Genomic DNA, 72089 nt, shown 5'->3' on the forward strand with positions numbered 1-72089 from the left:
TTTAGGAAGAAGACACTAAATATTCAGTGCTATTTGGCTACAGATTCCTCAAAACCACAGTGGTATATACTAACGTGAAAAATGTAGCACGTCAAATGCAATAGAAAATAATTTAAATTTTATTTTAAGCTCTATCACATTAAAAGTACTTAACAGCTGCCCCAGAAGTCCATTTACAAGGCGCGCAAATAACGACGAAATTATAATACGCGCGAAAGATACATCGAAGTTCTCTGCCGCGTAGACGTTGAAATACCTCGTCACATTGAATAAATAAAATGATGTTTTGCATATTCACCGATGTTGTCTATTTACTTATGCGATAAAATGTATTATAATTTGTCCGTGTATGTGTCCATATATTTAATTAATAACTTAAATACGCAGAAAATGAATTGATAATTATATAAAATTTATTAAATAGGCGTTAATTCTAGGGATTTCTTTTGAGTGCATGAATAGCATGTTACCAATATATCTAGTTCAGATATAATTAACTTTTACAACTAACATAAATATAATATAATGAAATAAGTGCAATTTGAACAGAAACAAGAAATTCAATATAATTGTGTACTGCCAAATTACATGCCAGATTTGAAAGGGAATAGTTGTAAACATTTTTTAATTTCGTTAAATTATTTTTTTGTTTAATAATTTTAGTAGGTTTATTAATTTAATGGTCATTTACATATAAAAGGGAAACCGTGTTGAGAAGACAGATTTCATTGTTTATGTGTGAATGCTAGATGTCTACGCACTTGTTATAACAAAGAAGTTTGTTTGTTTATTAATTTTAATGAAAAATCTTTTATATGTATATTTAAAAAAAACTCTTCATTTTTTACGTAATTACTGCAATTATTTGATTGAATATTATCTAAATTAGATAACCGTAACAAATGCCTCTGATTATTATTATCATATCATTTTTGTGGAAAAACCCATTAGTGCTTTATAATAAAAATTATGTTTAATTAATTGAATATTATTAATTAATTCTAGAGATTTTAGTTCAATAGCCTTACCTGTCTTGCATGGAATACAACACTCCTGGCATACAGGAATTCAATTCCAGCAACTCACAATTGTACATTTGGTGGTTGAGAAGCTTCAATAAGAAAATTTTAACAAAAATTACGTTAATTATTAAGTTGGAATTTACGCTATGGTTTTTATTGTGTATTAGACTTTTTACAATGGAATAATTATCATAATCATATATTTAAAACATTATGAACTACGACAAGGACCAAATTTATAATAATAATTATTATTATTTATTAATTTATAAACTATCGTCTGTTTTATACGTGCGTTTTTTTTGGTTCGGCTGGGTTCAATGGTTCCTTTTCTTCACAGCTGATTCGATTTTAAATCCCTTCATAATTGTGCCAGTTGAGTAATTCAATGCAATGTAGCAGTCGAGACATACACGCGGTTGTCGATTTGCTTCACTCCATTCGTTTCTTCTTTTCTTTTTTTCTTAATTTGCTTCAAGTGGATTAATACAGTTTTGTCACTAACACCGCAGCCGGCAGCTCACTCAGAAGTAGTTTGCGATGGATTCGTTATAAAATTTTTGTCTTTAATCCTACGAGCCTTTTTTTGCAGCACTGGTACTTGCTGGTGTCATGGTGGAATTCGTACTCGTACTCATAAAATAATTATATTTTATAAATAGAGTGACACAAAGAAAAAACAAAACGGGAAAATGATATGAATCATGGTTTTCGTAAGACCAATGCAGGAGTAAATAGCTGCTAACAATGGAAATCCTAACCTAAGAGGAGATATTTGAGATCAAAGTGGCCAGTACGACAAAACGTCATTTTCATGTGTAAGGGCCTAATATTAATGCTACCTATGAATAACAGAGAATAAAGGCTTCGAAATGAATAAAACAGCAGAAAAAAAAAGTCGCAGGCTAAGGCTAGTAAATTCAAAATTTAAGCCCTTTTCAGTTGATAGCGTTCTACTACTCTAGTAATCTTGAGGAATTAGGGCTTATCAATATTTTGTAAATTTTTGCTCATATATAAGCGATTGTAATGTCCACGAACCATTAACACTAATCAGCAGCTATGAAACTGTTCTTGGTAGTCCTCGGAGTCACAGCAGCGCTGGCTGCTCCGCCATTGCAATATGAGCCCATAGTTACTGACTACCATGGACAAATTGGTATCCCGGAGGCTGCCCGCATCAAGGCCTCCGAAGAAGCCATGGACTTCGACGGCTCTAGAATTGTCGGTGGAAGCACTGCAAGCCTTGGACAGTTCCCCTTTTTTGTAAGTTAATTATTGATTAACTTAACTATTGATTTCATTAAAACTAAAGTATTGTACTATAAATTTATTAACTTTACTTATTTAATTACTCCATAAACAATCAGCGATTTAGAATCCTATAATTTCTTGCAGGGTGGTTTACTTGTCAACTTAGTAGGTGGCGGTCAATCGGTTTGCGGTTCTACTCTCATCAGCAGCAACAGAGTGCTGACAGCTGCCCACTGCTGGCAAACAAGGCAGTTCCGAGGCTCATCGCTCATTGTAGTGCTTGGATCTATTCGTCTCTTCTCTGGCGGAGTTCGTATCAGCAGCAACCGCGTTCAAATGCACGGCTCATACAATATGGACTCTCTCGTAAATGATATCGCCGTCATTACTATCCAGAACGTTGGTTTCAACAGTAAGTTTAATAGTATAATTTAAACGTTAGAATTTTTTTATAAACGTAAAATGTATATGCATATGTATGAAGAGAATAAAAATATTAAATACTTTTTTAATTAGACAACATCCGGAGCATCAACCTGGCCTCAGGAAGCAACCAGTTTGCCGGATCAACAGCTAGAGCTATTGGCTTCGGAAGAACCGGTGACTGTACGTATATAATTTTCTATGAGCAGCATCTTTAGGATGCGATTTCTTTCTTGATCATCAGTTCGGAAATACAATAATGGCAGCTGCTTCCAAAGAGTGTTTGCTTTTTAAGGTACAGGTACCTTAAAAAGGAGAACTCTGCAATCTGCCGTGAATTGAAATTAAGAATTAACTTTAAAACTACTACGCCCTTTTATAAATGCAATATTTACTGCAAAATACAGACCTAACAAAAAGTCTAACAAATGAAAAACGAAATAGTGGTAATGATATAGTGATAATCGAGTTATTTTATGTTGAAAGAAATTATTGAATCGGTCGTTTCTATAAATAATAATTATACTCGAAACATATTCACAGCAAGCTCGGGAGGTATTACAAACAGCCAGGTGCTGAGACACGTCACCCTGCCCGTGATAACTAACCAGGAGTGTGCCCGGGTCTACGGCTCCAGAACCGTCGTCGCCTCTACTATCTGCGTAGCCGGTTCCAGCCGCAACATTTGCAGCGGTGACTCTGGCGGTCCCCTTACCCTCAACAATGCAGTGGTCAGTATTTTCATAGTAATTCTCAAATGTCAATTTTATTATTAAGAAATCTTTAAATAAGGATTAAATAATGACATTCCTACAGATTGGAGTGACATCCTTCGGTGCGGCTGCTGGTTGCGAACGTGGTTTACCATCTGGTTTCGCAAGAGTCACCTCATTCAACTCCTGGATTCGTTCGCGAATGTAAATTCTACATTAAACGATTCAATTGAAGAATGACTAAATAAAACATTTATCACAAATTTTCATGGTATTAATCTAACTACCAAAAAAGGAGATGGCCTATGTAGGTATACATAGCGAGGACTGTTAATTTATTGCCAGCTGATGTTTTACGCGACTTTCAAAGTTAGCACTCCAATTATAAATGATGATACACCTAATCCGTTTTGTTTTTAGAATTTAAGTATAGTAGAGTTTACCTGTGGCAATACAATACAAAAACCAAGATGGTGCTGCAAACTTGCACCGTTGCCGATTCGTGATCAAACGGATTTCAAACTGTTGCGTCGGCTGGTAGACAAAGCGGTCAGCCAACGGCGGTTCTATCCTCCGACTAAAAGGCACTTAAGCTCCCTTATTACGGTCAGAGTTGATCCTACCGCAGAATTTTTTTTTGCGGAAGTCTGCGGTTGTGAAGCTTGCAAGTTCACGGAGCTTAATGTACCCAGTTAGCTTAAGTATTCATACGCAACAACCACCTAATGTTTGAGGGCCACCACCTGTTTAGCGATTATCGGCAAGTACGGCTTTCGCCGCCTTTAGCAGAGGCAATCGAGTCCCAGTGTCAGAACTGGCGATACACTAGCGGGGTATGGTATTAATGGTAATTCTCCGGCAGTTGTCGATGAGTATCGCAACAAACTGAAGTGTATGTGTATGAAATCGAAACTCTGCTACGTGGAGTCTCAGACTGGGGTAGATTTATCGACTTTACTTTTCGTACTTATGACCGTATTCAACGAAGAACGATTGGAATCTAATACGAATTTCGAGCGAGATAACACATCTCTTGGCGTTGCGAAGAGATGTGTTATCTCTCTGCATCTTCTATAGCATTAACCATTTTATGGCTCGCCATCCTCGGATGCAGAGGAGTCGTGCGGACAAAATACCATCCATATCACCTCGACGTCAGTCGTTCCACACCTGAGCCTTTCTAAAGGAGGTTCATGCTACATGCCATCACTATGTGGAACAAACTGTCCTCTGAAGTAATTCCGAACCAAGTTCTGGCTTAGGGTCCTTGAAGAAAAGCGCTTTTGAGAATTCTTAAAAGGCCAGCAATGAAATTGCAAGCCTTCTGGCAAAGCAACACCAGATGAGCCTCCAGAGCGTTTATATCTCCTGATACATTAAAAAAATCAATATAATTTCAAGAAGAAATTAAAGCGTTTTTTTTGTTGGCACAATTCAGTTTATAATTTCAGTTCAATTCTCAACGCGCCCTTAGAATAACTTTTATTTTAATTAAACAAAAATACAGTATTTACAATTGTCTTAACCTACATAGTAATCATAATAATAATTCATTATTAATAATAAGAAAATTAAAACAAATTTAAAAAAATGTTGTGTGGTTTTATGAAACCACGGTAAAAGTGAAACTTTATTTCACATTATAGACATTTAACTAAAAATTTTTGGAATAATATTCCATTAATCGCTTTATCAATCTTATTTTTATACTTGGAAGCAGTGTAGCAGTGTACTTTTAACGCTGACAGCAGTTCCTCGCTGTATTGCAGCAGGTACTTATTCGTTGAGCAAAGAAAGCATTAGCTCTGAATTCAACGGTACTATCTATCAGGCGCCAACATAAATATTTAACTAGCTCCTGTGCACTTAAACCCAAGAGTCTCTTCTCCAAAGGCAACAAATCGAAGTTGTAAACAATATTATGTTTAACACTCTAAGAAACATATTAGCTTAACACAAGCGATCGAATCAAATCGTAAAGATGGATGTCACACGATTGTTTTAGATTGTTAATTCCGGTCTTCCATCCAAATACTTGCCCCATCATGTCCTAAATTTGCCAGCGCAAAACATATACTACTAGGTACAAAATGTTAACGATAAGTACCTACTTTCTTATCTTAAAATAGTGAAATTACTTTGAAGTCCAAAAATACATTTAATAAAAAAACACACAAATGTTGCTTTGTACAAATTTGCCTTATTTAACTTCAACGCATGTATTATATTATAATTATTTATTTCTGATGATAAAAATAACAAAATTACGTGGCATCGTATAATATATAATCTGTAGCGTATGATTTAGAATTTTTGAGGCTTTACGAACTTGAACGATTTACATTTTACGTATATTCGTTTCTACAACAGACAACATGTGTATAGTAAAAATAGAATAAAATATAGTTTCCAAGGCAAAAGGCAAAAGGTTATGCCCGGCCCTGCCCGACTTACTTTTTGACCTATTAGTAGATTTTTTGCTATGACTGAAATTGGTTATGTAATTTGTCCACGCGCAGGTGACGATCCCTTTTGCTCGCGTATTAATTTTATTTATTTATTTGATTATTTATTTTAAGTCTTATCAATAAAGAATTTGTAAAAACCCAATATGAATGAATTCGTGATGTGGTAATAGTGTTAGTAGCTTAAAGACCTACGTGCAGTAATCTCAATAAACAGGTGTAAATACATGTGAATAACATGTGAAAAATAGATTTTTTAGACATGGTAAAAACCTTCTCGGAAACAGCAATAAATTTCTTACTAAAACTGTGAATCGTTTTATTTAACAAGAACTCGTACGTAATTTATTTTATTTATTTATTTCCACTACATTATTCTACCTTAACAGTTACTACTAATTCGATAGAACGCAAAAAAATATTAGAATATTTCCATTACATAAATTATAATCGTCGTACATGCAACATAAAGTAGAACTACTTATTTATTACGGTATGTTATCCTATCTTAATATATATATTTCTTGTGTGCGTGTGTATGTGACTGAACTCCTCCTAAACGACTGGACCGATTTAGACGAAATTTTTTGTGTGTGTACAAGGGGATCTGGGAATGGTTTAGATTCACAATTTTGTCCGCTGGACAATGTTTTTTTAATTAATTTTCAATTTATTACTTGTTGTTGATTTTGGAATGTTTTACATTGGATCCGACAGACGGCGCTACCATCGCAGTTTCAAATTTTAAATAATATTCGAATTTTAATTTTAGTCTGTCCCGAAATTTAAAGAAAGTTTTGTTATCATTGTGTTATATCGTGTGTGACCATGTGCTGGATCGTTAGATATTGTCATAACATTTGAATAATAATTTTCATCAAAATGGCTTATTAAAAATTGAAATTTTGAAATTAAAGACGTGTAGACAGGACAACGTCTGTCGGATCCGCTAGTTACATATAAAAACATTGAACAGTGTCCAAAAGTCTGTGATGGTGCCAACAGCTAATCGCGCGCCGCGCATCGCCTCTTGCTTTGCACTTTACATCTAGGAAGTAGGAATGTAACATCACAAAGTCAGAATATAATGCTTCGTCTGATTAATTTTTTATCATTAATAACGTAAGGTAACCAAATGGAAGCACCTACATACATTTATCTTAGTTCAGTATACTTTAATTATAGTAAATTTCCTCGATAAATAGAATTTAAGAAAAGCCAAAAGCACCTTTTCTTGTCCTTACCATGGTTGATTCGAAGCGATTTATAACAAAAATATATAATAACAATAACAATAACGATGATAGAAAACTTCACAAACAACAAACCTTGCAACTAATCAATAAACTGGATCCAAAATCGCAGTTAACTTGGTGTTACGTGATGCCGCCGCTGGACTGCGCTTGAACAGAACGTGAGTGCCCATGGGCGGCAGCATCACATAACATTGTTTTTAGGAGCTGTCGGTGTATCTTGCTCGTTACCCTATGAAAATTTGAACAACCATATCAATCATGTTGTCGGTTGACGAATGTTTAGAGGAAATGAAAGGCCGGCAACGTACTTGCCAGACTTCTGGCAATGTGAGTGTACCTGGCCGGCCGTATCACTTAACATCACGTGAGGCTCCTGCCCGTATGCCTCATATTACATTTAAAAAAATCTGAACATATCAACTGGTGTATAGGTGTTTGTGATTTGAACAACCAGAAAAATAGACAAACTTATGGCACGCGTTAATAATTTTCAAATCAATAACATAAATTATAATTTAATAAAACTACGATCACCTTTTAAAATCTAAGTCTTTATCATGCATAAAATATAATCATCGTTAATTATAAGATATACCCAGATAAGAAACACCAGGTGGATGGTAGCAACCGATTTTCACCTCTTGTTAGAGAACTATCTCGAAGCTCAAAATACCTAAATTAAAATATATTGCAATTTCTGTCTTTTTTCTAGATGCATAAATAACTTTGTCATATAAATAAAATTTGTACATCTAATATATAAAATTCTCATGTCAGGGTGTTTGTTATTAAACTGCTCCGAAATGGCTCGACTGATTTTCGTAAAATTTTGTGTGCATATCTCAGGTCTGTGAATCGGATAACATATATTATATTTCATGACCCTAAATGTTGGTCTACCCAAAAAAAATATTTTTTAGACAAAATTTTCGATTTTATTTTTTTATGATGCAGATAAAAATACACTGTTGTGTGTATACGGATTAACCCCCATTTTGTATTTGTTAATATGTACAAACTTATGCCTTGAAACCCAAAAAGTTTTTATTCCGGAAACCGAACAATCTCTGGGTTAGCATAGCAAAATGTTCCACGTTGGTATGAACTTAAAAGGTAAGCCAAGTAAAATCACATTAAGGAGAAACGAAGATCGCGGGGGCAGATAGTAATTATAGAGGATAGATAGTTACATATTCTGTGCTTGAATCAGTGTACTTGTATTATATATATGTATAATATCATGGGATGTAGGATTTTTGAAGAAATAGAAGGTACCAGAAAAGAAAACAAATAGGTATTTCTAATATTACTTGTGAAAAAAGCATGTCTCGCTATTCAGTTCTTCTACCGTAAAATCCATCGATGAAAGGACAATGTTACACACAATCTCCCTCTAAATGTATAAATGTGTACAGGAAGACACGTATCATCAGCAGTAGTTTTTAATGATGATATATATTATCTTATTTATTTGTTTATTTTGTTGTTTAGTCATGGTCTGCGTTTCGATTTAAATTGGAGCAATGATTTTACATTAATGGTTGCTCAAAACAATTAGTTATTGATGTAATCATTAATTTAAATTTACATATAATAATTTATCTTTACTAACAAACTTATATACAAACTTATTAATTGTCCATTGTAAATTGTTTAAAATTATGCTTATCTACCTGCATGTATTTTAATCGATAAGGTACTTCTAGATTTATTTTTTATAAAAATTTGTTTTGCTCGCATCGCATCTCGCTGACACAAATTGCTGAAAAACTCTCTAAACATCCATTAATATAATAAATTAGTGTTTATTAAGACAATTTATTTAAACAGTTAGTAATCTAAAAACTAAAGTGATTATTAACCACATCTGAATGTTATATGCGATCTCAAGGGCAGCTCACTCCCTAATTGAACACAAACCAATTGGATTTAATTAGTGAATGGAGAATGACATCGGCATATACACATAACAACGAATACGATATCTAGATTAAATAATTTGAAATTATCGAAATTAATAAACCATGTCATCGTTTGCCCATAATTAAAAAGTAAGTTGTATTTTAAATATTAAGATTCGTCAATATCGAGGTTTGTTGTCAGTGTAGAATAAATTATGGGTTTATTATAATATGCTTATGGTTGTAAGTAATTTGTGTCTGCTCAAACAATAATGGATCCTTCAAGACACTTCGTTAAAATATGTAACACTGTCAGTTTTCTTCAAAATAAGAATATTAATTACTTTGTTCAATCTGGCATTTGTACTAAAATACATATATATCTTCAGCGAGAATCATATATATATAAAGAGCGTACCAATTCTTAAAAGGCCGGCAACGCACTCGCAAGCCCTCTGGCATTGAGAGTGTCCATGGGCGGCGGTATCACTTAACATTAAGTCAGCTTCCTGCCCGTTTGCCCCCTATTCTATAAAAAATATCTGAATAACCACGTTTCATTTATTAATTCATCGCCTTTAATTTAAAGGGGTTAGAGGGATGTATTAGATTTTGGAGTCTCTATACGATAGATGTCTCTATCGTATAGATACTCCAAAATCGAGTACCCGTAAAAAAATATACTTATATATATCATATGAAAATTAATTTAATAAAAAAGTTAAGGATAAATATTATTTCCTTGTATTTTTTAGGCATACACATTGTTTTAGAGTGTATATATAAATAAATATGAACGAAGATATTTTATTATTAGAAAACAACTGCCAGTTATTTTTAGAATTTCACAGAAATATTTCATGTGATTCAATTGATTCCAAAACTATTTCCACAATTACCTTTGATTTGTAGACCGCTCTTAACTTATTAACGGTTATGACCAATGTTGAGGAAAATACAATTAAGCGATAATATCGAATATTATGATTGTATAGGTATTAAAAGATAATATATGTAAACAGAATTTAATTGTATTTGTGTTGAAGAGTACTTTGTCTCAGGAGACATAATTAAAGCTAAAATTAAAACATGATGCTGTTACTGAATTACTTCGTGATATGAAAAGTGTGTAATTGTCAAGGAAAGCTGCATCTGCGATACAAAATAAGTTACAAAGGACAAGACAAAACGTTACGTCTATTGAAAGTTAGGGAACTGAAATAAAAAAAAAAATTGTGGACCTTACAAATTCTTAAGTCAATGGTGACGAACAATATTATAATATTTTAAAACCACACAATAATAAATTGGCTATAAATCAAAGGCTTAAGAAATCGTAGGCTGACTAGGATACACATTACAATTTCAATACAAAATACAGTTCAAGCATTGAAAAGGAACAGCTTCTCGCGATATTATAGGGAGTGGAGATTTTGTCTTCTTTTTTGTACGGCTGTCATCATAAACCACTATATATTTAATATAAAATATTAGGATAACATTGGAAGAATATAATTTTGAGGTAGCACATGTTAAAGATTCTGGAAATGCAGCTGTTGATGCAATGTTAAGGATTACCATTGATGGTTTAAAAGAAATGCACGAAGTTATAGTAACTGTAATATCAAGAGCTCAAGCAAGGCAAATAATTAATTCTAATTCTGGGGTGGATATAGAAAACACAGACTCAAGGTCTGATCAACCAAAAGCAGTGAATGCTTAAATTAAACCAAAAGAATCACTTGAATTAAGATTTATTAATGCAGATAAATTAAATAAATAAGGGAAACTAAGGACGATTACTAACGAAAATAAAAAAATATGTACCACGGCAAATAGGGCTTCTGAGAAGATCTTTTTAGATATAGTAGCACCTTAACAAGCTGATAGCAATAGTATTATGTATGTCCTAATATTGCGATGTGAATTAACTCATACTCAAACTCAAAATAGCTTTATTCATATATGTAATACCAACACTTATGAACATCAACAAAAAGGATGCTAAATTGTTTACTTGTTTAGTTTCTTAAGTTAATTTTTTTTACTAGTTTTTTTTTTGTCAAATAGTTGTTTTGTTTTGTTTAATGTTGGATCTCTTCGTATATGTCATGTTTGCTTATGAGTGTTTGTCACATTTAAAATTGTATTTAGTGATTTTCTTTTTTAGCGATGTATCAGTGTGCCAAGCATTGCTTTTTTATCAATAAAAAAAATTAAGATTTACATTAGGTATTTTTTATTTTAATTTCAACGAAAAAAATTAATACGTGAGCAGATACTCTTCCATGTAATAATACAAAATAGTTACAACATGCACAGGTACAAGTAATATATTATATATTAATATATTGTAAAATGAAAACTTTATAACTTAACAATTTCTGTGTCTTCATTAATGAAAAAATAAATATAATATGTTTAATAAGATCTTTAGAAATACTATATGTGTGTGAATAATTTACGTACATGCGCTGTCTTGTAATCAGATAAATGCATAAAATTAAACTAAAAAGACAAAATATATAGGCTACATTGGACTGATTTATAGACAACGCAACGCATTGTCATGACCATTACCTCTTTTATCCAGGAAACCACCTTTGAAGGAATGAACCAACAGGAAATGCTAGTATACCCATAAGCGGAAAGTATTATCTAATTGATAGTCATGAAAATTATGTGTGTCATTGTATTAACGAAGTAATTATATCTTTACAATCATCGTGTCTAAATGATGATTACGATTTTTCAAAGGTATATAAAAGGAGTCGATATCAATAGTTTATAGTTTAATTTTATTCGCCGCGATGAAACTGTTTCTTGTAATTCTCGGAGTCACAGCGGCTTTTGCCGTTCCTCAACAGGAGTCCATTGAATTGGACTACCATGGCAAGATCGGTATCCCATTGGCCGCCCGTATCAAGGCCGCTGAAGAAGCAACTGACTTCGACGGCTCTAGAATCGTCGGTGGATCCCCATCGCAACTTGGAGCTTTCCCTTACGTGGTATGTCTAGCTTTTAAGATCTTCAATACAGTGTCCGTACAGTGTTTATTAGTCTTAATGAAATGATCTAAATTATTGTGATATATTTCTATATCCTCATTACATTTTTATGTTTAATAGGGAGGTGTTATTGTTAACTTGATCACCGGAGGACAGTCAGTGTGTGGATCTGCTCTTATTTCTGCAAACAGAGCCTTAACTGCAGCTCACTGCTGGAAAACTGCCTCTCACGACGGTATTCTCATGACCCTTGTCTTTGCTTCCAATCGTCTGTTCACTGGTGGTCTGCGTGTCATCACCAACAATGTCCAAGTCCACGACGAATACAATACGGCCACCCGTGCGAACGATATTGCTATGATCGTTCTTCCTACTGTTGTTTCCACAGGTGTGTTATTTTTTATTTCTTTTTTCAACGTCATTTTTTAGTAAAATAGTAAACTTTTAAAATTCCTTATAATTTTTATGATATGGTACAAATAATATTCAATAAAGATAGAAATGATATATACGTTGATTTTACTGAGCACGGCAATGTTAAGTGAGAAAAATTTAATATGAACAAACTGTTATATTTCAGAATACATCAGACCCATCTCCATCGCCAGCGGCAACAACTTGTACAATGGAGTAGTCGGTACCGCAGCTGGTTTCGGTGTTGTGTGTAAGTAGCATTTGAACTCAGCATATTAACACTTAGTGATACACACAGTGAATAAAGTCATTTTTATTATCATCAATTAGTGTTATTGCTTAACGCGTTTCTACTTTAAACTTGACTTGTTCGTGTTGCAGCTGACGGAACTTCGATTACGACAGGACAGACCTTGAACCACGTAGACTTGACTGTGATTAGCAACCAAGAGTGCGCCCGTACGTTTGCCGCCTTTGTTGTGAGCTCTACCCTGTGCGTCAGTGGTGCCAACGGTAAAAGTACCTGCAGTGGTGATGGTGGTAGCCCTCTGGTCGTTAACGATGAATTGGTAAGAATTCTTTCAGAATTAACTTATTATTATTTATTATTCTTACATAATAAATTGTCTTATAGATTTTTACTATCAAAGGATTTTACTAACTATATAAATCTGAAGATAAAAATTATCGCATATAAAGTGATTTGTTTTTTTTTATCAAAATGTATACCATATATATAAGTAAGTAATAGGTACTAAATAAAATATAGTTTGATAAAGATAGCAATACATTATATTATTAATCTTATAGAACTTGACATATTTCAACAAAATTTATTAAAACAAATTTCATCTTCTTACAGATTGGACTGGCATCATTCGAATCTGCCTCTGGCTGCCAACGCAACTTGCCAGCTGGTTTCACCAGAATTACATCCTACAACACCTGGATCCGCTCTCGTTTGTAATTTAAATAAATTTAAAATTATTTAATATCTGTATTTTATTTATTTACTAAGGACCCAATTTTTTACATATATATATAAATTTATTTATATAGTCTATATATATATATATATATATATATATTTTACGATTGAAAAGTATAAACTACCGCATAAATGTTATGTGGTCTGTCCCGGCTTCGCAAGACTTTAAAAATAGTAAAAATAATAAAAAGCCAAATTCGTTAAGTAATATTAACAACTTATTCATTTCAGAGTATATCCATGTGAAGTTTAGTTAGCTAACTCTAACTATAAATAAGGTCGTAGTAATAATGTAAATTTTAATTAGTAAACAAAAAAATATATATTTAAGGATATGGATAGCATACCAACGTTTTAAAATATACGTGTGTTTCTGATCAACACATTCAGGATACCATCGGTGCTATGTCCAAATGATGGCATTAAACCTTTAGTTCGAGTATCGCCAAACATACCTGACTGCAAAATCTCGGCTCAAGCCCAATTGCAACCTGAACGGGTTGTGTTTCTCAATACGGAGCAAATTCAACGTCTTCTATGTAAAATGGGCCCATAGGCTGTACCAGAGAAATGATAGACAGATACGCATTGAACAATATCTATTACTTCTGGTGAGTTACGTGCAAACCTCCGGACCAGCATATTACTCCTTAGAGCTAACGCTCTTCTTTCTCACAGCAGATCAGCTGCAGCAACAGACGATTTGTCTGATGGAGACTCAATGTCGTTTAGCAAAACACTGTTAAGCAACATTGGTGGAACTGTTCAATTGAAAATGCCCGTGAAAAAGGTTCCGTTTCCTACTGAGCAGACCACACCAATATTACTACTCTTCTAGCATAGCTTTCCTCTTATGCCATAAAAGGTGATTAAAAAAACGGTTTAGAGTTTAGACCAGTGTTTTCCAGCATGAGGCCCACGCCCCACAGGGGAATTCTATTGTTAAGGGGGGCAAAAATATGAAAAATAAATTTAATATTGGGAATTTCAATTACAACTCTTTCATTTATGTTTTGAAAATTTACTTACTAAGTTCAATTAATCATTTCCTAGTAATTGCTTTCTTAAACCTATCATTCAAGTTTCTTTCTAAAGTAAACAATTATTATGTATGTTAAATACAACATATTTTCGTTTTTGTTGTCATTCGTTGTTCATAAGAATTTTAGAAAGGCTGGGGACAAAAAAGGTTGGGAATCACTGATTTAGACAAATACAGAAAACACGCAAATACAGATCTTCTTCTGTTGGTATATTACTAAACAGTCTGCGTGAAACAGCATATTAAAATTCCTGTGAATAAGCTAGATCTAAAATTAAACCAGTCCCTATTTACAGTTCTCAACATCGGCCGTGGACTGCCAAGGGCCATATCTACATAGTGCTTACAGACCGCGACTGGTGCTTCACTATGTATAAAGAAATGTTAGTCTCGTCCTGGACTCTGCGTTTTGGACCTGAGATCCTACGTAAGCCTTCTAAAGGATCAGACACAAGACACATAATATTACTAATAAACTATTAATATAAATAAAAGAGCACGATAATTGAAATCAATTTTGTGGAAGAGTATAACCGAGCGAGCTGTCCGAGTGAAGAGTTAAACGCCGTGATTACACACCGATTTGCCTATCATTTTTGATAGGCCGATATTCGCGAATTGCATCTGCATTTAATCGACCATTACTGATGTTAACGGTCAGCTGAAAACGCGGATAAGTAATTTGTCAATTTTTTTGCATATTTTTACGTTAGGTAATATAATGTATTTCAATGTTGTTTTGAGCGATGACGCGTATAAGTTATTTTAGTGGCTATAAAAAGATAAATATAAAAATAAAGTTAGTAGATAAATAATAAAATGATTTGCGAATAATAACTTGATAAGTGATAAGATACATGAGCCATGGTGACGATTAATCTAAATATCGAGTTCGTTTAATATATTTTATTATATTAATTAGACGTCATCAAACTTTAACTTTTATTCAGGTATTGCAGTGTTGGTTATATTCTTTAACGCTTTAATATTAAAAAAACTATACAAAAAGGTTTTCTGTATTTTTTTCTGTCGGTACGTGAATATTGTATGTATTATGTTATATATAAGTAACGTAATTCAATTTGGCAAATATAAGCTTCAAGTTTCATTACACCCGGTTTAAGTCGCCTATTTGTTTTAGTTTTAACTGCAAATAATAAAACATTGTAATTACTTAAGTGATAAATTTATAATGTTATTGGTATTTGAAAAAAATCTCCCTATACCCTTGATGTTATGGGGATTTATTGGCACTGTGGCTGCGTGGGATTTGCGATTTGTGTTGGACTACTTTAGAAGACGAGACGTCAGACAACTATGTCTTCTGCATTGCACTTCTCCTAACGGTAGCCTATGAGTATGAAGCACATATCCTATAATGTTAAAATATAAATGTTAAAATAAATCTTTTCAGACGAATTAACTTTTTGTAACACATTCATTGATAACAATGTCAGAATATCAACGTGCAGGATTAATAAAGATATAACGAAAATAGAAAGTGTATTACGAAAACACTCTGTTCCCGTCGGTGTGTTATTGAACGGATCATGTGATAACACATATAATGTTCTAGATAAGGTAAATCATAAAATTTTTATAATTAAAGAAAACTAGACATGCTCTTAGGTTTCATCAGCGTTTATTCGGTCGAAGCATGATGTTCTATGTCCTATAAACTTTCTCGATAAAAACACTAATGAATTTTGAAAAATTGATATTTTTGATGGCCAATGTTCATCAAGGATAAAATAATATGGTGAAAGATTTATATTTAATCGGTCCAAATAATGTAACCTTTCTTTACAATATTAATATAGATGCAGATAATTTAAGCCTCGTAACAGATTTACCACATACTTTAGTTATACAGTACGTACTTGAGTTGGTTCATTTCTATGAATCAACTTAAGTACGTTTAAAGCAGAAATAAGTGTCTTAAAAGATCGGATTCGACCCAAGCTTTACAAATTGTAAATGATCATAGCTAACAATTTAATGACGTCATTACAGTCATCGAAGAGCGGTCTGTTCGACGCCATGCATATTTGGCTCATTTTAGAGAACACCAGTGCTACACGGAACATGACTATTGATGATATGATGCTACAAATGAATTTGAGTGTCGATTCCGATGTTGCAATAGCTACTTTCACGGGTAAAAATTCTGTAATTATTATAGCTGATAAAAAGGACAAAGTTGTCAACCCTTCTCATTTAAACCATAAAATAGTGCCGTGGGCCTCATTTTACTAAAAAAATCCACTATAATTAAAATAATTGTGTCAACCCTTATTTAATCTCGGCCATTTAACTATAAAAAAAGTAATCTTGTTGTGTAATCAATTCCAGTCGATCGTACATACTCTGTCACGTCTGTTGATAGGTCCCGATTGCATTTTATTGTCGAGGTTTCTTTGAGGCCCGTTTATGGGCTTATATAAAATACTTTAAAAAATCATCTTTTGCTATAAGTACATATTCAATCAGAATTAATAAAGCGATTCCCAAAAATATTATGCAAATGCGCCAATGACAATTCAATGAAAATCGGTAATAGTCGTTCGGTTTTATTTTGCAGGAAGCCGTTACGAGCTAACGGATATATTTAACTTTGGCAAGATACAGGGAAACGAATTGGAGAGAAAATTCTTGGGGGCTTGGGACCAGACAAACGGTCTGAATATGTTAATTCATTATTATTAGAGTCTGTAAATTTTGAGATGTAGAGTATGATGATTAGAGTTGATTAATTTTTTTTTAATCACATTTAAAATTATTAATTAACAAAGACATATATATTAGTAATAACCCAAAGTATAGACCCATCGCCACTTTAAAATGTTATAAAGCACTTAATACAACTTGAATATCTTACATTGAACTGTCGAGAATATATTATATTCTAATAAATTGCATTCCCGAGACTAACTGAAATACGCTATTAATTTATAAATAACTCACAAATTCAATACTGCCGAAACCATTAACTAGTTAGAAATAATTTTGTAAGCACTTTTACTATGTATTTTGTGTAGTAAAGCCCTAAAATTTTAAATGTAACCTTTCTGATCCACTTAGGTTTGAAGATTTCATCGAAATCATACAAATTTTATGATCGCTGGGATTTCCACAATCTGACGTTTCGAGTTGTCACTGTGGTACGTTATATATTATTCAAATGAGTTATTATTCATTACACAGGGTTTTAAGTATTGAATGTAATAAGTACATGGTGGACATAACACGAATCTATGGTGCATTAGGAGCAATGGTGCGTCGATTTTTAAATTTAACGAAGTTAGATCATATGAACATTGTTGATATTAATGCCACTATTAACCCTGAGTTCGTGTGATCAAAACCCAGTTTTCACAAACATATTTCTTTTCTTTAGAAACGCTACGTCCTGCAGATGTACCTACAGCTTCGGAAAACCGAGGCCAAGACCAATAGTAGTACCCTGTTTTAACAAACATTATTTAAAATGTATTTACATACTATGATTATTTTAGGTCGTGGGTCAGCCAAAAACATTTGAGCCAGACATGCTTACGAGCATATCTTATACAAAGGGAATATCAGTTTTTACAAAAACAGCTGCGATCCTACTTGACGTTTTAAAGGAAAGACACAACTTTAGGTAGTGATTTATAATTACTGTTTTCGTTTAAGACTAAGTCAATGCTTAACGGCCACTTTCTGCGTATTATTATATAGTATTGTTTTTCTGTAAATTTCCAAACTGATACGATGCCATCATGTCAATTATAAAATACTTGTTTATTTTTAATGTATAATTGTTAATCTTTAATGGTTCAAAGACACAATGGTTTTATAGGTTTAACTATACTGTAGCTGGAAGATGGATCGGACCTCCAGACAAAAACGCTTCTTTGGTAAGTTGCTTACTTATTAGGCGTTAAATCTTGTACCAGTTTAAATGAAAGGTAGATTATGATATTGCGAAGGCAGTGACAAATTCGCTGTACTGGGGTCAACAAGATCTCTCCTGCACTTCAGCCAGAATCACCTCGGAGCGACTTCAATGGGTGGACATTTTCAACCCACCTGTCACACAGATAGAGTAAGTTGTTATCATTTATACTTAATTATTTATTTCGTAACCCTGCAACAAATAAAAATTATATATTATATACACTGAAAATATACCCAGAAATAGAATTCATAACAATTACCTACAAAAAGGTTCAAAAATTTACAAAATGACAACAATAAACATTATTAACTAAGAGGTACCTTATTGGTCGGTGTTGTGTGATGGTAAGTAGGTGATGGTGTGTACGTGGGGTAAGCTCATGATTATTTTGCTATGGACATTAAGTTAAAACCAATAAATATTATTTGTGTACCTTATATTATATAAATCCTTTAGTAATACGTATTAAAGTAATTTCGACCTTTCAGATCCCGATTTTTCTACCTTATACCAAATAAAGGCGTAGGTAACTATGAGAACAGATTTCTGACTCCTCTCTCCCCAGCGGTTTGGTGGTGCTCTGTGGGTGCTGGTACCTTTTGTGTCCTGGTGTTGGCTGTAGCAGCTGTTTTGGAACGCAGGCCTAGGCCAGCGGTCTATGCTATGCTTAGTGTACTGGGAGCGGTGTGTCAACAGGGTATTTATACATTTTTAAACAATTAAATTTTTAATAATAATCAAGAAACATTCGTATTGCTGCGCGCCCCGCCCCTTTTGTATAACTTTGGGATAGTGATATCGACATCGACGTTTTTGTACAGAATTTTGATGATGTTCCCTTCATATACATATATACATAGTGCTGACACTCATTGCGCGGTGCGAAAACCTCAACTCTGCAGTCTAAATCGCAATCGCAATTGAATTTACAGCCTTAATGTCTATAATATTTTAGGTTACGAAGAGGGAACAGGCATCGTTGAACACCGATATTCGAGTCAAGGTAGAAAAAAGGTTTCTACAGTTCTATAGCACAAACAAATTACATTTGTATCATAAATTAACGTACTTTATAGGCCAACGTGTGACTCTTTTAGTCATAGGCTTGACAAGTATGCTACTATACAACTACTATACAAGTAGCGTAGTATCTTGGCTTCTCAGTGCCGCGCCACCCACTCTGTCAGATATAGATGGACTTATTAGGAGTGACTTTGAGCTTATTTTTGAGAATATTGGATACACAACAGGCTGGTTTGAGGTAAATAGTCACAATTTATCTTAATTTAAGGAACGGCATTCTGTTATCTCTCTGTTAGGTTATTGTACTGTTTTGTGATCTATAGTAATATTTGTCATTGAGGACTTATTGATTGTAATTTGTACGTTAGTCTTGAGCTTGAGAGCTTATGCCACCCGCACCCGTTATGGAGGACACACATTAGTTGTTAATTGTATGACTTCTTCTATCCTAGTATTGTCATTACATTTACATATTTAAAGAAAACCCTTTTCAACGAATTGAAGCTATATATAAACTTGACTTAACTTGACATTCAACAACCCCTTTGTCTTCAGTTATCGGGACCACGCACGCTGTAAAGCACGTGAAACGTCGGAAAAAAATTAAATTATGTAAAAGTATTATAAGTTTATAATAAATGAAGCAAATGCAAAATGAAAAAAAAAAGCTTCAATCCATTGAAAAATTATTTACTTCTATCCTGATTTACGTTATGTTGTTGTTGGCACGGCACGTTGGTTGCTAAATGATATTTCAGTCCGCAACTTACAACAGAATTCTTTGACGCTTTAACCTTTCTGTAGTTTCTAATTTTTTTTTTTTGCATTTGATAAAGATAACGTCCTTGGAAAAAGATAAATGTAATTATAAATGTATTTTATGCATAGGACGCAGGTTTTTTTTACTATAAAGGATATAAGGACCCAAAAGAGGATGAACTGAGAGAAAAGGTGAGAAAGACAAAGCGGACCAAGGACTTGTATCAAACTGTCGAGTATGGAATTGAGCTCATTCGGACAGGAGGTAACACGATAACAAAATACATACAACGTTTTAACTAACTCCACTACTTCGTGCTGTTTTACAGGACTCAAAAGTTCAAATCAGATATTTTTAAGATTCTGTTCCCCTGATACTAGGAGTATGAATCAATTACATTTTTAATAAAAGGAAGTTGAAGATGTTTGATCGAAAAACTACCAACTTTATTAGCAAAATAATTAAAATTAAATTACAATGTAAAAATTCGAAATATTTAAACACTCATATAATTATTATAGGAAACGCAATGCCGCGTTTCAATTATGTAAAATATTTGTTATTCACTACTGAATACATGACATTGAATGAAAATACAATTTCCACAGAATACGCATATCACACAGAACCCTACTCCGCGTATCAAACAATCTCACGTACATTTGTCGACTCAGAACTGTGCCGACTGGGATCATTACCCATGATATATCCCTCGCCCGTCTATATCATGACACAGAAGAGAAGCTCTTATAAAGAGTTCTTCAATTGGAGGTAATTTCCACAAAAAAAAATATTCTAGAACCATAAACCTTGGTCTCAGATTCTATAATGTTCCAGACGATAGTGATATAGATATATACAAGATAAATTATGTTTTAAATAAGGAAGATTAATAATTACATTATCAATACGATAATATATATGTAGTATCTTATCTATATCTAAAACTTAATGAACTGATTAAAGCCTAAGCGCCTGTTTAGTCTGTTAAAGACTATTCATTTTTTACTTATTTTTTTATAAATTTATAATTAAAACAAATTTCGAGTATGTCTGAAGAAGATAATAAAGTTATTGAAGACGTCTCTCACTCTTTTCTAAAACAAAAAATAAATATAAAATATGATTTTGTGTTGTCAAACATTATTCATTTAATAGTTTCAGCACCTTTCAAGTTTGCTACTATACATACTAACAAGTGTTATTTATACATTTAATAACAATCCAGTTGGGGTCACCCGTTAAACTCATGACTACTGACCAGACATCTAATAGATCAATAAATTATGTATTTTTGTATTAATTTGATTACCAAAAAAATTTAAGTGAGTTGATAGGTTCTCTTTCTTTTCTCTTCGTTTATAACATTTAAATATACCTTTACGCAGCTCGTACAAGTTGTCAGCATGTAGGGATTATTGATACCTCACATATATATTATATACTTCACGTAAGTATCACATGAATTCTTATGTAACTTAAATATAATGTCTTATAGTTTAATGCGTCTTAATGAGAGGGGCCATATAAAAGCTGCTCAGGCGCGCGTGGCCGGGTTCATCGCAACCTGCTCGGGGAGTACACCACGGGCCCTTGCGCTCGGGCAGGCAGCTCCAGCATTTGCTCTACTGGCATTTATCTCTATGGTGGCAGTTTTCATATTGCTCTTGGAGATTCTGTGGCATGGGTAATGTGTTTGGAAATAAAAATATGTTTGTCTGTGTAGTCGGTTGGTTTAAAAACGATAATTTTACATGATAATAAGAAAACATTGATGGAAAATTGCTACTACTAAACTAAATTATCATTATTTTGATAATACAAAGAAGGACTTAATTTGAAAATTATTGTTTTTTTCCGATAAATTAATATATATTTGCACTCGCTAATTAAAATATTGTTTTACTTAAATTGTTATTAGCAATGGGCAACAACTTGTGATAAATGCGACACAAACCCAAACACTCAGGCCAATCGTGCTCAGGTGAAAGACAATGTTTCCAGCGTTGATCTATTTATTAGACTTTATCGCGTCAAAAAGTGTTTAAAGTAAATTGCAAAAAATACGTTATATAATACTTATTTGTGGAGAGATAATAAGGAAGTTTTGGGAATCTTTACCAAAAACTACATGATGTCTTGTAGTACAAAAAAACATTCCTACGTGTATGTATAGTGTATTCCTACTACAAAAGACATTAAGACGTTGGATATTATTTTATTTTAAAATGTGAAAACTTCAGGGTGTCGGTTTCTTTGTGACGGTGTGCGGGTCTGGGATTTTGTAACGCATCGTGAAAATTAACGCTCATTATTTTTCCCGAACGCGTCAAAAGAAGAATAACTTCAATAAATATAAAACATTTAAATATTATTTATAGTTTAGAGGCCGTAATCGTATTGATCAACAAACAGCTATCTCGATTTTTTCATAGATTTTTATCGTTGATATTTTGGAGGCAAGTGATTAGCCTTCAATGCCTATCAATCTGATATTAACTGATTTCCTGGGAAACGGACTTCCGGTCGAGTTAATTAAACATGTGTGACATTTGTATACTGTGTATGTTTGTGTTGTGGTGATGAAATATATTTCACTAAAATCAATATGTCAATATATTGCAGGTGGGCATACAAAAACAGAAAGGGTCTGTCATTTCACAAAACGCGAAACGAGCAGAGAAAAACAATTTCTCAAAGACCATAAAAAAACAATAAAGGAATGAGGTTTGATGGGCCGCGCTCTCGCAAATCATTGTCGGGGATCTACACACAAACTGAACACTTTACTAGAGTAACCTGTAGTTTTCACTTAAATTTTTAAATAAAATAGGCAAACAGTCGGTAAGCTCACCAGATGCTAAGTTACAACCTCCACCGACAGATGTTTCCAATAATAATTAACGAGTAGATATTGCTTTTGATGACGTAGTATGATCATTACTTTGTGCATAGTAGCAAATGATAAACGATGTATTTTGAATGGGAGTTTCAACCAACGTTATCTTGCGCTTGGGTATTCGAATCACTTATATATGCGCAAAAATTTTCGTCCATACGGTGCCAATTACGAAAAAAATATCAAAAGTACAGAAATCGTACAGCACGAAGGATACATACCATAACTTGTTTGTGGAATTAAGTTTAAGTTCAATCCAGAGCATCGAAGTTGCACAGACTTCCCCATTATGAGGATCCCTAAGAGTGGTTTGACGTGCCGCGAGCGTTGAATAATGGAACCGTCGGCGGGCTATCTAAATCGCACGTTATAAATGATGCGATCAATTCTTGTTTACTCCCGAAGGCCCTCATTGAATATCACCCGCTTCGGGATGCACTGCGTTTGTCTTCTCCGATATCTTAAAAGGTTTGGGTAATTGAAAACGGTTAAGTATCGCTCTTGTCAACGCTCATTGTTTGCATGGTACGTTAAAATAAATTTCACATTAATTCACATATGTCTAAAGAAACTGATTTAAATACAATTTGTTTTACTGTTAAGTTTAAATTATTTTTCCATTTTGGGTTGGGGTATCTTAATATGTATATTTTCGTGTTACACGCATTGATATTAAGGAAATCTTCTAAAGTCTTTGAAATTATCCGCAATGTAAACATTAACATATTAATATTTTAAACATTACAGATATTATATCCATCCTTAGCTTATATGTATATGTAATGGGTAGGCCATTCCCTCATTGTTATGCCATACAATTGCTACCTAGGCATTGTGCGCACGGCTTTGTCACATCCCACGATTTATCTGCAACTATATTTTAGGGAACCAGAATGAGGAAGTAGTAAGATGACAGTGACCGACCATTTTTTCAATTAATAATTAAACAAGCATAATGATAGCGAGAAACAAGCATCCAACACATTTTTGAACTGTAACTGAAAATGGGATATGATGCAAGATTCAGCCAACCATTAATAAAACGTTGGCCATGACAGAGACGTAGCACAGGCACGTGTTTAAGTAATATAAAACATTTTGTGTCACTTTCCATCTGTATGCAAATATGACGTGTCTGTTGCACTCGATGCATAATCACCAGCTATCTGTTTGCTGCTGCTACGACTCAGTGGTCAAGGTCTTGGTTTACTAATGCACAAATCTTATAATTATTTAATTGACCTTAAGAAGGCTAACAACTCATCATTAAACTATGAAACAGATGCTATTTATTACTGTTACAAGGTATTTAGTGAAAGCATGAATTTTAAAATAATACGTTAATAGCCTCACTGTTTAATATATACACGTATATTAAAAAAATAAAAACATGTCAAAAAATAAAATAATAAATAATATATACTTATAACTATATGGAATAGCAACTTTCATTTTCAATTCGCTCGAACGGTTAAGGAAAACGTCGTCAGGAAACCGACATGCTTTAGACCCAAAAAGTGTACGACGCGAGTCAGGCACCTAAAAAAATTGTAAACACTGATTTATTTATTTTATACTTATATCTATTTACTAAAATGCAGAGATAACATGGCTAATCCTTAAGTAAAAACGCTGAATCATCTTCGATAGTACAGATTACAACAACAAAATCATAATTCCATATTTTGTTGTTGTAATGATGACAATGCACAGATTCCCTTGGATGGTTGGAACCTATCGTATGTTGAAGTGCGCTACAACTTTGTTTTCACGTAAAAGAAAACAGTTAATATAAATCCGAATAATCTCATAAGTTGTAAACAAGGTGGACCCTCGGAGGTCCGCATCATAAAACCGATGCGACTCTCATATCTTCTGATTACATAGTACAGCGCACCCATGCGTGAAAATGAACCTTCACCCTTTTTCCATATTTGAAACTTATTTTATTAACCGGATCAACTGGACATTGGTCTTAGGCATATCTTTCGAGATTATGTTTGTTATATACAAAGTATTACCTGTTAACATGTATGTTAAAGCAAAAATTGTATATAGAAATCATAACGTTGAGTGCGTTGATTCCGGAAGACTTGCTGCATCTGGCACATGACAAGACACGCTTCTAGACTGACAGTCAACATCCAGTAATGGAGATTAAAAGAAGAAGAATATGTATAAATGTAACAAAAATGTTGTATTTATTTGTTTTATTATAGGCTTTTTTATTTATCACAATCATGTATCTCAAGGATTGAATACAAATTGTATAAAGAAAAAACATCTATAATTTCATTATCTGTGTACGTGAAATATCAATCGTCGGAGCCACTCCACGTCAATATTGACGTCCAGTTTTATGTGCCATAAAACTTTTACACGCACTATTATAAAATACACGCCCCGTGAATGATAGCCCTATCTTGATTCTCTTTTATACAACTTTATTGCGCAAAAAGATAATTTCATTTCTAAAAAATACGTAATTGGAGCAGTTATTTATATATCAAGTTACGAGGACATAAATTCGCTCAGGTTTGTTTTGTTTGACGTTATTTGTTCAAGTAAAGTTAAGAGGTGACGGTTCCTCTACCTTATACCTATTAATACATAATATAGTGTATAAACTATAGACTATATTATATATACTGTTACAAACTATTTTAGAGTAGGAATTTAGTAAAGAGAAATAAATAAAACAGCTGAGTTAGACAATGGTGCGAACCGCTCAACATCTTGGAACAGACAGGGGCGATATATTTATTATAACAGACAACATTGACAGATACAGATTACATAATATTAAGTGGATGCGTTCAGTTTAACATCCTCCCTTGAACGCAAACCCATAGCGATGAGGAAGTGCTGGTGTTTGGGCTTCGGTAGGGCTTTGGTGAGGCAGTCAGCAACCATCGAATCAGTGCCCACATATTCAATCTTGACATCACCACATTCAACTTTGTTCCTCAGATAGTGGTGACGAACATCAATGTGTTTACTCCTAGCATGATAACTGTAAGTACCTGTAAGTTTAATAGCACTTTGATTATCACAGTACAAAGTAATAGGTGTAACCTTTAAAGAAGGCCACAGTTCACAGTGCAACTGTCTCAGCCACATAGCTTCTTGAGTAGCAGCTGAGAGCGCCATATACTCTGCCTCAGTAGTAGACAAGGCAACAGTTTGCTGCCTTTTTGAATTCCAAGATATCGCTGCACCCTGGAAATTAAAAATGTATCCAGTACATGATTTTCTGTCTTCAGTACAGGAAGCCCAATCAGAGTCTGAGTATCCAGTGATTTCTTCATCAACATTACTTTTGTATACAAGCTGTAGATACTTTGTACCTTGTAAGTATCGAAATAACCTCTTAACAGCATTCCAATGTTTCAGGATCTGGCTCAATAGATTTCTCAATTTCATTCTGACAGAGGAAGGTAGGCATAGCTCTGTGTTTTCTAGGCCTTAAATTAATTCTGTTTATAGGTGATTCACTCCTGGATATAGAATGCTCCGGGACATAATCATCATCACTTGCACAGACTGCACTATCAATTTCCTTTAAAGTCATGTCAGTAGTATCATCTAAATTATCTTCATTTATAACTACTTGCGATTCAGTAAGTGGTAGAAAAGCAAAATCTTTATTTACACTTTCTTCTAGGAAGATTACATCTCTGCTTCTCATTACTTTTCCTTCAGTTTTGTCAAACAATCTATAACCCTTGGACTCTAAACAATAACCTACAAATATAAGCTCTTTTGACTTACAGTCCCATTTTAACCTCTTCTCCTTTGGCACATGCATCATAGCTCTGCAACCAAACACTTTAATGTTACTGATATTAGGTTTAATGCCGGACCATAATTCCTCAGGAGTTTTATATTGTAAAGACTTTGTTGGTGAGCGATTGATAACATATGCAGCGGTGGCTACTGCCTCAGCCCAAAACTTCTTAGGTAGGCCAGAATTAATAAGCATACATTTAGCACGTTCTGTTAAAGTTCGGTTCATCCTCTCACTCATGCCGTTCTGTTCGGGGGTATAGAGTATAGTGAGTTGACGTTTGATACCAGAATCCCTACAAACCTTATCAAATGCTTCATTGACATACTCCTTTCCATTGTCAGATCTTAGTGTTTTAATTTTAGCATTTAATTGATTCTCTACTAGTAGCTTAAAATCTTTAAACTTTTCGAGTACTTGTGATTTAGAGCTGATAAAGTAAACAAATACCTTTCTAGACCAATCGTCGACAAAAGTGACATAATATCTGGCACCACCGAGAGACTTTTCCTCCATTGGCCCACATACATCTGAATGCACCAACTCCAGGAGGGCGGAAGCCCTTGTGCCAGCATGTTTGAATGGTTGCCTTGTTTGCTTACCTTTTAAGCAAGTATTACATACCACATGCTCCTCTCTACTTGATTCTATATCTGCTCCATCTGTAGACTCATTAAGTTTCTGAAGATCATTATAATTTAGATGACCCATCCTTTGATGCCATAGATGTACAGATGACATCAAAGCATAAGTTTCATTATGAACCACATATAAATTGTTCTTTATATATCCAGTGAGAATTAATTTAGACTCTTTATAAACATTACATGTATTCTTACTAAATTTTACTTGACAGTTATTCTGTGTCATTTGGCGGACTGACAGAAGATTAACAGCCAAATCTGGCACATATAAAACATTTTTTACTTGTATTGTACCAATTTTTAATTCACTTTCACCATCATATGTTTCTATATTTACTTTACCACAGCCTTTTACTGTTAATATTTTGTTGTCTGCAACTTTAATGTTTGTTACTAAAGCAGGTCCGTAGTCATAAAGCCAATCTCTCTTGTTTGTCATGTGCATTGCAGCTCCTGAATCAATGTACCAGCATCCACTCTCTAGGCCTGGTGAGGCTGGAAACGCTGCAACATAGCTAGAAGAAGTATTAATAGTTTCAGACTTATTCTTTTGATTTGAGCTGTTTGAGGCACAAAATTTGGCTAAATGACCATGCCTATTGCACCTAAAGCACCTGGGACCTTTACTATTTGCTTTAGAACCTGAACATTTACTATTCTTTGCCTTGCCTTTGTAGAAATTTGAAAAAAAAACAGATGAGTTGTCCGGAGACTTTACATCCTGTAAAATCTTTGTTTTAACTAAATCAGCAGTGATGGACACACCTGAGCTTTCCATAGCCATAATCATAGGACTATATGACTCTGGTAACCCGGCTAATAATAATGTGCCGAGCCACTCATCATCTACAATGAATTTTATATTACGAAGCTTGTGTGCACATGTGATGATTTTGTTGACATAGTTCTCAACACTACCACAACTTTCCAGATCTGTTGTAATTAGTTCTCGCAGAAGACCTACCTTCCTCAACAAGCCGGAGTCATCAAAAGCCTTTCTCAGGTTATCCCATACCTCCTTAGCCGTGGTGGCATCCTGGATATGAACATAGTTCATAGGGTCAACTAGAAGGACTATTTTTGACCTTGCCTTCGTATCTTCGGTCTTCGTAAAAGCCATGCCCGATGTCTCGACACATTTCCACAAATCTTCATGCTCTAAAAAGGTTTTCACCGCGAAACTCCATGTAGGATAATTATCACGGCCCGCCAAACGATCAATTTGAGCAAAACGGGGGTCCGCCATTGTAAGCTGAAAAGTTAATGACGTCGCGACGTATCACGAAATCAATTTGCATCAACGTGATGCCTATCACTTTATAAATCCTACTTCCCTATTTCTATCCGGGCGTCTGGGCCCATAACCTGTTACAAACTATTTTAGAGTAGGAATTTAGTAAAGAGAAATAAATAAAACAGCTGAGTTAGACAATGGTGCGAACCGCTCAACATCTTGGAACAGACAGGGGCGATATATTTATTATAACAGACAACATTGACAGATACAGATTACATAATATTAAGTGGATGCGTTCAGTTTAACATATACAATTAAAAAAAATCAGTAATAGTTATTAAGACTTAATATATGATTTTTGCCAGCCGCGGTATGATATTCCAAAATCTGTTTGATCTCTTAATTTTATTTGTAAACAATATTATTTTTTCATATAAAAATCTTTTGCCCACATTCAACTAACATGTTATATATGTAGTTTTTTTGTAATTTTGTTTTCTTATTAGTATTTTTTATTTTTTTTGTGTCTGTTTTGTTCAATAATTAATTTGTTTAATATTTATATGATCTCTTCGTGTATGTCATGTACCTACAGTATGCCAAGCGTTGGCAAGCTTTTATATAAAAACACGTGGCTTTACGAAAAGCATAAGTAATTACTGACAAGCTGGAAGAACATAACATTTAACCAGCACAACACCCATAGGCTCACTTGTAAAATGCCTCATTAAATATCATGACTACCTGAAGTTATCAGCACCCATAGCTTGCATAACCTACTAAAGCTAGCAATACCTTCCTACGCATTAGCTGAGCACTGATACAGCTTCATTCGCTCCACTCAAAAGCTTGAAGCCCTTTTCATCCGTCACTAACAAGACGTAATCAGGAACGTGAGCATTGGATAATTACTCTGCAATCAATTTCCAATTACAAACTCGATATTCAGAGCGCGCTATTTCACAAATACCTATAGGGAATTTTATATTGCGTTTCAGTTTGTTATGAAAGCGTTGTATAATTTTAATATCGTTCTTAATTGATTTGACTCTAAAATTTACACTTAGCTTCTTTTAGGAGCTAAAGAGTACATGTTATAGATACGACAGAGTACTGAACGTAATATATGCACTTGAAAAGCCGCAAAGCACTACTAAATCTAGATAGCAAACAGATTTGAAACAAAGCGAACAAAAGCGCTTATGGGGCGCGATAAATCAAAGTTGTAAATCAAAGCAAGGCGCGGAATGTAAACCGCACAACATTAAAAGTTCGGGAGCGCTCCACTGCTGGCTCAAGCCCACGGCTTTTCACTTTGTTACCATTTTATTTGCGACTCCCAACCGATATCTGATGTCTGTCACTCAAGGCATAAGGGAAGAGCTTACAATATTGTTCAAATTATTTTAACGAAGAATAAATGATGTGCTTAACCACTGATATGGAGATGGGGGGGCATGACTGAAGGTTGAATAACGACCAACAAACAAGGTAAAGCAAAGAGATGCACTACCTAATATTGGTAAAACGCTAGACGGACGAAAAACCAGCCACAAAAATTGAACTAAATAAATAAACACTTTTAGACTTATAAAAAGCCATAAATAAAAGGAGGTTTATTTCTATTGATGACTCGAAAACAGCTCTCGTCTTAATCGCTACATCTCGTAGTTTAGTACGTTATCGAGATCCATTGATCTTTGCTCTGAAAGGGTTCACTTCTAAGCCATACATAGGTCTTTTATAAAAGCTTTGTTAGATAAGACCTGTTTGGGCCAATCTTCAGAAAAAAGCCAAGTTATCAATTTAATCATTTTAGACTTTTTATGTGGACCGATCCTACCAAGTCTCAATGTTAGATGTCAAAGGACTTTTTCAAATAAAGAATGAAAGGACAGAACATTAATAATATTAAGCGAATAACGTAATGGATTTGGTTTGAGGATAAGCGACAAAAGAAACTTTTACAATATTATTACAAAATGGATCTTAGACATTAATAGAAATAGCCTGTCATAATATACACTGATAATATTCTTTCAAATAATGTTTAAGGTGCGATTTCCAAAGAGATAGTTAATAATTATCTCCACTGTGCTGAGTTTACAGTGCCACATACTTTTCATGGCCGGAAAGAGCGTCGCTGTCTTGGATATTAGTATACTATATCTAGAAAATACAATTCTAGGCTTCAATAAAAGTGACACAAACTTAAGATCAACTGATATGATAGGTTTTGTTACCTATATTATTAATATAATATATTTTAAGATACCTAGCAATCAGAACCATTCGATGATTTAAACTTTGCCATTGAAAGAAAGAAAGAATGTTAATAATAAACAATAAAGTCAGAAAATAAACAATGTTAGTCTGACATTTCAAAGTGGCGAGGGTAGTGCCAACTTAAGCCACCCGCCAAGAGATGTATGTGGAACTGTACTTGTGTTATTTTTGACAAGCGAGTAAAGAGCCCATAGGTATGGTTATTAATTTATTAGTAAGAAATACGATTCTAAAGAAAAGATATAATATGGCGATTAAAACGATTATAGCAATTAAAATCGAACGATCGTTTATGTTAAAAGACTTACAATGAAAAACACGGTTTTACCAAATTACAGCATTATCCTGTTGATTTACATTAGTTATCTTTATCCACAACTAATGCGGTTGTAAATTTTAACTAATCCATTAAAAAGAATTACTCAAGATTAAAAGTCGAGAGATAAAACTAAAATTCACATGTTTATAAATAATTTCAAAAAACCTTTGAAATAAAAAAATAATATTGATTTATTATGTTAATTGCAAAAACACAAGCTAACTCGCGTTCTGTCCCGACTTCACATGAATTGATGTTTCTTCTTCGTGTTTCGGAAATAAATAAAGCCTTTTTTTTTAAATTTTGTGTTAATAATTGTAGGAATTAATTATATTTTGATTTGATTTTTACAAACAAAAATACGATGTTTCCTCTTTTTAATTTTGGTTTGAATTAAACGAGTCTTCCTAAGTGTAAGAGATTTTTTCGCTTTTGTGGAGAAGCTATTAAACGATCGTTATTTTAGTTATTGGTCACATAAAAATCTAGTGAACATGCTCAGTATTACACCATGAAATCATCAACTATGAGGTCTCGTTTGGACCTGCGCCAAATTTCACTTCTTGGGGAACAAGATCGCTTAGTTTATTGTTCATATCATTTGATTTGTCATTTGTTTTTTATTATTATATCTGTATAGTTAATTAAGCTGCGTATATTTACTTTATTTAATGGTGACCAAGCCTAGATCTGGGAGCAATTGTTGAGCCCTTATAATTCTTGACATCGGGTACTTGCTGATGGTCCAGTTTCATAGACGCTGAGTTTTCCAACTTCCGACTTCTGCAAAAAATGCATAACAACATTTAGGACTTCTATACATGTATCCTTGTAGAGATGTGTGGAAAGTGAATACCCATCACCTCATGTATAAAATATAAGATTGAAAAAATGTAATTCATTGCAATATAGTTTGAAACGCGGCATTTCCAGTGTTGTGTTTTAATGAGGTGCAGTGATACATACTGCTACACGTAAACGAGCTGTCGTTTTAATTAAATTTCACGTTGGCGAGTTGAAAGCCAGTTGTCGTCAGATTGGAAATGTATCTAATATCTTAAATATTGTAATAAAACGTCACAAATGACAGGTAAATATTTTGATACTAATCAGCGTATATATTTTTTTAGTTTATCTGTTTCACCTATTAGAAAAAGGAATATTTTAACATGAATTATATTTACCCCTCCATCTAGATGAAATGTTAGTTGACTAAATATTTAAATCCCGGTCTAGACTTGCTAATAAAAACCTAATCCACACGTCATATCAACAAAACAAGTAATTAAGAGTAGCGGACGAATGTTAGCGCCTTGTGGGACACCGCGTGTGCATACATTAGCGAGGGGTAGTGGGAGGGCTGTACAACATGTTTTATTAAACCGCCAACCCCAAGAGGACGTGTCGAGAATGTACCGCAGTACATTGTGCATAGTAAAATAAAACAACAAGGCTATATTTGCAGCCTACCACGCGCCAGGCTTTGCGAACACTATAACTTTAAACCGAACTTTTAGTCGTTTTAACGAAAAAGGAGAACGTCGATCAGTTCATTCGTGTTCTTCATAATTCACTGTTAGTTAAAAGATGTTTTATTTCATCTATTAATTTGCAAAAGTTAATATACATCATAAACCTAAGTTATAATAATTATACTTTAGGAGGCTTAAATCCAATTCAATACTCACAATACTGATTTATGAGTAATCTAGACTATATTATATAGACAGTTAACGCAAGTTAAATATTACTAGTGTGTTCTTCAGTTTTCAGTTTATGAATCTATGATGTTAAATTGTTTTACTTTACTATGTAAAATTAGTCCAGCTGTCTGCTGGGGCTAATTACGCGTTTAAAATATTTAGTTATTTATGCAATAACAACATTTGTTTTGTATATTTTATGTGAACACTGAATGCCACATAAAATGTGCTTTAAAAGTTACTGTAACTTTATTATATTATGTTATATTATTAATTATTGCTTTTATACTTATATATAATGGGATTTAAGTAGAACAGCGACCCATCTCAAATTTTGACCGCTTATTATTGTGTTTTTATCAGTATTGCTTATTATAAATTAGAAGATTCAAGCGTTTCAGTCTATATTTATTTCAATGTTCTTTCTCCGACATAATCTCGAAGTTATCACATATTTTCTTGATAATCGATAAGTGGATTTGTTATAAATAAAGTTATAATAATAATATTCGACATATAATCTGGTTGTTGCTTATAGTTCGTTAACAGGAAATTTGTTTAAGAATGTCTTAAGGCATTCTTGTCTTATTTAGTCATTCAATATTGTGTTTATTAGATTTATTAGCTTGTCATGTATAATGGGTAGATAAAATTAATATAATTGCACTATCATTGGTGTACAGTGGTCTATCGACACAACCATTTAAAAGATATTATCATTCTTATCAGAAATTGATAACAAAAAATACTGACTCAATTATTTTCGAACATTGTTTTCCTTTTAAAACTTTGCATTAGTATAGACTATAGATATTAAAATATGTTTTCTTGCACCATTTATATTAAAATGTCTTTCAGTCTCTATTCGTGTCACAGTGTAAACATAATTTGAAAGAAAAATGAGAGGGACTTTCATTTAAGGAAGAAATTAAACGGAATATTATTAAATATAAATTCTCTATAGGCTTATGTATTACGCCAAACACAACCCCACAATATCTATTATGGGTTGAACATAAAATAAGTGTTCTACAAATTGACGTGCAAGCCGTTCAGAGGATATTATATTTATTACTAAACTAAATTCTGATTTTTCATTCAGACATTCTTCATTCTGAATTCTGAAATTTCATAAGGGTAGCTTCTAAAAAAGTTCTACGCCGAGAAAGGGACAAATTTGACCCATTTGAGGGAAATAAAAAATAAAATGCTTCGTTTTTTTTTATCGACAGAAAGGTAAATAAAAATGTTTACTTGCTCAAGTGACTTAATAAAAAAATTACAAATATTTTAATATCACGAACACTTTATTGAGTAAACTTTAATTGGTGATGACTTTGAATAGATATTATAAACCCGAAAAAAATAGGAAATACTCGACAAATATAAAAATTTGGTAATTTTTATTTTTCATACTAAAGAAACAATCTATTAATTAAAAACCTATTTTTAATGCAGAATGTCACATCTCTACCCACCAATAGAAAAGTAGAAAATGTCGGATTGTTTACATATTTCAATACATTACAACAGTTTTTTTTAATATTTAGAAAATCACTTGGAGGTGTTCCATTCAAGGTCCCCAGAGACATCTACATATTATTCAGTATCATCAAATTCGTGTTTATGATTTAAAGCCCTTTAATTACATAACTGCCTAAAAAAATAAAATGTTAACATTTCATGTATGAAAAACCACACTTCATTAAATATATCTCATATAAAATGAATGAATAGACTCAAATGTTCAGACTCATAGTGAAATTTAGAAATGTGCCTGACAAAAAAGGTTTGAAATCTCTGACATGTCAAAAAATTATAGCTGTCAGAATTCTACGGAATTAAAAATCAGAGCATAGTACGGTCTCCTCTTTAATCTTTGACCTCTTAACCTGAACGTTAACTAAATGAAAAAGTACAATCAAATTTTGAGCATGTTATATAGAAATGAAAAAATAAACCGAATTAAATCGATTATCGTTCGGTGAATTTCCTTGAATAAAATTTTATTCATTTAACTAAGAGTAAATATTTACATTGGCGTATAATGACGCGAGGCGCCTCCGCTGTTTTCTTTCATAACCGCTGGACCCTCGTCAATTATTGCCACACAACCACACGTTTTACTAAAAAAATATCCATTGATACCTTTACTTGCACTATCCCAGTCAGCTAAGAATCATAGCCCGCAATGAACAACTGTAACACTTGTAAAACAGAAAGGTTCGGCTTCGTCAGGTCCGGTGGTAAGAGCTCGATTGAGACGTACAAATGTTTAGCGTAGGATTACTTTCGAATTGGAACGTGCCTACAAAGGCGGCCGTGGGTCCCACTTATTTGAGTTCCAATTATCCCCGATCCCCTGGCAAATACTGCCGTCTCCTGTTAATCATGTTATGCACATTAATTTATAGACGTTTTTGGTTTCATTCTAGTAGAATCCATTACAACGTGAAACTTCCATTAATGTTATAGATAATTAATTTACATTGTATCAGTGTATAAAGTTACTAAGAGATTCTGTATATTTTTGTTTTCAGTGTATAAAATAGAAATTGAAAAGAAATGAATTCTCAATGCATTAGTAATCCAAGTAACAGCTCGTAACGTTTCCAAAAGATAGCAAATGTGAATATTTCAAATGCATTAACATCAATACCGAGCCGACGGGGCTACGGCGCGTCCACACTGCTATACATGAAATAGTTAATCTATTATTTTTTTAAATCAAACTTTAAACAAATACAAGTATTTAATATCTCTTCTTTTTCAATCCATCCTTTAAAGTGTGCTAACATTATTAACGCTAAAATTTTTACTCATTAATATGCACAATTTTTTTTACTGTACGATTACTTTTGTATTACAACCTGTCAACCAAATTAAATTAAAATGATTAATACCATATCTTATGTCTCACCCTTACCAGATATCCTAGAAAAGACGATGTTTATGACTGCCTCTACGTCTATCGACATTTTATAACTCACTCGCGTCATGTCTTATTCCAAGTTTCGTGTTTGTCGAATTTAGTAAATTAAGTGATATTTTATGGTTACGCGTGTTTATGTTAAGTGGGACGCGGCATATGCCAAGAGAAATAGGAAAGTAAAGCAAGAAAGTACTGAACTGGTGCACAAGGTAAAATAAACGCTTAAGAGAAAGGAAATTTAGAAGGTGGATCAAATTATGGAAACAGCCGGTATATGGTTTAGAGTGGAATAGTGCAGACGGGAATAGGTGAATAGAAACGTAAATGTGTTGAAATGTAAAGGTATCTGAAATAAAAGGCTATCATAACATTACTATATTTTGAAAGAGAAAAAAGCAATACCTACATTTTAACTTATTTTTTCTTGTTAACAGTAAAAAATGACAGTTCTGAATCCTTTCAAAGGGGCAGATATATCCAAACCTCGTTTTTGTTTGAGTACATTATGTGTTCCAACCCGAAAACTAATCCGGGAATTAAACCCACAACAGTATAAGCTACTAAGGCCGTATGCAATAAAAACTTTAACAATGTAATCATTATACAAAGTGCATTGAACTTTACGAAGGCGATAAAATTAGGAACTAAAAGCTAGCCAGATTTAGTCGACAGTGTGTTTCAAACTGATGATAAAGTTAAACATTTACGAAGTACTAAGTAAGTTCGGAAGTGTAATTGTCTTGTTAAGTCATCGACAACTTTTGAACTACCGTTAGGTCAATGTGAACTCTAGGCACTGCTGTTAGATAATGGGAAAAAGACTGCCATTGAGTCCTAATAATAGATGTAAGATTTATTTCCTTTTAATTTGCAGTTTCGAACGAAAGTCGGCTCACGGATGTTCATTTTAAATGAAAGATAAATTTGAAGTGCCAGAAGACTGTGAAATATACGTTTATGTTTAAAATTATGTAATAAATAACAGCAGTATAAGTATGTTATGCAGCAAGCTGCACTAGATGACTAAACATATAAGAAGGTGAGACCTCAAAACCTAACAACCCCACGGATGTACACTAACACATAAATAGTGAATATATAAATAAGTACGGGATGTCTGCACCAAGGGAGCTTAGGTAATAGACGGAGCCCTACGTGTAGAATCAAAGGTTCGAGGTGGTGGGATTATCTGAAAGGCTCACCGAGACAATTAAGGGCTCGACTTAGTCTTCGCCGCTTTGAAAGGAAGCAAAAATTCAATAAGACAGCAATATTTAAATCTGATTTATTATTCAGAGACATCTTAAATACTACTTACATCTACACAATATTATTCGTGTTTCGCACAACTTCAGCTGTAAAAGTTTATAACAACCGTGACCCGTGAGCAGGGTTGGTCAATTTTCGAATGAAATCTGAAGAGAGTCTTAATATTAGCTATAATATTTATTTCTTTATATTTGCAGCTTCAAACATAAATCAGTCCTCAGATGTTCATTTTTAATCTGGGATCAAATCAAGGATTCTCAGGATCAGTTTCCTCGCCAGCCATGTTGGAGAAACGTACTATCCAAGTGGACTTTAATTCACTAGGTTTTACTTATGTATAATATTTAATTTCAGTAAGATACGTTGGTATTTTTATTTCAGGTAATAACTAATTTTTGTATTCCGATAATCAAAAGTTGCAAAAGTATATCCCCCAACGATACCATTTACATACGAAAAAATATTCCTAATATTCAACGAGCAATTACGTTCTGGAATTGTATGGATTGCCTCAAGTTTTTCAATATAAGTTAGGGAGAAGATAACAGACGAAAGATATGGAAAATTACGGTGTTTTTCCACATCGTGTAGATTTTAAGATCCCATACTGAATTTGATTACATTTCTATTTCGAACATAGTTTTGAAATGATTAATATTTAAATCATAATTTTTAATCAAGTGACATAATCCATCCATTTTGAATAAAAACCTATAATATAATTCGATATTAAAACAATATTATGAGACCGAAATACAAATTAATTAAATATTTAATTAATGTTAAAGATTGCTTAATGTATAAAAGTGATTTTAATTAAAATTATTTTATTTACTACAGATAAGCTATCCAAGTATGCAACGTTTATCAAAAAAGTAAAAGTGCAGTAATATGGAGTACAATTGTAGCTTTAGTGAGGGCATGATTGCCCTTCGACAAACAATGACTCAAGCGGTGCATGTTGTACCTTCAGATCGACGTAGACAAGGTCAATTATCAACAATGAAACTATGAAATGATTTAATATTATTATGGGCTTTGGGCGTATTACACTGGGCCTATTTCCTGAGGCCCAGTGTCATACTACAATTTCTTTTTCTTACTAAAATAAAAAAAAATCTAAATGTAGAAAAAAGTAACAAAGTCCATCAAAGGTTTGATTTCAAAATTGTTATTCATTATATTAATTAATAAACTCTTAACTTGACCCGAACGCCAGCCATAATCACAATTAAAATATATATTTATCGAGGTTAAAAATTATCATAATTTCTCTTTAGTAAGTCAACGTAACATAATATTTATTATTTTATTAAGATAGTATTGATTCAAAATTTTATCAGCACCTTGATGGCTGGAAAATTTCACAAGACACTTTCTTTAGCGAAATAGCAAACTGAATTGTCTCTCGGTGGGATCCTTGGGAGATACCCATTATTGAGAGTAAGAGAGTATTCTTACCTCAAAGGCTAGCAACGCACTCACTAAAATGGATGTCCATGGGCTGCGATTATTGCCCTTTTTGAGCGTCCCGTAGGCTCATTTGCTCGGTTATTGTTTAAAAAAATAATTTAGAAAATATTTATTTTATTTATTTATTGTATACATAATCTTAAATAGAAAGAAGTTGGTGTGGTGGAAACACAACCTGGACACAGTTTTTCTGTCCACCAGGACGTCGAACATATTATTAAAATAATTAAATAATAATGTAATATACAATATAACATTTTTACCATCAAAATTGCAGGAACAACGTAATAAACCAATTGAAACATTGTCGCCTCATAGATAGCCGATGCATGAGACCGGTTCTTGACGATAATAATTCTCATTCGAATACAGGATGTGTTCCAATATTCGAATATTAATTAAATGACGATGTCTGATTTTTGTCATGCGCACAATTTCATAATTGTTTGATTTATGTAATATTTTTTAAATTTCAATTTTATATTGTCTCTTGCTATATTTAGTAAATAGTGCAGTAATAGAGTTAGTACATTTAAACTGAAACTTTTTATGCTATAAAATCAAAAGCACTATATATACGTAGATAGTAACCATAGTTATTATTAATAAACGCAATTTTACTATTAATCAAGGGTTAAATAATATAAATGTGCATTGTGTAAACAGCGTTCGTAATTCAGTGCATGTTCAGCGTCGCGTATGCAAATGCTTTCCCGACGTCATCTCACAAGAGGATTGGCTCTCTTACTCACAGAGATTCAATTACCTTCGCTCCAACAAAGAGTACACCTTTTATAGAGACGTATAAAGATTAACAAGTTCGCATACGGTAATTAAATTAAAAAAAAAATCATGTAAACTGGTATATTTGCTATCGTTTCCTGTTTGCGCTTTGTAATCTGTGGTAATTTGCTTAAGTTCTAATGTAATTTATGTGTATGTGTAAGTGTGTTAAATTTGTGATGTCAAATTTTCTTGTATTTTTTAGGCATACACATTGTTTTAGAATAGGAACTAATTTAATCCCATTAAAAACTATAAAAAAACCTCATGGATGTTTCTACTTCAAATAGTATATGCCGGTGGAGATCAATCATATTTTTAAGCTTCATGCGGATTGCCTATCTAGCTTAGGGTGTCCTGGATGAAATCCATCCATCCATCAAATACGCAGTAATCATAATTCTCTTAAAGTACATTGTAATAATAAAACTATTTAAAATATATAAAAAACTTAAAACCAATTTTAAAATTTGAGTAGGGACCCAACTTTTAAAATTTGTGCAGTGTACCTTTAAGGCTGGCAGCATTTCCTCAATGTATTGCGATACTTAGTCGTCGAGCGAGGAAAGTACCATCTATCTAGCTAGCAATCTACCAGGCGCCAACTAGTATTTTTAACCCTAATAAACATATACATATATATGTGAATATATCAAACTATTTTAGTTTTATACTTATTTTCAGGTAACATCTGTAATGTTTTACTCTGTGCATTGTCTGAATAAAACAAGATCCCGTGAGATTTCACGCCAGTTCTAAGAAAATGGAAGAATTTGATGAATAGTTAAATTAACTCACCGTTAAACATCTTTTAAGTGCTTCATAACTTTTAAACGTCGATATAAAAATTCACAATTTTATAATAACGGGTGGACTTGAACTGCCAATATTTTAATATCATTCAAGATTTTATAATTTAATTTAGAATTACTAATAACTTCCAGGATACGTTGAATTCGATACCGTTATCGATATGACATAATATTAAGTAGGTTATACGGTTATTATTTTATCAAATATATATAATATTTTAAGCAGTATCTGCAGTGACGCAGAGCTCTTTACGACTTGACCATATTTTATCTCTTTGCTACTGATAAAAAATGCAGCAGAAAGTTGCAAATAATTATTATTACAAGCAAAGGGATCTTTCAATAACGTAGTATTTTTATTTTCCAGTAAATAAACCTTGAAGCACAGAATTGAAGGATTTAATGGTTGCTAATCGGACATTCACATACACAAATGCACACATAGTTTACTGAGAAGTGGGACACAAGCATTGTGAATAATTTAGTTACATTATGTTCTAGAATAAACAAATGAAATCACCTTTAGAGGCCTGTATAATATATAAATAATCGTATATCCAATGCACTATGTTATAAAGTATCGAGTGAATGTTGGAGAATTGAATTTTTATCAAAGGCTCACTACAAAGAGCTTAACTGGGTCCTTATTTACTGAATCGATTTACAAGACTCAGAATGCAACTTATTTTAAAACGAATTTAAATTGCTATTTATATGGACACAAAGGGGACCAATTATTTGTATAGTGTATTGTTTTATTCCTTATAGAATATCACCTCATTTTCTAAAAAAAAACGTGGGGCACTCGGGGACTGCCGGACTGACACCTATTACGTCAACGTGTTAGGTTTTTAATTTCATTACGAAATTTTTTGATTCAGTCGCCGCGCTCAAAGCCCGTGATAAAATCTATACAATAGCTTAAAAAATTTACACATTCACCAAGGCAGCATTGGAAGCATTTCTCGCCAGTGCGTCTCTTATTGCAATCTGAATTGAAGACAATGAGTCTTTTATTTGATCGGTCCATGATAACTGTTATCACACACGATCAGGTTCCCGTCAGCACAGCGAGTAGTAGAGTGGGGTATAGATCAATAGGACCGCGGCTGGACGAACTACAAATATTAATTTTTTTACGTATTAATAAAACAAAAATGTAGTCTCAATTTTTCAACGCCAATAATGTTAGCGAATAAAGTGACAACAAATCAAATAATCCGCTGTGTGTACTCGGACGGAATGCCATGATAACTGCTACGTTCAACTGTCGGAGTATTACTCGATAATAGAGCTATTATAAATCGTATTAAAGAGATTAAAATCATTGTTATAAATTGAATGGATTTTTTATTTTTAATTATATTTTTAACGTATGTATTTTAAGGTAATTTTGACTAGTGGCTAGTGTATAACCTATAGGTCATACATTTTTTTAATTCAATTGTTATGAATAATTAACACTAGTTCCAAAGGTGAAGGCAAATATATACAATTTGTAAATCTTCATGACTTATCATGTCATGAAGTCTAGAAAGAAGGTTCCCAAGTTTTCAGCCATTTTTGTTTTACAAATAGTGGACCGTTTACAGACTATTAACAAACAACACGCAATGCGCACTTTTTACAATTCCGAGAAAACAAAAGAAAAAGTAAGGCGCAATAAACAGGGTATATTCAAATGAGGGACATCCCGAGGGAAGACGGCGCGAAAACAATGATAATATTACAAACTTATTTAGGGTTCGGGTATGAAATTGCTCGAGACCGAAAATGAATTCGAAATTATGCTATTTCTGGACAAACTATAAAATTTGGACATAACTCCTGGAATTTATAAGATACTATCGACCCACCCCGGCTTCTCACGGGTACAATGCTGATACTAAATACACTACAGAAAAACTATGAATGTTGTATATAAAAATGTGGGTTATTCATAAGAGATAGACATATACCATCACGGACTTTTCTGTAGACCTTTTCAATGTGTACAATACTAAGTACATTATTTTGATAAAACTCGTAGGGTTCAACCTGCGTTTGCAATGTAAGCGGATAAAATGTAATTATTTACGACATCACATTAGAAACCTCAAAAATAACAGTACTTCTCCACTATTTCATGGATGTTATTATACACATAAACCTTGCTCTTGAATCACTCTATCTATTAAAAAACTGCATCAAAATCCGTTGCGTAGGTTCAAAGATTAAAGCATACAAAGGGACATAGGGACACAGAAAGCGACTTTGTTTTATACTATGTTGTAGTGATAGTGATGTCGAGACAACAGTCGGCATTACAGTGAGCTGCCATAATTATAATATATATAGTCACAGTGCTTATAAAATAACAACATCCAAGTAAAATTACATCTATAGCATTAAGCCTAGCGATTTATTTGATTTGTCAATATCGCTAGATCTAGAAAAAACGATTTGATAGTCTACTAATACTATATTAGTGATTTCATAGTAGTTATTGCTATTCAAACCTTCGAAACGTAAAGACAATTGATATCAAAAGGCACTGGTTGGTACAATCCTCACTTCGATTGAGCGGAAGCAGAATTCTGTGAAGTAGACTGTAATGTCAAAATTAAACTGCTAAAGCCAAGTAACGAATGTATGATGTCACTATATTTAATAATTTAACTGCAGTTTGTGTGTTGATTAATATTCACGTCGTGCTTTTCAGTCATTGTTCTAGTTTCGTAAACTCTCTCTCGTTGGCAACAATTGGTTATCGTCTCTTCTTTCTTGTCGTTAGACAGCAGTAACTGGCAATATTCTAATTTTTTCAGTTACTACTTTAACTTTATACTTTTCTATCTCCAACTGCTTTTTTAAATATTAAAAAAAAACAGGTTTGCTGGAGCTTTACTTGAGGTTAAAAAATTTAATAATTGGTACCTACGTTCTTTACTTGAAGCACCTTAAGTCGAATCGTTTCGAAAATACTTTAGCTGGTTCCATTTAGTTGTTGTGCATAACCTGTCTTAAATACCTTACTTGTGGATCGACGTTTGTCCAGGTGAAACAGTTGGAATTTCGTATTCTGCCTCGACGTCGGATGATGAAACTTAGCAGCATGTATTAATCTGAACAACTCCTCTGAACAGTCTCTATGGTAAAATGTAATACTTGACCTCACTGTGTCATTATTCAGGTGCTGCCCTCGTTAAAATTGTCCTAGTCTTTAATCTATTTTCCTACTTACTCCGTCAGGTAGTTCCTACTGAGTAGTGAAAAACAAGGAGAGTTTCCTTATTTAGAAGTTTTGGAAAGATACAGCGGGATATTACAAAGTAAATTTCTTGGCCATATATGGTGTTAATTAGGCCACATTTCAGAGAATCTACTTAATGATATGAATTATAAGAACAAATAGTCTATACGAAAATTATAAATAAACTTCTCTCTGAACCCGATCGCTGAAAAATACTCGACACGTCCAGTTACGTAAATAATTTATTGAATTCGCGTTTATATCCGTTACAGGTTTATTTAAATGATAGTGCTATTTCAAGCACTAATAAATAAATGCAGCCTAGCTCCTTACAGAAGCTGAGAATTTCCTGGGCACTTTGCAAGCTTCACGGAATGACCCCATTGCTCCGAGGATTTCGGTTCCTTGGGAAGGCACAGCCAAGTTTTCCAGGATTACTTTTCTGTGATAGTAATATATTTCTAGAATACAAGGCTTATCAACAACGTTGGCTGGGACACTTTGAGCGCATGGGACAAGACCGGGCTGTAAAGGAGGCTTATTTGAGACGGTCTATTGTCACCGCTATGACGGTACAGTGGAGGAAGATCTGCTGCATCTGAAAGCCAGCAATTGGTTGGTAATACAGGACAGGGAGCGCTGGAAGTTTCTCATTTCCAAGGCCAAGTAACTTTTTGACTAAATTAGTAGAGTTAAAATAATTATAAAAATGATTAGAGAAGTTGTCTTTTTCACTTAGGTCATACAAACATTTTTTACAATATATAACATATTCAAATAAAATCAAATCAAAATTGATTTATTCAATTTAGATGCGTCTTAGAGCATGCTTATGAATGTGAAAAACGTTTACAAAATTCGCGAAAGAGCAAGACTACGCCATCCGTTCGCAAAACTACCAGGAGGCCTTGTTCTGAGAAGAACGGGTAAGAAACTCGGGAAAGTTTTACCCTCCCTCTACATTATAATTATTCAAAGGAAAATGTCATAAACCACAAGTTTAATAAATCTATTTAATATTGTACGTCTCTTATTACAGCGAAATGTTATTAGTTTCCTTTTGCTTACCAATGAGCTCCTGTAGCTCAACGTCTTCTGTTATAGATCCATAGTACTATAGCAGAAGACGTTTTATGTAACAAATTGATCCAAGTATATTTTCTAAGTAAGCAAATGAACGTCGATCGATCTTACTCCGCGCTCAGAACTCGTTGAAAATGAAAAATTTTCCTTCTTCAGGAAGATATATTAAAATTTATTCAATTTCTTCCGTTATTACACGAGAATAATTTTGTTTGTTTAACTATCACTTAATAAAACGTGTTTCATACGTATTACAAAGCCCCGTTTAGGCGAAGCTGAGCGAACTTGTGAACATTTATCTAAATGAATGATTGTTTTTTTAAAGAAGTGTGTGTTATTTGAATACTTTATCATTTGGTAGAAGACTTATTATAATTTTAAGAACATTTGGCGGGTATAACCAAAGGTTTCCCAGTCACCTCTTTCCCAGTACAAGGGCCTGCCGATAGCAGTCATTAACGATCACATTACGATTTCGCAAACAATCTTTTAGCATATTATATATTTCATCTGACTCCATAAATTAGTAGGTTCCTGGGATCGTTTCCTTGGAATTGGGTTCAAATTTTTTTGAAATATGTCTACCCAAATACTAATAGGTAAGTAACTTAGCAATAAGACTGAGGGTAGGCAGGGGCTACTTGAACTATCTTAAAAATCGTGATGATGTATACCTCTTTAGACAAAATATTGTTTCTTATTATTTCCTCCAAGACCCTAATGATATCTGGGCGAAACCCCGTCTCGTGGTTGTCTGTAACTGACGAGTGTTTATTTAAATATAACTGAATAAAGCAAAACATGTAATAATGTTATTCTGAACGTTTGCTTCTGGCATTTCGCACATTACATTTAGTTTTGTTTCAAATTAAGAAAACATTTCGCTGAAAGTTGAACGTTTAACTAAATTTGTTCAATTTCCATCAAAATGCACGGCGCAACTTTTTATCTTCAATTGCATACGTTTAAATAACTTTAGCCTCGAACGTTTTCATAATGTTTTAACTTTAAATTGTATAAAGCGTCGAAACAAACGTTTTGAAACTCAATTGACGAAATATACTAAATATATTCACGGTTTATACGATTTACAATTAAAAAATCACAATTTGCAAAATCTAAGAAATTAGAACTGTGTCTATTCGTTATTGGTAGGTAGGTAGGAAATATAGGGTTATATGTAGCGTTTTTGGTGATAGTTATCATAGGTTGGGACCCAACCTTCGAAAGAAACAGTGTCTAAACTATCTACTCTATTAAGTATACGGTAATATGTACTTGAATACGCTATTAACCGTCAAAAAAACGAATTTAAAACTCAATTGACTATATATGGATAACATTCTGGGAATTTGAAATTACTTAATACTTTAACACCACGTACGATGACTTCTTATTTAATCAGGGATGTGTGTGCATTTAATATTGGCTCGCAATGGTGAAGAGGAAACCGGCATGTATTAGACCCTAAAAACCGATGACGTGTGTCAGGCATAGGAGGCCCATCTACTTGACTATAGATTGACAAACGATCATGAAACACATGCGAAATCTGAGGTGCAGACTTAAAAGATTGTAGCGCCACTGATTTCTTACCAAGTGAGTATGACTCCATATTTTTAAACTGTTAATCAGGTTGACTTGAAGAACATATTTAGCATTCTGTACTCTTTCCTATAAAATCTCTTAAGCTTGATAAAACATTAAACAGTAATTACATTTTATTATACCAATCAATTAATGTATATTATTTAAATTCAAATTCCAAATGTGACTTAGGTCACTACGATGATTGCACAGGATAGATACAACTTTTCGACCCTAGCCACTGGAACCACTTGGAGTCAAACTGTGCGATTAGCCTCCCTCATGGTTGGAGGTTTGGATTAGTTTCATCATCGGACGTCGAGGCAGAATACGTAATACCACCTCCACGGCCAGCTTGAATTGATTCACAGCTGAATTTGAGGCATTTTTTCAACCACTACCACTATGTGTAGCCACCCGCTGCCCACTACCACTCTGCCCGCTGAAGTATTACCGGACCAATTTGACTTAGCGGGAGAACTGAAACTGGTACTTACCAGTTCTTAAAAGGCCGAAAACGCACTCTGTCAGAGTCTTGAATTTAAATTAATTTGTAACCTTAACATAATGTATTTTTAATGCTTGCCAATATTTTGCGATATATTGATCAAACATTTTATGTATAAATACTTTAATTATATATTTTAATATCAACGTAATAAGTCATCTTAAAACGTGCGCGTTAACACTTTCTCGGGAAAATTCGGGTGAAATTTACCTGTCCCCTGGGAAATTAATACTAGGTGTCAACTAGTGGTTCCCGTTATATGCGATCTTTTGTCTCTTTAATTGGCTTCTATAATTTCTCAAACATGCCGAACTAATTACCTATATATAATTTATACGTAAGCTATTCAAGGAAAATATAGTAAAAAACAATATTATTTAATCATTCCCAAGTCGTCTGCAAAAACCAACCTATGAGTTCAGACACTTCTCATTCGAATTCTTCGTGATTATATCGGATTAAACAGCACTTAGCCAGAGCTGGAATTTTAAATAAAGCATTGTTAAGCGCTTTTGCCTGGTAAGAGTATTGTTATTGTATTACTGTTGACATGTATGATGTGGCAGACATGAATAAAGAAATAAAAAAAATAATGAAAAAAATGTATCATTCACATATTTAATACCAAATGCTAAAGTATTATTGCACATGTTATAAACATTACAAAGTTGTTTTAATGTATAGTGTAACATTAACTTTAAGAAAGTTTATTAAGTCGTGAGCAAATTGTGAAGCTAAACTTAATCGTCGAGACGACCAAGTCAGCTGGAGCACAGATTTATCGTCTCAGTTGAATATCACCCTTATTTGCAACACTGTAATTTTAAAACTTTCGACTACCTTTATAGTTTAAATAATACCGTAATAATAAATCAAGACCAATCGTATGCTTGAAACATCTGAACCGTCTTAGACGAGACTTGGTAGATTCTTCTTCTCCTCAGTCTTCATTTCTGAAGGTTGAGTCTTGAAAAACTCTAAGCGATACGTCGACTTGCTGCCTCCATACCGCCCTGTACTCAGCTCTCAGCATAAGCGATGGTGATAACCTTAATTTATCTTCTATTATTACCGGCTTGTTAAGTCTATTCGTTTCTCTCCTCTTGAACCTGAATAAGGTAGATCTTTAATCGATTAAGTGATTGTTATCTTGAGAATATGAATAATAAGAATTACACACGTCAACTAAAAATCCAAATCATTTTATTATAAAAAAACAGAAACACCTTATTAAAGCCAGAAACCAAACTCTTCATAGTGCACTGTGGTCCTAGTTTTGAACTGCCGCCGTTTATCAAGCGATTCCAACTAAATCATTCTTTGTAAAACTTTTCGTATACAGTAAATATCTTGCGATACAAATCGAATGAAAACTACTTTCTACCATGTTCAGAACTTCGGTTTAAGTTAACGAGTTAGACAAATGTAGTAAACAACATAAAAACTGATGTAATTCTTTAATTATTTATACTGTTTTAAGATACCATCTCCCACCCACCCAAAGTAGAATCGATTTGAACTGCCTTTTACGGCACAAAAAACAGAAGCCAGCTGCGGTGAAGCAGAGCAAAAGTTTTCAAAAAATTACAAATCGATATATACATACATTGTATTAGTTTGTAAGTATCTTCAACATATTATTGTGACACAACAGTATATATGGCCCTTCTGAGATCCCACTGAAAGCTTACCGCTGATCTCTCAGCCTTGCCAATGGCCCTACAATATCAGTTTAAATTCGTAAAGTTTCAAGACTGCTGTAACGGCTGACAGACCGCACACTGCAGCTGTCTAATTAATCGCTTGGACTTTAGAAGCCACTGAGTTGACTCACAACCGCGGCTTTCCACGTCACCAGCTCAGAAACCACCCAACACAGAAATGTCACACAAATTATCAAATTAAAATTTTCCCAATAACAAAAATTAAACTTCTTCAGTATTTTTTTTTCCATTAATAATAAATAACATTTCCGTCAATAAATATCAAGTTATTTCGTTCACAGCTTTGTGTAAAAGTTTTAACAATAACGGCTGCGGTATTAATTAAAGCTCAGTAACTTTCATAATCAGGTAAAACGCTACAAAGTTTCGCTCTTACGTATCACTGAAGGTGAGATGAAGCCGGGAGCCAATTAAAGTAAATCCTAGCTCGTACAAAGCGAATCGAGTTAAATAATTAGCTACTGCGCAGCGTGCATGATTGACAAACTGAGCAGTCCTCCAAATTACATCACTGAATATGCTTGACGTGGCCTGACGCTCACACAGGTTTGTAACATAAAAAAAATATAAAAAAAGATTCCCTGCATTGCATTTTAATTAATACGTGAGTTAAATTCGGTGGCGGTTGTTGGGCTGATGTTCAAGTGTATGTGAAACGAAACTCTTTGTTTAAAGCTAGTTTTCACCTGGCTTTACTCGTTTAATACATAAGTATGCTTCTTAAATCTAGTGACACTTCAATATAAGAAACCGAACTTTTGGTTAATATCGAAAACGAGAATATTATATTACAATTATTGTTTCTGGGAAAAAATAAGGGGCTCATTTTGACTTAAAGTGTGCGATGATTGCTAACATTTCGTTTACGCTAATTATTTAATGTATATGTAACTAATGTTAGGTATTATGACTCGTGTATGTTTTATAAAAAAAACACCCTCGGGTAAAGGATTAAAATTTTTCATAATATATTAAAAAAAATGTAACGTTAAATGATAGGGAAATCAATGTTTACAAATGCTAAAGAAAAATATAAGAAAAGTTTTATCTGTTAATATTCAAGGTTACCTTGAAGGCAACCTTAAACAGTATCATTGAGTTGATCAAATAATGTATAAAGTGAAAATATTAATAAATAGTATATTTGCCTTCTAAACACAAGATTTTCGGAAGTAGAAGTGTTTATAACACTTACCACTACTACTTACTAACAGTCTTATAGACTTGGTCGTTGAGATGTTTAAGGTATAGGTTGGATATTTTAATATAACTTTAGTAAAAAAAAATTCTATTCGGTGTCAGAAGCAGTACGAAAGTAGCACGTTACGTGCATCGGTGCCAACACAAATCGCTCGCTTTGTATACTTTACGTCGCTTCTCACACCGACAAGACTACAGTTACGCTTGAGCAAGATTACTAGGTCTCCTTATCCAACGTTTTGATGTAATATTCTGTTACAGATATTTGCATCCAGGTTGGTAATAAAAATTTGTGATGGTTACGAAATTTATGTTGATGTTAATAACGTTAATTTTTAAATAGCCCCACGATTTCGCAAATGTAAGGTCGTAGAGAGCGCAGATTATAAGTTGAAGACTAGGAAAGGTAAAAAAATAAAATAAAATAATATTTATAAAATATAATTTTGCTCAGCAGCTCTCCGAGGGATTTACACGTGTTTGTGCAACTTACAGTTGAATAAGTAGAATGTATAGTTTTGTATACATACATTTCATAGGTTGTCATGAAATATATGCAAAAACTAAAAAGTCAACTATGAAAAATGACAATAAAATTTATAACTTCATTATACGTAAATATAAAGAGGGAAATATATTTTTTCACAAGGATGAACTCTGCATGCATTTTTAACATGCACTTTGAGAACCGTATTGAAGGAAAGCCGATTAATAAATAAAATCGAGCATGTTAAGGCGAATTTTCCTTCCGTTCTCTTTGACTTTGAATTAATACAGGGTTGCCACATGCTGTGTAATAGTTGAATGTCTTGTGTAAAAGGCCGGCAACGCACTCAGACTGGCATTGAGGGTGTCCATGGCCGACGGTATTACCTTGACTTAACACCATGTGAGGCTCTTGCCCGTTTGCCCGCTGCTCTAAAAAAATGATGCACATTCCTGAAGCTATACCTTTACCTCACATTTTATTCATTCGTAGAACATACATCAACGAAATCAGTCGGCAAGTTCCAGGATAAATTTGTAGCTGACCTACAGCGTGGAAGAAGTTTAAGTCAGGTGATCTTAAAAGGAGACATAAGCCACAATATATATATAATACTGCTCTCTATGCTTGCCAAACTTGGGTAATCTTGTTACAAAAATTAGGTCAACACAAAGAGCTATGGAAAAAAGTATACAATATATAAAGAAGATACACATACAATGTCAAAAGCATACAACTTAAGCTACCGATACCAATGGGCTGCTCATGTAATACAGACAAAAGATAGACATTAAAGACAACACAACCGAAGGGATCTCCCGGGAAAAGAAGAGTGGGCAGGCCAAAAAGAATATGGGCTGATGAAATACTAACAACAACGTTTGAAATGGCACTTAAGGACATGAAAACCCTTTATTATTTTGATGTGAAACATCTATAGCCGCACGTAAAACCGATTTCTGCCGTGGCGACGCATGCTGTGGCGACGCGTCGCCGCGCTATTTGATGGTATTATTATTTATTATTACAAAATAATATAATAATACATATATCACAATATGTTACATTATAAAACCGCTGTGTTTTGTATTAATTGTAACCATAGCAGTCTTGTTTAGGAGCGCGACAAATGCATGCAAAAGTAGTTACATATTATATACCTATATACAGTCTATATGCAGTAAATAAATTATAAAAAATAATATAATAAAAGTAAATTTCACATTAAAAATATTTAATGAAAATAAATTTTTATTCAATAAATAGTCATCGTTATCTGGAAAAAAATCGTAATATTTTATTTTATCATTATTTAGTTCCTATCACAATCTGTTCTTTTCTGCTTATTACTTTTACAAAATAATGTCGATGTTTCACATCTGCCAGGCGTCCCGTGACGGCTCACATTTTTTTATTATAATTACAAGTAAAAGCAATCTGTGTGTACAAGACAATACAGATTCAAAAAGTTATCCTCCAACTTTTATCTTAGTATAGAAATGAAATGAAAATGTTCCCGAAAAGCGTATCGCGTTTGATAACGTCGAGGGCACAATAACAGTAAATATTGATTACCCGCGCTTTCCGGAAAAATACAGGAATTATTATAATTATCACCGGCTGAAAACATGCTGCCAAATGAGATTATTTTACACATGCAATTTGCTGTTTTGTTTTACTACTTTACAAATATGTCCACTTATAAAGCTACAATAGCTGAAAACCTATTGTAGTAAGACATCATGTATTTTATATTGTTGGTATGTAAGTTAATACACGTATATTGTACCAGGATCGTATAACGAAAGCGTAGTTGTTAATTGAGGTAAGTGGCCCAAACCCTAGAGAGTATAATCTCAGAAACGGTAAAGTTCGAACCCTCCCTGATTCTGATAATCCCACTGTGATCACCTCTCGTTTGTCGTCTTAGCTTACATATATACACACCGTTACAGCGATTAGGTATTACTTACCTGTACATTAACTTGTTGATTTACAAAAAGGTTATAAATATAAACACACTTAATTCGGAAAGGTTTTATTTTGTTTGTTACGATTAAACTCAAAAACTACTATTTCACCTGAGTAAGCTATATTTATTTCCGTTTTATAAGAAAAGCCTCTGATTTAAATTATAAATATATTACACAATAAGCAATTAGAATAATCGGAATATCTTTATAAATACACACTTGAATCTTATTTTCTAAAACTAATATATTGATCATTGCATAGGCTTGATATTCAGTCTCGTAAAATAAAAGTTATCGATATAATTTAATGTCTCGTATCTCGCACCTCGTGGGAATACTACAGAGAAGTAAACAACTAGTTAACTTATACTCAAGTTAACGAGTCCCTTATGTTGTGACTAATTTCGTTCATACAAACTATGTGTGGTATCTGCGACTTCGTTCGTAGTATTATCTCGCTGACTAACTGTTGTCAGCACCGTTAATAGTGACAGTTTTAAACCTTTAAATATACTATTTAGCAGGAGAAAGTAGCCAATTCCACCACTTTATGGAACTAGCTAATCCAGGCATTTCTCGTCATATTTGTGAAACGATTACCCGGCGTAGCCCGTTTACCCCAAGCAGCGAATTCTAGGTACATGGATGATTAGGTGCATATATGTTAATACAGCAAAATAAAGTTTAAGTAATAATGATTCATTTTATTCTCCTCGACTAACAGACACGAGCTAGTTTTTTCGAAACTTTGGAGTTATTTACGTAAAGTTTTTTAGAAAAAGCATTTACCAAACAGATTGGCGCAGGAATTGTTTTCACCGCAGAGAATAAAAATCCAGCGACAAATAAAAGTGGCGCGCTAAAATACCTGAATTTTAGTTGCGAAACATTTTTTTTTGTTTCAAATATCGTGAGTAATTATCGGATACGGGATACGTTACGTTTCTTCATGAAATAACAAATACAACTATTATTATAAAAAAGTATATATTTTTATGGAGATCTAATATTAGATGGGTATTGCTGCTGCCGAATAAATGCTGCATCTGGCGCTAGACAAGACAATCTTCGGGAGACTTCCCAAAAGAAGAATGTTAAAGAAATAATTAAGACCCCGCTTAAAATCATCAGCTAATAAACAATAAAATATACACAAAAATTACACATTGAATTGTGAACCTCCTCTTTTGGTGTTTTTGAAATCAGTTTAAAAGTAAATGAAATTAATTAGTCCTGTATTAACTCTTTTATTGCCAAGTACCTCAATATTCCAAATGGACCCATATTGTTCAGGAATTGCGGCGCAATAAATACAATCAAACATTGCCCCACATTACAGTAACGATGTAATTGAAAAACGTGATTATATCGCATTAAAAATTTATCGCCTCCAATTGGTCGTGGCAATTAGCCACCAACGCCTCGTTAATTATAAAAACAGTTTTGCTATGCACGCCCTGAAAGCGTTTGAGCTTTTTAATGTACAAATTACGTAAATGATTAAGTACACAGTGTTATTAAACGTCAGTATTATAAACATTTAAAAGGATTGCACATTTCCTGTTATTCGTAACTCAGGTTCAATCCCTCAATAACGGGGCATATACGTAAAATTGCACGTACGAAGGAAGATAAAAATACAATTAAAAAATGCAAATAAAGGGTACCGCTGGATTTAAAATTATTATAAATGTGTAATTTATGTTGTAAATGTTAAACGACAATCAAAAAAAGGCATCTAGGACTACAATAACACAACGATTGTTTCTTTGAACTTTACAAAATTCAATATTTAAATTTATACCTCTTTAGGCCTGGACTGTATAGTGATCATTTGATTTATTCAAGTTGGTGATCAGCCTTTTGTATACGACATACCCCCTCAGCATGCTAGGTCTCAGTTTTCTCAAGTTTTTATCTCGTTAAAAACGAGAATCCATCGGTGCAAAACCGGAGTATATATCGCCAAATTAATTGAATTTACCTAATAAACACCTATTCAGAGACAGAAAGCCCCTGCCCCGTCTTTGTAACCTGACACTATTAATACAATATCACAATAACCCCTGGCTGCAATGTCACATAAATAACAAAGTCTGACCAAACTCATACAATTCAAAGGAATGCCGCCCTAACTGCACTTTATAATTTGTATGTAAATCTCACAAAGTGGATGGACATTCGTAAATCACGAAATCGTTTAATGAAACGTGCTGTACATTTAATATTCATTGCCCTACGTCATTATTGATTACATTCCACTTTACTTTCTGAATTTGTAATCGGCTTAAGCTCACTGTGAATAAAAAAATATTTATTTGGCTGGTGCTACTTCGCGCAATAAAAATAACATTTTTGGATCTAATATAAAACCATCAGCGTATGTCAAACACACATTACTATTGTTAAAGTTTTTAATATGAAAATATAGTAACTAGTGTAGCAAATACAGTTTTTCCAAGTTTATTTCTGAATATATCTTGTCGATTTAAACTCTTCGAAACCGATTAAATCAGTAATATAAGAAGAATATTTATCGTATGGATCTAATTATTTTTAAGTAAATTTCTACTTTTATTTTATTATTTATACATTGCTATTTAGGGTCCAGGCGTTCTCGACTTGTAAGTGTTCGACCAAACCAGACTTTATTAAGTTTTAGATATCATTATTCGCATAACAATTCAGTTCTTTTTTAAATAACTTTATTCATATAGGTAACCAAGTACACTTTTGAACGTAAACAGACAAAATGGTAAATGAATTCTAATAAACATTTACTACCAGTTTGCAAGCAAGGAGAACTGGCAAGAAACCCTCCGCCACTCTTTTTAATCGCCAAGTTTTGAGTCATACTTATTGATTGAACTGGGGTAAATCAATCCCAAGGATGAGGATTATTTAAATAATCGTCTATCATTTATAGAATATTAAAAACCGATAATTTTCCTTTAGCACTGAGCCTTCTACAACCCAGTACTGACCTCAAAACCGATTGTTCAACAAGAAGATTACTAATAATATCATGTAAGACATGGTTATATTGGAGTAGCACTAATACGATTTAGACATTCTGTATTGATATTCTGAGTTCATACCAGAGGCCTGTATACCTTGGGATGTCTTCAGTAATCAATACGGACAGACAAACACACAAGTGTCAATAGAAGCAACTGGTACGTGTGATTTCTCTTCATGCAATTTGATATACGGAACAAGGCCGTTTTATCTTTGATATTAATGATTGCTCTCTACTTTAAGTAAGAGATTTACCGAGTTCTTGTAACGAAAAAAATTAATGATAAGATTATTTTTTTATCAACAATGTTAACACAATTTTTTTTATTAACGATTTCAAACAATTGAAACATATCCACAATTTATTTAATTCCATAGTAAACGCTTAGCTTTTATAGTGTTGTTTTTTTAAACCTAATTTGGTATTATGAGTTGTTCAATTATTATAAAGTAGCCTAATTAAATTATTTTAAAATAACTGAAGTAATTAAGAGGAATTAAACTGACTTCCTGTATATGTATCATCATTAAACATATAATTAGTGCACGTGCTTGGTAGCCTTAACACATTTATAATTTATGAAGTCGTACATAATATACGGTATATCAGAAACACAATATTTAATATCTTGTTTCTGAGAATTTCAATATCTGTATCGCAAGACAAAATTATACTATAGATATTAATTTTACCTACCAGACAGTTTAATTTGAAATATAATTTTTGAAAATAAAATAATCAAATATAACAAATAGATGTGATTTAACTAATGAAGACAAACCAGTCTATCTTTGTTTACTCTGCCATAGCGCGTTATGATTTAATTTTTAGTAAGAAAGAAGAATCTTTAAAAGTATATCTTATAAATATAGTATATGATAATTGTATTATGAGTCAATGTCCAAGTTGTAACCACCTCAATGAGTTTACGGCAGTCATTATTCAACTGTATGTATCTTCTCTTGTTTGTGGATCTCAGGAAATAGAAAAAGTTAGCTCGTTTGTACTGAGCGAAGATCATTGTTAGTGCTGGCTCGTGTCGATGTTTATGGCTTTTTTATATTTTATACATATAGTCCTACGATGCATACTAACGAATATTTCTTTAAAAAACGTCTCAACGGTCGTTTTTACTGTTAACATTTTACTGTCTAAGCTGTGTTTTGTAGTTACTCGTGATTTAGGATGAAAGAGGAACAGTAGTAGAATTAGTATATTTCAAAGAGCCATAGACAAAACAGCAATGCTGGTACGAAGTTTTTTCCGAATAGAGAAGCTTATTATTTACCTATTACAGGCTTACACTACAAAGTATATTTTTATATTCCAAACCCCATTTCATATGGAGAATGCAATGTAGCTAGAGTGCATATACCATCCCAGCTCCTGTGGCCAATAGGTACTAAACACACTGGTAGAATGAACTAAAAATACCTCTTAATAAACTGGCCTAGCAGATAAGCATAAACCAATACGACTTTTTAGAAAATATATAACATAAAAAAAAGATAGATTTATATTATTTTAAAATTTGATTTTTTTAATTATTTTGTCTTCTTTATTTCCATCTGCCATTTTGTTTCAAGGGCTTACTCCGACATTATAATTTAATATCTATGAATCGACATTTTCGAGATAAACCCTCATCCCTTTGTTATTGTTCTTGTCACTGTGTAGACAGTTATCAATTGTTTCAGAGTTCGCTGAAAAATTAAGTTTGTTTTGTTTCGAATATTATAACCGCAATGTTTTAAAGAATAAATGAAAACAAACATACAATTTGTAACTTATTGTAGATTGTTTATCAAATAAAAGTGACCGATTTTATTTTATTATTATATTATATTATTATTTAACAATTTAAAACTAGATAAATAAGACTTCGTAGTAAAACGTTATAACAGTTTGAAATGTTGAAGTGAAACTTCTTTAGAATCGTTGTGATTTCAAACTGGATGCAACGGAAAAGCGACAGTAAAAAGAGACAGAAACATTAATTCATATGATTTAACGTGGGAGAAAATGAGATAGATAAACTTCTATAGAATCGTCGTGATTTCAAACCGGATGCAGCGGTAAAGAGAGACAGAAACATCAATTCATAAGATTTAACGTGGGAGAAAATGAGAGAGGAGGCATTATACAGCCTCTCTTTACTGCCGCTTTTTCATTTGATCGAATTTCAAACTTTCGCTGTTTTAGTTTTTGCCAAATTAAAGATTTATATTAAACTTATAAATTAAAATGTATCATTAAAATATACTGTTTTTAAAGAACACACACATTTAGATAGTGGAAAATGATTAATTTATATTTGATTAATTATAAAAACTTTGTTTTTGAAGGTTTCACTTCTACCATGTGTGAATTGCACATTATATGTTTTTTTTGTACTAGAATGCACAGATTACAAAGTAACAGTGAACACAGAGCATACATACACAATACCGAAATATAGCTCTCGACGTGACAGTTGACGTAACAATTATTTTTTGGCAATAGATCGTCGATCTCAATTGCTCACTTGTGTAAAATGTCACTTCCTTTATAAGAAAATTATAGAATATATAGATATAGATCCTGTATTCACTTTGATTAGTGATTACAGCGGGTGGCTTAAAATAAAAATATCTTTATTTAAATAAGTAAACAAGTATTATAGCAATTTTACATTCTTTACCAGTTCGCGAGTCAAGGGCGTAGAGCGGGCAATTAAAAAAGGGGAGAAAAAAGAAAAGAAATTCCATTGGTGCACAACCAGCGATCAAACCTACGACCTCAGGAATGAGGGTCACACGCTGAAGTCAACACTGCTCTTACGTGATGATTACTAAGTATAATATATAAGAATACTGCGTTTCTTTCTTTGTTCCTTCATTTTTATAATAAAGGCTCTTAATGTGAAGCGCTTGTTCTCTAAATGATACTTAGTATAGATTATTTCAAAAGTTACTTGCAAGGGGTCGATATTACGTCTAGCCATAGTTGGAATATCTTGCTAACAAATTGGCCGCAACTAATGAACTTCACTAACTTTCAGCTGAGTCGAAAACGAGCCGCCGCGAATGCTTGCAACTTTATAATTACTGATACTCTAAGCCTTGCCATTTATTTCAACTACCTTTAATGTTCTTGATTAAAATATAGCTGCCATTGTTATCATTTTTTATGTTGGAAATGTCGTAATTATTTAATAAAGAAATCTCAAAGCGATATTCCCTCATCAAGCTCGCATGATAACTTTTAGGTTATCGTTTAGGTAATATTGCTTTTGGTACTCATGGATGCCTAAGACATATTAGGATACGTTTCATGGACAATTTTATATCATATTTATTTATATATAAGTTCTAAAACAACAAATTGTACACACATACACATCATTTATATTATTATTGGAACATAAGCAAGCTTGCAAGGGAAAGAAATAAGCAAGCAACCACAAGATAAAAAATAAAATAGTAACCTTAATGTAAATGATAACTTAAACCTCACGATAAACAAGGATACTGTTAGTTGGAAGAATGTCATAAAGTCTATCAATATTTTCATCAATGTATTAATCACTAGACTATTAAAAGTAGCGGATAAGCTAGCCGTCGCGTAGGTACTCTCTAGTTACGTCTAAAACGTTAAATATATAATACATGGTACGTTTAAAAAGTTAAATATATAATAAACTAAATCAATATAGTCATGACGCATTATAGACTATTCAGTATCGTAATATTGAATATTATAAATTAAAAGTGGCTATTATTATTTTGTAGGCTGTTTAAATGTTTCTATAACTGACTACAACATTTTTTATGATAGCTACTGGTAGTACTTGTAACTTTCACTTCCACATACTGGACAAAATCTTTTAATGTAATGGTTTCCGGAGAACGGGAAAAGATAACGAGTCAAATCAAAAGATGAGAGGACCAATCTACCAAAAGGATGGAGAAGGTCTGCCAAGGATTGAGACACGTGGAAACGATTGGAGGAGGCCTAGGTCGACAGACAGCCTGACAAAGTGACTGCTAAAAATTTATTATTATGCTAAGTGAATTAGATTTAATCATACTACTGTTTTATATGAATAGCATGTAAGTAAAAAAGGTCAGCGAATAAATTTTCATGATTATTATTATTAGTGGATAAAAACAATTACTTCGACATTGATCATAAATGACTTAGCAGTTAAAAACGTTCAAGTTTAGCTCCACACGTCTTGCGTACTTAATTTTATTGTTAAGATCACAAGTTGGACAGTCAAGGGGTTAAACATTCACAAGTTGAGTCACTTAGCTGCCACTTGTCGCTAATTTATTCAATGAACTTAAAGCTGATTGGCTGTCCCGAAAGCACCAGTGGTTACGCCTCACTGATGCGTGGGGTTTGTGCGAGTACCAACAATATCCTGATGGTTATAGCAAATAAGCCTGAATGTGCTGTTTTGAGACACTGGGTTCATATACATGCCCGTGTGCCGGGTGTCTCAAATCAACGTAGACTAATGAACTAAATGTTTTTAATAATTTTACTAACATAGTTATAAGTCTTATAAGTTTTACTATACTAACAACATATGGACTTGTTGATTGGTCTGAAATAAATGATTTTATTATTATTATAATATTATAAAGCATAGTGTATTCTGAGCCTCTGTGCATTATTAAGCTTTTTTATCTATTATCTGAGAGAAGAACGACTGTAGTTTTACCCTTGTTGTTAAGTGTAATTAATTTTATTTATGTGTATTTGCATCATAAAATATTATGTTAAATTTGTTAACACTTTAATAAAGCTATAACTTCAATGAAAATATTAAGTATTTCATATACTCTCAAATCACCAATGTATAAAATAAAGTAGCTTCCGAAAGTCTGTACGATTATTTCAACTTCCCTTAGTATTTTTTTTATAGAACAGGGGGCAAACGGGCAGGAGGCTCACCTGATGTTAAGTGATACCGCCGCCCATGGACACTCTCAATGCCAGAGGGCTCGCGAGTGCGTGGCCGGCCTTTTAAGAATTGGTACGTAGAGTATAATAATTAAATAATATAATATAAGTATAATAAAATAGCTAATTAATAATCCAAGTGAAACTGTCAAATGAGAGGCGCTGGACAGAAACCGATGGAAACAGGTGGAAACCGCTCCAGATGCTTCGTTGCAGACCATGACGTTCAGACATGAGCTGCCGTTAAGAGGTATAATAAAAGTTAATTATCCTTTCAGGTAATTTCCAAAACTATACAATGGACGATTAAAACTAATGGAAATCTTGAATTTAAAATTTCCGATTTTATATTTTTAAAATTATTTTTTGTGGTTAAAATATATATAATTTTTTTATGTTATTAGATATTTATTTACATTCAGTTATAGAAACGTACAATTCTTACAAATCCATCGATCCCTTAATAAAGTAAACACAAGATGTAAACGTTATTTTTACATATTATTTGTTCTAATAAAATATTGCTTAAGAAATCATCATAATTCCAAATTTTTATTTTTTTTAGTCTAAACCTAAAATTTTTTTATAATAGAAATGGTTGTTTTCTGTATACCTATGATAACTTATTTAATTAAGTTGAAAAACAAAAAAAACCGGGCCAACCCTTTGAATGATGTAATAACATCAACAATAAGAAAATTATGAGTTGCCTCAATTTCCAGGAAAAAATGGCTTAATTTGAATAGGGATAAAGGTACCAATTACAGGCAGCTTTGATCCGGAAGACTTGGCGCTGCCAAACAAACAGCTTATTTTGGGGAACACAAGGCATTCATGAATTTATAATGTGAAGGGAAATTAACTTTTTACTCCCACTTGACAGGGTCTCTGTATTGACAGAGCTTTGTATTTTTAAACAGTCTTGAGTTGGTTTTATACTTGCATATTGTGAAAATCTTTTCCTTCAAGGAGTTAAGTATTCACGTAGTTATTTTATTCATTAAATTCACAACTATAACACAAAAAGTAGTATTTATTTGTGGAGTGAAATAAAAAGAGTTATTTTTATCAGCCAAACCTATCAGCCTGACTTTCTAGATGCCCTCTTCCCCACTTGGGGGCATAGGCATTTGAGTTAAATAAGTCAAGTACCAATAATATTAAAAGTATAAAACTAGACTAGAACGCCTGGCCTAAAAATTGATATTTATCAAATAATATTAGACTTCTACAAATAAACTTATATAATATTAAAACCTAATTTTCTTTATGTAAAAATTACGCAGTTTAAATATTCAAAGATTGACAGCTTCTGTAGACAAAAACTCGGAGACAGGCGACATGACATCCGAAACGTAATTACACAAAATATTACATCCAAAGTTTCCGTTTCTCTCATTTTACGCGATTATCATTTTGTCAGAGGAAAGTAATAAAATTTGTGTATTCTTTTATTTATTGGAACGAAAATTTTTACACTGTTATAGTGGTTTAATATTATATATTAAATTTTATGTTTAGACGACACTGTCCCCTTGGACGTGAAGTGCCCTCCGTGGATAAAAGGCCTCAAAACGCCTTCTTTAGAAGCAACAGGCTAAAGTGATTGGGACGTATGCTGCGAATGGCAGATAGAGACGCCCAAAAGTGTCAGTAAGAGAGTAAAGAGTCAGTAAGATTCTGACTCCTGACTCACAGTAATAATCTTCAAGTTAGTGGGATGTAATACTTAGTACTCAGAAATGTTAACTTCAAACTTTAGGGCCCATAGCAAGATTTTCAAACAATGAATCAAAAATGTTACCAGAAAAATAGATTTATAGAAAATTCTATGTTAAAATAAATGTTTATAACTTTAGTGTTTGAGGGAATTAATGTTTATGGTGATTAAGATCAAAGGTCAATTTCGTTATGTTTGTGTCACTAAAAAGTTTCTATTATAATATTTTTCTGTGCGCATTTCTATAGTCTTTAGTCTTACTTTTGACTTATTTTCGATCGTGCGTCTTGCGTTTTTGTTCGAATGTTGTCCTTCTCTTTTTAGGTCAAATACCAATTTTAATATTGTCGTCGTTTTATTCTGTTGACGTCCACAAATGGACGTAGGCCTCTTCCCTAAATTTCCTGTACGGCTGGTTCCAGGCGCCGTGCATCTACCGCCATCCTTCCAGCTTCACCAGATGTCCTAATGGCCTAAACGCTTCACCAACTGTATAATATTAAAATAAATATTATTCTAGAAGATTGTATAAGGTAGTAAACTTTAGGCAGCTACTTGCTAAAACTTATTTACAAAAAATAGTAGATTAAATGAGTAGTTGAAAAAACTACTGTAATGTAATATTTACAGCTACCGGATGTAGCTATACTCGTAAGAAATAAATTGAATTAAGCCATAGAATCTATCATAATATGACCGCATCCACGAATCTAGTCAAATTAAAATAAATATAGTTTTCAATTTCAACACAATCTATTTCTAGGTGAACGTTAGCGCAAAATGAAAGGAGATTTAATTTTTCCTCGTGAAATCCATTTTCTTGACACAATATAGACACCTTATTACCAGCTAAGAAATTATGAGGAAGTCATTATTAAAGCTGTTTTATGTCACTGTTGCTTTTTTGTCTGGCAACGAGAAAAGCAAATAGCGTTTTAGAAAATATACCTATTTAGAAGATACATAAATAGTTTTAAAACAGTTTTAAATTCAAATAAACAATACTTAAATTTAATTGGTTAAAACCATCATAACATCAAAAATATCATTATAGAGTATCGATTCAGCAGTGCATTCAGTAAGTAAAAAGGTAGGTAGGTTTTGCGGCATTATTAGTTCAGTTTTATTTTAGTTACTCATTGTATATTAAAACCAGAAACCTATATATGTAGTATAATTGTTTTTTTTTTGTTTAATTATTGTATGTTAGCTATAAGAATAAGAAATAAATAATAAACATATAAGAACTTAAAATAGGAAGTAATCGTAGATACCCACTAAACATTACAGTAAGCAATACTTTCTATCTAAAAATGACGCATGTTTGGCCCAGAAATGTATAACTTATACCCGAAATATTGTAAAATAATTCAAAACCGTGTGAAACCGAGACGGGCCGCTGGATACTTGAAAACCAACATATTACAAACACATATTCAGAATTAAATAACAGTACACGTCAAAATAACCCTTATTTTATTAAGGCCTATTAATAATTTTATGACCCAGTTTCACGTGTGTCTATTTTATTAATATTTACTCATACACACACTGATATACAAAATATACACTGACACATTCAACGAGTAGTCCTCACCAGTAAGCGTCCATTTTGTAAAACAAATTCTCTTTGACGACAAATATAGCGTATATTTTAACAGCATACTCAACCCTCACGGTTTTTTTATTTATTGGGAGAGTAGAAATCAATTTTTATGATACTGGTTTTATTAGTCAACTAGCAATGCCCCGCGGTTTCACTTACATAGATATAGTGGTTCTCGTGGTGGTGGAAAGTCGGATTATACATATATTTTGTTATAATACTTTTTTATTTAACTTTCATAATTCAATCAATGGACAGATTTTACATTACAACGAATATATATCTGATATATTTTTAAATTCGTAAAATTTCGTAAGTAGAATTTGCGACATTAGTAAAGCTATGATACTCTACAAGTATTAAAAAATCTTGATTTCAAGTATGTATGAAAGAATTTTTTTAATCAATCCATGAAGTTTTAGCCTAATTATTATAAATAAAATAAAAACACTAATTCAAAATATACAACTTTCTTCCTTAATATTAGAGAAACATTTATTTGTAGAATTCAGTATCTTACTTCCCTACAAAGAACATTTGACGTAGTTTGTGGTTGTTTGAAGTAGTATGTTTTGGAGATGAGAGGTAAAACATTATATTTTTTTATTCTATAATATTGTAGAATATGTTTTTGTTCTTTCACCAATAGCTTCTGCAATGCACGCGATGACAGATTTACATTTTTATTAGGTATCCCTATTTTTTTTAATTCAGTCCGGTAGTTTTTGTGTGAAAACGTTACAAACATAGAACATAAAACACAAATGTTTCCTGTTTATAATTAGATTACAAGGCAAGAGGTAAATTTGCAAATAGGTACAAGGCTGAAATAATATGAACCGTGAATCATATTAAACATAGAAAGTGAACGTGTTTTTTCTCGCAAATACCTAAGTGTAAGTATAATCGCGTGCAGTTAGCAGCTAGTTGGAGCTAAGTACGCTTGTGAGCTAATTCCTTCCATTAATCATTTGAATGTTGCTCTTACTTGTCGCTTAATCCGCACAGTCATCTGCACAAGTGTTTAAGCCTTTTTAATAATAAATTGGATATATGACTTTCTTGAATCGAATTGAAAGTGGCTACCAAAACTGGCTTTTTATTCATCTCCAATTCTCTCAATCCATGATATTCAGTTTCATTCTAGATATTCTTCATTATTTTATTTTATTTTATTTTTCACATTTAGGTACAAAAACAGAAAACAGATTAATTACATACATAAAATTATTACACACTAAACAACATTTAAAAATCTGACTTCCAGTTATATCTGTACACAGCATTTACACTAAATATCAACTAAACAACATACACATATCAAACCGAATGACAAAAAAATAAATAAATTTTAAATATGTCATCGAATGAAGACGTTCTAAAACTTCTCTTGTACGAGTATGTTACATATATCGAACTTTAAAATGAAATATCTACACTAATTCCTAACAAAAACAGTGGCTCTACAACATTTTTAGGTTTCATTGTCAGTCTAATAGGTTAGCAGGTGATCAGCCTCCTGTGCATACTCCGTCAACTGGTTGGGTCTTAGGCGAGCCGTTTCCTTTCCTTCACTGTTTGAGCGAATGTTCATTGCGAACATAGAAAAAAAGTCCATTGGGGCCGGAAACCGAACCTACAACCTCAGGGATGAGAGTCACACGCTGAAGCCACAAGATCAACACTGCTCAATTCTCATAGTTATTATATTTAAACACTGTTTTCTTGATGACAGTACTAACATAACTACTTACTAAAATATGGCCCGCTGAGGAAACTATTCAGGAACTTAACTTTGTTTTTTTTAATTTCACAGCAATTACGACGTAAACACTTGGTGAATCTATTTACCTTAACATGCAGCACTAATTATAGCGCTCCTAACGGTTATAAATTCGAACCCTGGTGGTACACCAATGGTTTTATTTGATGACAATTAACACACGCTTAGTGATGAAAAGGAGAAAGTAGGAGCGCTTAAGCCATCCGCTGTAAGAGATCTCCAGGTAACAGAAACCCGGGCAGACCGCAAAAGCGATTGGCTGACGACAAAATTTCTAGGGAGAAATGGATGGAGGAAATGGCTAAGAGTCCAGATTTCAGTTTGAAGATCAACCAACTACTGACATGGTGCACGTGGGTGTTGTTAACATTAATAGCTGCATTCGCAATACAACAATAGCTCACTAACTTAAAATCATGTATGTGTGCGTAGGTTTAAGTATTATTTTGGATATTGTCTTTGAACAATAAATCAGATTTGAATATTTCTCTGTCATATTAATTTCTCGGTAGCTTCCAAAGTGACAAAGACTACCTTAATAATCGTTATGAGCCTTTCCGATTATCACCATTTCGAAGCTGTGGCCTCTCTATTTTTGTGTTAGGGTACGTCTGTAGGGCTTAGAATCCGTAGTGTTGTTACTCTTTACATTTCTCTCTCTCAGAGGGGGTCCTTTTATGTGTAGTTATCTAGTGCAGCTTGCTCATACATACAATACATATACTATACATATGTATAGTATTTACTCCAGACAACATTTATAAATTTAAATACAAATTTCTCAATTCACTGGCTAGCAAGCAAGTAGTATTATAACAAATCAAACACACATTTGATGATGCAATTTTTTAATAGCATGGAATTAAAGTGGTTTATTTCTTAATTGTGAAGAAAAACTTACACGTATAGATATAGAAGTTACCTAATAACTTATGTAACCTACGAACTTTTTTGTTTTTTTTTTATATGTATAATTATGTATATTATGGCAATGTAAATAAATAAAGAATAAAATAAAGTTTTCCAATAAAAAGTACCAATAAAACAATGTTAGAAATGAATCTGCATTTTGGGTCTGTGGACTTGTCTCTGTTTTACATATAATTTTGGATTCTAGTGAATCTATCCTTTCCGCGAAACTCGCAAACTCGAGTTAATTAATGACTAAATAACAAGCTTCGATGTTCTCTCCACCGACGAAGCGCGGTTTGTACACATAAATATAATTAAATGAGAAATGTTTGTCTTCTCATAATGATTACGGAACGCTTCCGGCTTTTCACATTGTTTGCCGAGAACACCGTAAATGCATTCAATGTAATGCAGACGAAATTAAACCCTAATGTGATGGGATAAAGTAGAACTTTTATTGTTTAAATAAAATGAATGCATTATTCTTTTCAACTCGATAGTTATGTAACTGTATTAGTTAATCCTTGGTTTTATTCTTCAGATCTCATTAAGATTGTGTATGTTGCTTTCAATGAAAAATTCTTTTTATGTAATTTGTTTACCTTAAATAAAAGTCATTGAAATCAAAATAAAGTACGTAAATACATTCAGTTGAAACTGAGTAAACTAGGTTAACATAGGTCCTGACTGAAAGACATTAGTTTGGCGAGTTATAATATAATAGATACTGATTATCCTCTCTATATAAATTAAACAACGGAAAGTTGCGTACCTTGGCCACGTTTTGCGCCATGACCGCTACCACCTTCAATTGATTAAAATGGGTAAAATCTAGGTTAAACGGCATGTTGGCAGAATGAAAAAATGATGGCTTTGCAACTTTAGTGAGTGGACGGGTATTGCGACTACGAAAGAGTTGCTGCATCTGGCACAAGACAAGACTAGCTTTACGAGACTGACAGTCAATCTTCAGTAATGGAGAGGCACCAAAAGAAGATCCTAGCTATTTACACTGATACCGTATTGAATTAAATAATAAACTTTATACACACCTATCTAATAAACGCAATTGAAATATATAGGTAGACTTTAAGATTATTGGTAGTCCGAAAATTCAATATTAAAATTGAGGAAGGAAAAACTTATTTTATCCAACCATCGCCTCCAACCTTGATAGTTCTTATCTGTTTGTCAGCGTTTTATATCGACTAAAAAGAACTGGAAAAGTCTAGTACGTGGAACAGGTATCTTTGTCTTCTCTTTGTGTTTTACGAAGTTTCAGATATCTGGGCATATCATTTATTATTATGCTACCTAGCAAATAATCCATGTTTAAGACTATATTCAGCGTATAGCCTTACCACAGGTCGGAGTTATACTAGAAATCGCAACAAACTGGGTGACGGTATGACGTCATCCATCCGGCTCGAGGGACCGATAGCACTTCCGAGTGACGTCATATCACATTTGTCGGGATAAGCCTAGCCACGGAGATATTTCCGTATTTAGTGCTAGATGGACGACTACTGTCGCTGCGGTCTGTTTTGCTAACGTTGCTTTATTGAGGCTTTTAATCTTTATCCGTTTTAGCGGACCGTTTTTAATCAAATCGCTTTAGATAGTCTTTGTAATGAATAGGTATTTATTTGTAGTTTTATTAGGTAGTATTTAAGCCATTTATTTAGTTTAAATCATTGATTTTATTTTGGTGACTAACACGTTGTCGATTTATAGAACTGGATATGCTTGTTTCCCCAAAGTTTACCTTTACTGATTCTTGACTTATTTTTGATTACGCAAGATGTCATATGGAACATGGTGTAATGGTTGCAGCTCCTTACAAATGTTGTGTAAAAAAAACTTGCCGATTAAAAAGAGTGGCAGAGAGTTTATTGCCAGTTCTTCTCTTCCGTTCTACGCCTTTGATTTGACAACTGACAGTAAATGTAAAATTAGAAGCATTTAAGTACATTAAATTTCTTTACTTTGACGTGTGTCATTATGTAACCAACATGAATAAATGATTTTGATTTGATTTGATTTGACTGAAAGTGCAAGTGTTAATTGTCATTTCAGTTGGGTACGCTTATCGGCTAACGCCTATGAATAGGTGAAACCTACCAAGATGGAGCGATAGCACCATATTCTATAATATACACTTTTATGTATTTTTGTTACTATAGCGTTATAATGCTCTATAAATACGTTATTATGAGCAAAGTTGGCCTAGTGACTTCAGCGTGCAACTTTCATCGTTGAGGTCGTTGGTTCGATCCCCAGCTGGTCAATAAAAGACTCTCTGTCTATGTGTGCATTTAACATTCGCTCGAATGGTGAAGAAGGACATCGTATATAAACCGTCTTGCATTAGACCCAAAAAATCGGCGGTGTGTGTCACATGTAGCTCACCACTTGTCTATTAGATTGACAAAATTTGATTTAATAATCATGAAACTTATACAGAAATCTTAGACCTAAAAAGGTTGTGGTGCCACTGATTCTATTTTGTATAAATATGTTTATAAGAAACAGCGGCGTTACGACCTTCATAGCTTTAATAAACATGACTAAAACAAGAGTTAACAAAGTTACATAGTTACTGTAGAGGGTGCATGATTGTAGAACTACCCTGTAATAAATAGCGTAGCATTGTTATAAATATTTACATTTTCGATACGAAGTTCTAGGTATCGTATGTCGTGCGTGATACGCTGTTGCTATATTTTATGCGTATTTTTCATGAATATGTTTAAGATTGACGTGGCTGTTAACCCCTAAATGTCCCGTCATATATAAATGAAGAGCAGTGCACTTAATAAACGGAGGACGCGTCTCTACGCAGTGGCAGCAACGAATGTCATTATTTAAAGGCTTTGCAAACATACGTGACACGATAAGGCGCTGTCAAAATACTTTTGTTACAATATAAAGTCAAACAGTTTTTAAAAGTGAGCAATTTTGTATTCAATGAATCAATATCTAAGATTATTAATTTCATATTTCTACTCTTCTTCTCTTCAAATTTAAGAACAGGGTCCTTGTCTGAGGATTAATCGCCATTCAGTGCAGTTCTGTGTCAGTGACCTCCTTGTATGTCCTGATGACCTGATGTCCTGACCTCAGCTTTTTCCTTAATCTGGTCTAGTTACCAAATACTTGGAGCATATTTCTACAACTAACATAAATTAAATACAACAAACAACAATTATGCTAAATATATAGGCAAATATGGAATACTATATAATATATACAAAAAGGCTCAAACATTTTGTTGGTGTGAAACTGAGGTATGATGCAGGTGAGTTAGCGGTACGGATATTCGTAATAATCCTTTACGCTATTTATTTTAACCCTTATACGTTTTAAACTATTCGTATACGTTGAGGAATCTGTGTAAATTGAAGCGTGAGCGGTTCTAGCCTATTCCTGTATGTCTCCTGAGTGTGGTCGTAGAGATACGTGCGGCAATCAAGCGAGAACGCTTCATGTAACGACCGCCCTGCCCGCGGGGGACATTTTTCTCTGTATTTTCCGGCTTATTATTCCGTTTATTAACATAAGGGCCACGTTTGTTTTACAGATAGAACTGCGCTCTTTAAGACACTTGGGCTTTTGACTTTTTTCAAGACATTTTATCTTTTTAGTCACGACGATAAATTCATCTCTTTCTATTTGGCATTTCGTGTATTGCAGACATGTCTCAGAAGCACCTGACGTACCTAACTAAATTAGATGCAAATAATGGCCATACTTGTCTTCCTTCAAAATCTATCTGGGACATGCATAGCTTCAGCTAAATTTTATCGTCGGTACCAGTAAGTGGAACCAGCTGCCCACTGAAGTATTTCCGAACGAATTCGACTTAGGGTCCTTCAAGAAAAGACTAAACCAATTCTTAAAAGGACAGTGACGCACTTGCGAGCCCTCTGGCATTCTGAGTGTACAATATCACATAACATCAGATAAGCCTCCAGCAAGTTTGCCACCGGATACAAAAATATATACTTTACATTACGTAGTACGTACATGGTACTATTATGATAGATACCACTTCAATGTCACGCCCCTCTAGATAGTGGCAGAATTGTTAATTACCTACACCAAACATATATTTACATAAACAAATTATTTGGGTAATATGCATATTAATATACTTATTAAATTCTTATCTAAATTGTAGCAATTATTTAAACGTGTTAATAGTTGATTAATCGTACTTTTCCTTTTTCTTAATTATTTTTCAATAGGTAATTAAGATATACGAAGTACAATTTTTTTATTCGTTTTTGTCTAAATTTAAATTACTGCGATATTATATTAAAATTAATAATGACGTTTATTTTAATATCGGTGATCGGTGTTGTGTTAGAAACAAAAATTCCTTAAAATATAATGGTTACAATATTAATTCAAACTAAAACAGATAAAAATATGATGAATTAAGGAACGCATCACGCTATGGCAAGAGTAAAGTTGTATAACAATACAAATAATTAAATTCAAAGATAGAGTTGAATGTTGATGCAGTTTTGTGCAGTTAATTAGTGCGCTTGCAATTAGCATTTAGATTACACAAATAAATGTGTGCCAGTGACCAATTGTCTGCTGTTTATCGCACCGCTATTTTGAGCCAATGATTCTTATACCTTTATAATTTGCACTATATATTTCCATTTGTTAATTTATGTATTATAACATTGACTATAATACGAAATACCTACCTTCTTTTTACAATTTCGTTATATAAGTTATATAGGCCCCTGCTTTATTAATACAATAATCGAATCTCAATACATTTGATTCCTTTCTATGTTATGCCAATTAAGAAAGAAACATTATTTTTTAAAGTAATTTGCTTTCTACATTAGTATGTGTCATTGTTAAAAATTATCAAGGCCATGAATATTTCAATAAGTATATTACTTTTTCTTTTCGTGCGCGATGTTACATTTTAACAAGGTTGCATAAAATAGCTACATAATGATTTATACAACCACGTGTATTTAGTTAGCCCAGTAATGTAGACTTTTGTACTATTTCATTCCCTTCTATGGAGTTTTCTATAAAAAAAATTTTACTACACGACATTTACAATTTCATAAATTTAGAAAATCGACCTAAGTAAAACATGAATGCTTTAATATATAGACAATTTGTGCAATAGCTTTAAATTATTGCTAATCTTAGCTTTGAAGTCAGCATTCGGCTGGAGCCACTGTGAATCCGTAAAGTGGTAGGTATAAATTAAGTTGGATTTACTACCGCCTCATACGTTTATATCTAGCTGTACTCAAATGTAATTCATGAAGATACTACCTGGGAATAGGTGACCATCTTTAAATTATAGGATTTATCATCATTTTGTTCTAAACTTAATGCAAGTTTAATATATATGTTAATTCCGATTGCTTTTAAATGTTTAAAGGTTATTTCTGTTAAAATCGTTTACACACTAAATTAATATATCACTTACTCACTTAAACCTATATCAATACAAACCGAACGTATTATAAAAACATTAAAATATATTTTTATATCAAAGCACAATGAAAAATCTTAATTAGGCACACAAATGTACATATTGATGGTAAATATTTAAAGAACTTAATATTTGGTGATGACATTGTTTTTTCCCCAGTTTCATCAACTGCTAGTGAAGGATATGATTATAGAATTCTGTTCTGTTAGCCAAAAAATAGGAGACAACAAACAAATTAGAAGATTCTAGCCTAAGTAAGGGATACATCATGAATATTTGCTAAAATACATCTACTTGGTCCTTCTCTTCTTTTCGAAGTTCAGAACATCATGAAGAAGTCGGTAGACAAACGAGAATATGCGTAATCACATGTGGGTCTCATTTCAAGTCCACATTCTCCTTATAGGAAAGACGTATTTCTGTTTCCAATTTATTAATTTCTGATAAGACAACTGGTCTTTTGTGGGATAGGC

At 33.0% G+C, this 72089-nt stretch overlaps 3 protein-coding genes and 2 long non-coding RNA genes across 9 annotated transcripts in view; 4 read left to right on the forward strand and 1 right to left on the reverse strand.

Annotated features, from left to right (window-relative positions):
• Nucleotides 1–3676, forward strand: part of LOC110997893 (transmembrane protease serine 9) — an 8870-nt gene extending 5194 nt beyond the window's left edge. Inside the window, exons 6-10 of the mRNA XM_045632469.1 lie at nucleotides 2075–2288; nucleotides 2421–2688; nucleotides 2793–2882; nucleotides 3243–3430; nucleotides 3516–3676. Of these exons, the coding sequence (XP_045488425.1) occupies nucleotides 2075–2288; nucleotides 2421–2688; nucleotides 2793–2882; nucleotides 3243–3430; nucleotides 3516–3620 (865 nt within the window). The 3' untranslated portion in view covers nucleotides 3621–3676. The remainder of the gene's footprint in view (nucleotides 1–2074; nucleotides 2289–2420; nucleotides 2689–2792; nucleotides 2883–3242; nucleotides 3431–3515) is intronic.
• An 8142-nt stretch (nucleotides 3677–11818) lies between these two features.
• On the forward strand, nucleotides 11819–13448 carry LOC110997892 (collagenase). The gene is made up of 5 exons (XM_022266257.2): nucleotides 11819–12042; nucleotides 12163–12430; nucleotides 12623–12706; nucleotides 12838–13025; nucleotides 13319–13448. The coding sequence occupies exons 1-5, from the start codon at nucleotides 11845–11847 to the stop codon at nucleotides 13421–13423; spliced, it is 843 nt and encodes a 280-aa protein (XP_022121949.2). The 5' UTR covers nucleotides 11819–11844; the 3' UTR covers nucleotides 13424–13448.
• Nucleotides 13449–13786: 338 nt separating this feature from the next.
• On the forward strand, nucleotides 13787–15664 carry LOC123690001. The gene is made up of 2 exons (XR_006750845.1): nucleotides 13787–14309; nucleotides 14783–15664. It is a non-coding gene; the product is annotated as an uncharacterized LOC123690001 (long non-coding RNA).
• Nucleotides 15665–15854: 190 nt separating this feature from the next.
• Nucleotides 15855–20004, forward strand: LOC110997901 (ionotropic receptor 75a). Of its 2 annotated transcripts, XM_022266266.2 has the most exons (10): nucleotides 15855–16067; nucleotides 16500–16644; nucleotides 17068–17163; nucleotides 17568–17647; nucleotides 18002–18129; nucleotides 18328–18385; nucleotides 18458–18573; nucleotides 18915–19123; nucleotides 19382–19429; nucleotides 19503–20004. In XM_022266266.2, the coding sequence occupies exons 2-10, from the start codon at nucleotides 16527–16529 to the stop codon at nucleotides 19709–19711; spliced, it is 1062 nt and encodes a 353-aa protein (XP_022121958.2). In that variant the 5' UTR covers nucleotides 15855–16067; nucleotides 16500–16526; the 3' UTR covers nucleotides 19712–20004. The 2 variants fall into 2 exon arrangements, with proteins under 2 accessions (XP_022121958.2, XP_045488319.1); XM_045632363.1 differs by having other exon boundaries at nucleotides 16009–16644.
• Nucleotides 18530–40513, reverse strand: LOC123690000. Of its 4 annotated transcripts, none has more exons than XR_006750843.1 (6): nucleotides 40340–40513; nucleotides 40051–40161; nucleotides 32045–32164; nucleotides 24532–24647; nucleotides 23330–23568; nucleotides 18530–18615 (listed from the first exon to the last, which is right to left on the reverse strand). It is a non-coding gene; the product is annotated as an uncharacterized LOC123690000 (long non-coding RNA). The 4 variants fall into 4 exon arrangements; XR_006750844.1 differs by lacking the exon at nucleotides 18530–18615 and adding an exon at nucleotides 21802–21885; XR_006750842.1 differs by lacking the exon at nucleotides 18530–18615 and having other exon boundaries at nucleotides 22940–23568.
• Nucleotides 40514–72089: the final 31576 nt, after the last annotated feature.

The sequence above is a fragment of the Pieris rapae genome, chromosome 19 (assembly GCF_905147795.1).
Source record: "Pieris rapae chromosome 19, ilPieRapa1.1, whole genome shotgun sequence".
Classification (NCBI taxonomy): Eukaryota; Metazoa; Arthropoda; class Insecta; order Lepidoptera; family Pieridae; genus Pieris; species Pieris rapae.

Excerpts from the sequence above, each read along its gene's own strand:
- LOC110997892 (XM_022266257.2), top strand. The coding sequence starts at position 11,845 with ATGAAACTGTTTCTTGTAATTCTCGGAGTCACAGCGGCTTTTGCCGTT. Across the intron at positions 12,043-12,162 it reads TTGGAGCTTTCCCTTACGTG|GGAGGTGTTATTGTTAACTT; the intron begins GTATGTCTAGCT and ends TATGTTTAATAG. Across the intron at positions 12,707-12,837 it reads AGCTGGTTTCGGTGTTGTGT|CTGACGGAACTTCGATTACG; the intron begins GTAAGTAGCATT and ends TTCGTGTTGCAG.
- LOC110997901 (XM_045632363.1), top strand. The coding sequence starts at position 16,464 with ATGATCATAGCTAACAATTTAATGACGTCATTACAGTCATCGAAGAGC. Across the intron at positions 17,164-17,567 it reads GGCTTGGGACCAGACAAACG|GTTTGAAGATTTCATCGAAA; the intron begins GTCTGAATATGT and ends TGATCCACTTAG. Across the intron at positions 18,386-18,457 it reads CAGACAAAAACGCTTCTTTG|GCAGTGACAAATTCGCTGTA; the intron begins GTAAGTTGCTTA and ends GATATTGCGAAG.